The sequence below is a fragment of the Ruditapes philippinarum genome, unplaced genomic scaffold (genome assembly GCF_026571515.1).
Source record: "Ruditapes philippinarum isolate M1 unplaced genomic scaffold, ASM2657151v2 ctg4166_1_1_1_1, whole genome shotgun sequence".
NCBI classification, from domain to species: Eukaryota; Metazoa; Mollusca; class Bivalvia; order Venerida; family Veneridae; genus Ruditapes; species Ruditapes philippinarum.
The window spans coordinates 1,987-74,075 of NW_026855711.1; the positions used below are offsets into that span (position 1 = coordinate 1,987).

At 33.2% G+C, this 72,089-nt stretch overlaps 6 protein-coding genes and 1 pseudogene across 8 annotated transcripts; all 7 read left to right on the forward strand.

Moving 5' to 3' along the window:
• Positions 1–750: 750 nt before the first annotated feature.
• On the forward strand, positions 751–2,986 carry LOC132744163 (inner centromere protein A-like). The gene is made up of 4 exons (XM_060732779.1): positions 751–946; positions 1,270–1,410; positions 1,761–1,861; positions 2,820–2,986. Exons 1-4 carry the CDS (start codon positions 795–797, stop codon positions 2,984–2,986), a joined length of 561 nt encoding a protein of 186 aa, XP_060588762.1. The 5' UTR covers positions 751–794.
• A 156-nt stretch (positions 2,987–3,142) lies between these two features.
• On the forward strand, positions 3,143–25,554 carry LOC132744164 (inner centromere protein-like). 2 transcript variants are annotated; one of them, XM_060732781.1, is made up of 15 exons: positions 3,143–3,483; positions 3,798–3,869; positions 4,289–4,392; positions 5,956–6,167; positions 7,546–7,702; positions 8,374–8,496; positions 9,780–9,966; positions 10,799–10,908; positions 11,412–11,579; positions 12,015–12,090; positions 19,349–19,554; positions 19,878–19,986; positions 20,415–20,605; positions 20,975–21,105; positions 21,589–25,554. In XM_060732781.1, exons 1-15 carry the CDS (start codon positions 3,169–3,171, stop codon positions 21,777–21,779), a joined length of 2,352 nt encoding a protein of 783 aa, XP_060588764.1. In that variant the 5' UTR covers positions 3,143–3,168; the 3' UTR covers positions 21,780–25,554. The 2 variants fall into 2 exon arrangements, with proteins under 2 accessions (XP_060588764.1, XP_060588765.1); XM_060732782.1 differs by having other exon boundaries at positions 7,561–7,702.
• A 2,766-nt stretch (positions 25,555–28,320) lies between these two features.
• On the forward strand, positions 28,321–31,157 carry LOC132744162 (uncharacterized). Its single transcript, XM_060732778.1, has 2 exons — positions 28,321–28,493; positions 29,819–31,157. The coding sequence occupies exon 2, from the start codon at positions 29,827–29,829 to the stop codon at positions 30,829–30,831; it is 1,005 nt and encodes a 334-aa protein (XP_060588761.1). The 5' UTR covers positions 28,321–28,493; positions 29,819–29,826; the 3' UTR covers positions 30,832–31,157.
• Positions 31,158–36,882: 5,725 nt separating this feature from the next.
• On the forward strand, positions 36,883–37,890 carry LOC132744170 (uncharacterized). The gene has a single exon (XM_060732789.1). The coding sequence runs from the start codon at positions 36,883–36,885 to the stop codon at positions 37,888–37,890; it is 1,008 nt and encodes a 335-aa protein (XP_060588772.1).
• A 6,041-nt stretch (positions 37,891–43,931) lies between these two features.
• On the forward strand, positions 43,932–47,336 carry LOC132744167 (arylsulfatase B-like; annotated as a pseudogene).
• Positions 47,337–56,929: 9,593 nt separating this feature from the next.
• On the forward strand, positions 56,930–60,768 carry LOC132744166 (arylsulfatase B-like). 2 transcript variants are annotated; one of them, XM_060732784.1, is made up of 3 exons: positions 56,989–57,018; positions 58,509–58,592; positions 59,026–60,768. In XM_060732784.1, exon 3 carries the CDS (start codon positions 59,040–59,042, stop codon positions 60,489–60,491), a length of 1,452 nt encoding a protein of 483 aa, XP_060588767.1. In that variant the 5' UTR covers positions 56,989–57,018; positions 58,509–58,592; positions 59,026–59,039; the 3' UTR covers positions 60,492–60,768. The 2 variants fall into 2 exon arrangements, with proteins under 2 accessions (XP_060588768.1, XP_060588767.1); XM_060732785.1 differs by lacking the exon at positions 58,509–58,592 and having other exon boundaries at positions 56,930–57,018.
• A 5,511-nt stretch (positions 60,769–66,279) lies between these two features.
• LOC132744165 (arylsulfatase I-like) lies at positions 66,280–70,084 on the forward strand. Its single transcript, XM_060732783.1, has 2 exons — positions 66,280–66,345; positions 67,932–70,084. The coding sequence occupies exon 2, from the start codon at positions 67,942–67,944 to the stop codon at positions 69,439–69,441; it is 1,500 nt and encodes a 499-aa protein (XP_060588766.1). The 5' UTR covers positions 66,280–66,345; positions 67,932–67,941; the 3' UTR covers positions 69,442–70,084.
• Positions 70,085–72,089: the final 2,005 nt, after the last annotated feature.

Below are 72,089 nucleotides of genomic sequence, written 5' to 3' on the forward strand. Positions count from 1 at the left end.
TTTTCAATGATATCTTTACATGCACACATCAAAATTAAAACGAAAGCATGACCTGGGAATTACCTTGTACAAAATTAAATATAGTCTATTATTAGAACGGGGAATTACCTTACTGCGGCACATGCTCATATTTTTTCTTCTTTCTATATCAATAAATGTACATGACCGTAGTTTATTCACATTATTAATAAAGATTCATGGTGTATTTTCAGTGATTTTTCTACTTATATAACAGACTCCGAAAAAAGGCTTCTTCCCATTGAATTGAAATTTTCTTTAAAATCATGCAGTTTTCCCAAAAATCTGAACTTAAACCAGCTTTTTTACTTCCCACATCAGCAGTTTAAGCGATAATTTTTCCCAAAATCAAAAGGCTAAGGCCTCTTCCCAATAAAGAGAGAGAAAACACTGATTTTTGTTTTAAAGATGTTTTTAAATGAAAAGATGTTTTTTTCTATTTTGTACATGCGATTTTGTCAATGACGATTATTATTTTCACTTGCCCAGTCGGACAAGTGCTTTTCAAAATAACTTGCCCGGACCAAACTTTTAGTTGTCCAGGGCAGTAGGACAACGGTGAACCGTTAATGTCGAGTCCTGTTTTCTAGCTTTGGAGTTCCAAGGCTTATTTTGAAAATCCTAGAGAGAACCCTGTTACACTGAATGAATTGGGAAACCATTTTGGAAAACTTGTTACTGACAAGAATTTGGGCTGGAGGCACTTGGAGACACATTCTTGGTTTTTGTTAAATTTCTTTACATATCTTTTATACCTTCTCTTTTCAGACATAAACATGGATAAACTACTACAACTTGAAAGTCCCTTGTTTTACAACGAGGTAGCCACTATAAACAAAAAAGTTTTTGAAAAAATACGTGCTCTTGAGGAATCCTTTTTAACTTGGATGGACGAAGTTTTGGAGGATGCTAGAAAAGTTTTTAATCAGTAAGAAAATTGTTACTTATGACATAAGAATTAGTGTTTTACTTGTAGTTGAAAGGTCATATATAATCACAAAAGATCTATGATATGTTGTATTGCTTCAATCTAAGAACTAGAGTCAAAGATTATCAAGAAAACCTGCTGCACTATCAAAAATTTAGTCATCTGGAACAAGTTTTCATTGCCTCATTGAGTTTGTGTTTCTCTTGTGTCAAATAAGATTAAAGAAAGTTTATTAATTAAAAAATTTGTATATACTAACCTTGACATATAAATTAAAAAATTTGTATAGAGTAATAATACTAACCTTGACTTATTTTTATCAGGTCAGATAATGTAGGTCTCTTGCCAAAGACTCCATCAGCGAAACGAAAGGGTAGACAAAAAAAGAAGTCTAACCAGACTTCACGTAGAAAGCTACAGGTTGAAGAAGATGAAGATGATTATGTAGCTCCACAAGAAAAAGAGTGAGTATGCTGGTTAAAGTATTAATTTAATATGATATTATTACAGAAAAATCTGATATTTGGCCTGGTGCATTTGTATGATAACTTAGAGAGATGTGTTTGATTGTTTTAGTTGTACTTTAGGTATATAAATTTAGTTATTTGAAGTCCACATCATTAATTAGTCTGTCTACTGTTGCAGAAACAAGACATTTTATTAAGGTTCTTTTTAATACAAGTTAGTGATGATGTTTAAAGGTAAGGTTTTAGAATTTTTTTTTTTAGATGTAATATTTAATTATAGGTATATATGACCAGTACACTACTTACTATGTTAAAGATGTACACAAACAATTCTGAATTATTTTCAGAAAACCTCAAGCATCAAAACTAACACGAAGCGTGTTCAAGCTGCTTGTCATCAGACACAGCGAAGGATTTTTGATATATAGAACATTCAAACTAAAGTTAGGTATGAGATAGGGTCTAGTTGCTTTAAAAATATATTCTACTGGAGATTTTATAGTATTTGAAGTTTAACAATTTCAATGATGTGTAATTTTTTTTATTGCCAAGTTTTTCCTATTCATCCCCAATACTCCTCTTTCGTGGAAGGTTCAGAAAGTTGCTGTACTCAGTTCAGTAGCTCTTTGTTTTAAGATCACTATATAGTCGTTAGTGAATATTTTAGTTCCTTTTGTTAAAGTTAATTTTCTTTATTATTGTTTTTACTGTTTATAGTTAACTTTCCTATTCATTGTTAGAGAACTCTGATATTAGGTGGGGATTATTGGATAATTTTTTCCATTCAGTGCGCACATTTTTTAAAAGCAGTTTACCAAAGGTTGTTGTTCTATCCATTCACTGATTTTTGTTTTATTAATGAACTAAAGCATTAAGTCATGTTTGCAGTATGTACAATTAAACTCAATCACTTGGGAAAACTCATTTTTGTGTAGAATCTTGGAATTCACAAATTCAATTTTGATGTAAATGTGCTACAATCAAAAGTCTGTCAATAATCTCTCATTTATTTTATAGTTGTATTAATGCGAATAGTTAAAGTTCTATTAAAATTACATTAAACATTTGGTATCATTGTTTGTAAATAGTCAAATATATTTAAGAAAATGCTAGATTGTAAGAATGTCAATAAATGTATTTTTTTTTCTTCAATTTTGAACAGCAATTGTTGAGAAATCCCCTACTGGTCAGGAAAACCAGAGCAAACATCCCAGGGATGCTACCTACGTCCCGTGCCACGAAATATCGAACACAGACAAGGAAAAACAAAGTCAGAACACAGTGCTTAAGTTATGAAACCAACGTGTATCATTAACTTCAACTGAGTAGAGCTACCTATTAAACACCCTGTATCTAGAACACAGAGATATAAAATACCCCAGCAGTGAAGATTTACTACGTTTCAGAATACTGCGAGACGGTGACTGAGACTTGGATTCAGTCAGCAAGCAAGACAATCAAACCTCCAACAAAAACAAGCGCTTCACCTAAATCAGTTACAAAAACGCCATCAGTCAAAGATTCTCTCGATGGAGCATCTCCGTCAACTAAAGAAAACAGCTTAATGACCTAATACATGAAATTTTAGTAGAGCCTGGGTTTAACCAGCTGAACGAAAACTTAAGGCCACCAGAGGCTTATTAGGTGAAGGATTAAGAATAAAAGTAACGAAATAAACAAGCTCCATACAATATTTAATTCAATGAAGTAAGAGAAATGTGCAATGCCAATGAAGAAAATTATTTAATAAGTCCTATGACCACAACAAATAAAAGGACATACTCCGCTTCACCTAGGAACAGTTTATCAGTAGAAACACCACCGTCTCAAAGAACACCCCAAAATGCAACCATATCTAAAAAAACTCCAGACACTGTTGTGAATACAAAGAAATTAAGTTCAGGGTCATCTATAGTGGATGACATTGAAGATGAACCAGATAGCCCAAGTGCAAGTGTAAACGGGTCTTTGAAAAAGAAACAGAATATGCGGTTGAGCAAGAGACTTTCTGTCAGTAAATCTCTAAAGACACTGCCTTCTATGACGAAGATACAGGCTTTACATGCAGAGGTAAAATTCATTATAATGTAACCTTTTGTCTATGTTTTTCATGTATCATAATATTTTTTATTTGCCCCTTGAAAGTGCTAACTTTTCAGGCTCACTGACCAGGACTTAACTTTAATTTGTGGATTTTCATTGAATTATTTACCTTTGTAAAATATCTGCATGGCTCTTTAATCTTTTAGTAAAGCACTGATTTATGAATTTGTTATGCATACAGAAGTTGACTTGTGAATTTTTTTTGGTTTTTAAAAGTAATTTACATGATATAAAGAAGAGATAATTGCTTATTGTGATTAATTGTTATGTTGTTTTTACAGCAACGGGAATCCAAACCAACTAGAGCAAGAACTCGACTGAGATTGAAAAAGAAAGAACAGAAACCAGAAGATGTAAGAAAGATGAGGAATTGTACTGTCATTCTTTGATCAGTGCTTTACTCGCTATTCGTTACTATATTTGCTTGTGGTTAAGATAATGGGCATTGATTGCCAGTACTGAGACATTCTGACCAGGCACAACTTAAGTATTTTGATTTAAATATCTTGAGTTACACTTGACTGTTCCAATGTAAAATTCATGAAACACAAATTTAGATTTAGGTATAGTATGACGTTTGTACTGCATTCATTTGGGAGTGAAGTAGTTATTTTCCTTGAAAGTTGGCATTAGACCTTTCCAGTGTTGGGGCAACAAAAACAATCAAAATACTCAACATTGTTATTTTAGTACAATAATTTAAATTAAACTTCTATTGAATTTCATCTGTGAAACACAGGGACTCATAATAAAATGTTTTCTCTTTTTATAGACGGAAAGTGGTCAGGAGACAGCCTCATCTGTTACATCAGATGATCAAATGGAGACTGATAGCCAGGAAGAGGAAAAAACATCCAGCTCTCCACAGAAAACAAGGTATTTTTCATTTATATTTGAAATATTGATACTTGGTTAAAGATAGTACTTTATTATCAGGGTCATCAGTATTTAGGTTGCATGTTGATATGACTGTGTCTGTCATTGGGTCATTTTTCACCTATCTTGCGGATAGTATTAGGCCTATCCGGCCAGTTCCTAATTGCAAACAATACAAAGTTTATATATTTTACCTAATCATAGAAATGTTACTTTCAAACTAGTGGAAAATCACACAAGAAAAACAACTTATCAATTCCTGTTATTCATTGCTAAGGTAACCTAGTCAATGTTTGCCCCAAATAAGTTACTAAAGCATCTCAGATAGTTATTAATTGCTAAGATACTTTTTCCAAATATATGTGGAAAATGTTGTTAAGTCAATGTTGTAAATCCTAGTTTTTGTTGGTTAAGAGAAAGACCAGCTGCTTCTCTCAGGGCTTCCGTTTATAGAAGTTTGGGAGTCATTTACTCCATGACTTTGGTTTGTGAGTTCAAAAATTTTAAACTTTTCCTTCTTTACTTATACAATGTGACTTCCAATATCAAGAGATTTTGCAGTTTCTGACTTCAAAATTTTGAAACTTTATAGATGCCCTGTTCTCTGTGTGTTAAGCAATATTAATACACTTGTTACTATATAAAGTAACAAAATTGCCTATGATTTCAACTGATTATGAGTGTCACGTGACCTATTATGAGTTTGCGGCCCGGGGCCGAGAACTAGTTATCAGCCCGCAGAACATGTGCACGTGCACAAACTGAAACAATGACGTCATATTTTACGTCATCAAACAGTTAACTGTAAAAGTGAAAGTAGGTTGTCAGCACGAATCGATTTATTTTTATTATGAGAGCTTAAGCGTATTTAGTACAAACACATTTTTGTTACTTTTGAAATTTGAAGAAATTCTTTCCGAAAAAAATGAAAATAAAACTTGCTTCTTGATTCTACTGCTCTGGACACACAAACAGTAAACATCTCTGTACAGAACAGTAGAAGAGTAGACAAGAATTTCAAGGAAAGAACTTCAAAGTCTATTAAATTTTGTTTTGATTTTTTTTAATGCTACTATTAGATCTACCAAGTGTATTAAAGACATTAATACACGTCAGCGTGGGGCCGGAAGGTGATAATCGGCCCTGAATGAATAATGACCCTCGGGCTAAAGCCCTCGGGTCCATTATTCATTTTGCGGGCCGATTATCACCTTCCGGCCCTCTCCTGCCGTGTATTAACCTCATAGTGTGTAACAGAGAAGATTTGTAGATCAACCATGTATTTGCTAAATATACAGTTTTGCAGGGCCGACAATATCAATTTCTGAGTTGCCAAGGTTGTACTTTTGTAGGTCAGGGCAAGTAAAATTCCGCATTTTACATGTGAAATTTCTGCTGCTAAAAGAAAAAAATCTAGTTTTTTTGCTAATAAACAATTCAAAGTTTTGTAAGTTACTTGGCTACGTACAAGTACAATTTTCTGAGATTTTGCCAGCCCTGCTTTTGTCTTATAAGTGGAATGATTCCATTAGGTAGCGTAATCAAATTTGTATGTATATGCAGGAAGACCAGAAGTCTAACTAGGAAAGAGGAGAATGATAAACAGATGTCTCGTAACTCTAGTCAGTCAAGGAAACATGAGTCTTCAGAATCTGACGACAACACAGAGCCTGAAGAGCCAATGCAAACACCACCTAAGGTTGTTAGGTCTACAAGAACAAAAACCCGACAGGCCCAAAATCAACAGGTTGATATAGTGTCTAGTAAAGATTCAGGTAATTGAATATATTAAATTTGAAGAACTTAAAGGACCCAAATTTTTGTTTGTTATATTTTTGTTCATGTGTAGCTATACATTAACAGAGCAACAGATAAGGTGCGTATTTGCGTATTTACGCAATTAATTTGATAAAATACGCAATTGATTTTTTAAGAATGCGTATCAAAACCCATTGAAAAAAATAAAATAATTGTCTTAAAAACCCGTGCGTATTGTCATTTTCACCACCGCAAAATTAATCTGTCGTTCGCTCGTAGTTTTGGACAAATTATATCGATATGCATGCTATCCGAATATTTCCGAATCAATGCTAACTAATCAACGGTCTCCGGTCTTCGATGGTCCCGGTCTCCAAAGACCGACTAAGCCATATCAATTAAGCTAAGACCGTCAATTTGTCTACTCAGGTCGACGGTCTTAAGAGACCGTTGATTTTGCGGAGACCGTCATTAAGTAGGTCCCAGCTGTATCAATAGACGCTTTGAAGGCAATATGGCGTCGTACAAAAGGGAAAATGATTTGAAACAAAACAGTCGTCAGTCAGAAAACGAACATGTTAAAAATATTTTGAAATATAACATGAGCATTTTATATAAAAAAATAAAACAATTGTGAAAAGTTCTAGTAAATTGTTTATTATATTTTCTTTATAAAACAGTTTTAATTTTATTGATATTGAAACCATAAAATTCATATCTTCATAATTGAATACCCAATTGATCTTGAAATCATAGGGTATCGAGTTTGGGAATACCCAATTAAATGGAGCCAATACCCAATTCCAAAGGAAATGATGGAGTAATACCCAATTCACTTTTAAAGCTTATCTGTTGCTCTGCATTAAATTTCATGAGCATTTGAATTTTAAAAAAAAAGAGTATTTATGTATCAATTGACACTTTGCTAATGTCATGGGTACAAGTATTCATGCGTTTGCCTGAAGTTCAGTTTTTTTCTTCTCTTAAAAGCACTATTTTCTGTATAAAACCAGTTGAATTAATGCTAAATTTAGGATTTTCAGGTTTTCTGATAATTTTAACTTGCACCCATGTAATGTTGTTTAAAAATTGGGAACATTTATAAATAAAACAGTCACCATCTTGTTTACTACCAGTGTTTTCATTTATATTGGAACAAACAGCTGTGCTAATTAAACCAACCAAATTGGCCAGAGGTCAAGGAGGATATTTTAAAAATCAGGCTAAAAATACAACAGAATAAAAAAGCATTTTAACCAATGATATTAATCGCCAATCTGTTAATAATGAAAACCCTGATGTTCTATATTTTACTCATCATATTGTTTTACCAATGACCTTTGATTAATTTTCCTCGACTAAATGATTCATTACTGGTTTGAAATGTTCTAACAGATTCACCAATTCCAGGTTTAGGAGGCAGTTCAAGTTCTGTGGATGGTGATGGGACACCACGTGTAACCAGATCTAAGATCCGTAAGCCTAAAGAGCAGATGGAGGTGACGGGGTCAGATAGTGCTATGGCTAGTCCAGCAGTTACTAGGGTCACACGGTAATTATTCTGTACTTTTAAACTTTGGATTTAATGATTTATTTTGGAAATTATCAGTGAATATAAATAAACTTGCATATGTATGTAATAATGAATTTGTTACTAGTATTTTATTATCCATTGGAATAATATGAAACAGTCCAGCTTTATCACATACAATTTTGAAAACCTGTTAAAGGAAAATATATCAATCAAAACATTACCAGTCAGCTAACTGGTACACTTTCAAAAATGATTTAAATTCTCACCATTAAACAAGTTTTGGTACGAAATATGAATAGTTTGTTTTGTAACAGTGATTTTCAACATGTTTTGTCATCAGGTCCAAATATTTCATTCAAATCTTGATATGAGCCGCGTCACGACAAATCCAACATAATGGGTTTGCGACCAGCATGGATCCAGACCAGCCTGTGCATCTGCGCAGTCTGATCAGGATCATGCTGTTCGCTTACAGACCATTTAACAAGTAGAGAAACTAATAGCGAACAACATGGATCCTGATCAGACTGCGCGGATGCGCAGGCTGGTCTGGATCCATGCTGGTCGCAAACCCATTATGTTGGTTTTGTCATGATGCGGCTCATATCTTAAACTTTGTAAAACTGTTAACATGAATTCAATTTGTTGTAAAAATTGTGGAATATACCGCTAACATTTTATCGCCACAGAACAAAGACTCGTAAACGTCAGCATGAAGAAGAGTCCGAAGCAGAACAGAGTCGACCTAAACGTTCATGCACATCTAATTCTTCAGTTGATACCGGGCATAATAAAATGTCAGCTGATGAGCAGTAAGTCAAGTCTTGTTGCTTCTTTCTGTTTTTGTATCTTGCAAGTTTTTTGTACCTACACTTTAGTGGCGGGCATTTAGATTTACCCTTGTCTGTCCATCCGTCCGTCCGTTCTCTTTTGTGTTGCACGTAACTCAAAAAGTATTTGACCTAGAGGCATGAAACTTTACAGGAATGTTGATCAGCATGTGTAGTTGTGCACCTGGGTATTTTCGTTTGGATTTTTTTAGTATTTTTAGAGTTATTGCCCTTGACTTAGTAAAATTTTGCAATTTTCAACTTGTGTCGCATGTAACTCAAAAAGTATTTGACCTAGAGTCATGAAACTTTACAGGAATGTTGATCAGCATGTGTAGTTGTACACCTGGGTATTTTTGTCTGGATTTATTTAGTATTTTTAGAGTTTTTGCCCTTGACTTAGAAATTTTTGCAATTTTCAACTTGTGTCGCATGTAACTCAAAAAGGATTTGACATAGAGTCATTAAGCCTTATGGGAAGGTTGCTCAGCATATTTAGCTTTGCACCTGGGGTTTCGCTTGTGGATTTAATCCAGTTTTTGTAGAGTTATTGCCCTTGACTTTAGTAAAAAACGTTTCATTATGTTTTGTTATTTGTTTCCTCGAGTGCTTGAGGTTAAATCACCCAACTTTTACAGGAATAATTGTATCAACATCAAAATTAAAGGAATAATGATTCATCACTGTGAAGCTTAGAATGGACCTGGGAGCTTTTGCTGTGGATTTTTTCAGTTTTGTTAGAGTTATTGCCCTTGTTACAGTAGTAAAATTTACAATTTTCCAACTTTTCATGCATACTCAAAAAAAGATTGCACTTGTAGGCCTGAAAGTTTACAAAAATGTTGCGTCAATGCATTTGTACTGTTTGCTTGTGGATTTAAAGCAGTATTTGTTAAAAATCTTGCCCTTTACTTAGTAAAAGATTTTTAGTTTTCAAAAAATATTTGACCTAGAGTCATAAGATTGACAGAACAGTGGGGCGGTGGGGGCACCCATGTCCTATGGACACATTTCTAGTTTTTTTTGTGTGTTTTGTTTTGTATCTCACAATTTTTGTTTGTTTTTCAGCACCTAGTGGTGTTATTCTTTAATGGTATATGTTATCCTTTTTTCAAACTACATTTTTTTCTTAAAATGTAAAATTCATAACAGCAATGTATTAAAAATAAGAGCTAACGGGGTGAATTTTCATTTTGTGATATATTGCACTTATAGTTGTATTTATCGTATATGTTGGTGTAAAATATGTTTCTATATTTAACCAGGTCAAGTGAAGATGAAGTTACCTCTCCTGTATGCCCGTCAAACAAGGTTGTTCGCCCAGTACCATCTTTCCTGAACTCTTTGAACAAGAACTCACACAATCCGATTCGGCCAGCCAACTTAAACACTGGTGGTTTAGTGAAATCATTCCTAGTAAGAAATAGTCCAGCGCCTAAACCCACACTTTCAGTAAGTACAATAGTCATGGTAACTCTTTAGGGGAAATTTATATCAGGTTACTTACTAAGTTCAATTTCACGAAGAGAGAAATTATATATGGTCCATATAATGGAGTGATAGTCTGGTGGTAACAATATCTTGCAAAAAAACGGAGAGATCATGAGTTTGGGCCCTACTTTACATGAGCATATTTTATCATATGGCACCAGCTCTGGTAAGTTACAGGAGACAAACTCCCAAGTTCAATTTTTGAGCTTGCATCTCCGTGAAGCTCATATAGATGAGTAATTGTGAAGAGTAAAATTAACCAGGAAATGGTTAACACAACCATTTTGTCATCAAAATATTAGTACTGTTAGTACATGTATATCATACAAATGAAGAAAGAATAAAGAAAGACTGATTGAAACGACTTCATGTGATAACATTCTTACATAATTAAAAAATAGCAATTCACAAACAAAAAATTGTTTTTCATCAAATTTTAGCAATTTTTTCTGTTAGTTGGCTCTGATAAAAGGAAAGGATCTTGACTGCTAAGGAGAGTTCTTCTCAAATGATTTCAATATTTAAAACTTCCATGAGAGATCTTATTCCTCCTGATGGATTGCCTAAATGAAAATGGTTCATCAACGATTCATTATTAGTTTGGGGATATCAAAATTGAAAAGTGTGTAAGCCAAAATGATAGTACAGAGTCTTGTTAGACTTTAGGAAAGTGCAAGCTGGCCTGACTCTACACTGATAGCAAAGACATATGACTGTTAAGGGGTAATACAATTAGGTATCATTTATTTACTGTATGTATTATGTTATAGACGGGTGATTTATAATTTTGCAGGAGATTCAGGCAAAGAGAAAACAAGAACTTGCAGAGAAAGAAAGAAAAGAAAGGGAACGATTAAAGAAACGAGAAGAGGAGCAAAGCAGGAAAATGGAAGAAATGAGAAAGTGAGAGACTGTTATAAACCTTAACCTTAATTTATGAATTGATATTTGTACGAATGAAGATTGTTTTCCCTTTATAATAATATTTGAAAGTATTGAAATCAGTTTAGAGCATATGTAAGATTTTTTTTTTTAAGTGGGTATATAGTTTTTGTTTTCGTCTGGCTCTAGATATGGATATACCTGTCTGCAAGACAATATGCTTTGCCAAAACTTTTATAAACTAACATCTTTCTGAATACTGTAATGTTTAAAACTAATTTCTAGATTAAAAAGTTCTTCATAACTTAATTTATCAATAGATTTAGGATAATGGCATTATTTTGTGTTTAATGAACAATGCTTTTTCTGAGCTTAACTGATGAAATACTGAAACTGTTTTGGATAAGGCTCACTTTTCCACTTGTCATACCAGTGTTAAATAGTCATTTTTAGAAACAAGAAGCTTACACTCTGATTTGATTGAATAAACATAGATTTATTAAGATTTTTCAACAATTTTACAGAAAGCGTGAGGAGAAAATGAAGAAAGTACAAGAAATGCGAGAGCAGCGACAGCGTCAAGAGAAAGAAAACCGTATGCAGATTGAGCGACGTCTGATGGAAAAACGTCAGCAGACGCAAAAACTACGTGAAGAGAAGATCAAGGAAGATAAAGAAAAACAAAAAATGAGGTAAATGTTGTATGAAGTTTACTTGTGTTTTAAATCATTAAGTAATAAGCTTCTATTACTAAGTGGTTATGGTATGTGACTATTCCTGGCCTTTAACTGTTTTGGGTTTGAGTACTTCCAGGATCTTCCAGAATCTGTCATTTGAGTAGGCCATCCAGCAAGCTGATGCAAGGCAGTTTATTCTGCAGTGTCAGCATGTGCTTGTGCTGAGAATCATACATAAAACTTCTCCTGAAGTCCTCCTGCATAAATAAAGCTGAAAAGTCACCTTAATGACCCCTGTTAAGTGTTAACAGTGTTATTTCGACCATAACCCTGAAAAAAGTGGGGGAGATGAGTGAGATTTTTGTGAAACATAAACATTTCAAGGTTGTTTTTTGCTGGGGTCTTTTTGGTGTTTTTTTTTTTAATTTTTGTCTTAATTTCTTTTTACAGATTACAAAAGATGGAGGAGGCTGAAGAGAGACGAAAACAAGATGAAGAAGAAAGACAGAAGAAGCTTCATGAGCAGGTATATAGAAATGTAATTGACAAAGTTTTGTACAACCCTTCATATGAGTAGCAATTTTTACAAATCTATGTGACTAGTATAGTCAAGCTTGCCTGTATACATGTGCAGTCTAACTGGACTATAAGTAATTGACTATTGGTAGTCTCTCTGTTTTAGTGCTTTGAATTATAATTTCCGCGATTTAACAATACTATAATACTGCAAGGTCTATATTTAAAGCTAGGCAAGTGCAACCAAAACTTAAACATTCACAGGATTTAGGATATATTTCTAATATTTTTGTCAGAGACTGCTACTATCTGCTTTTGAATGTAGATGGTATTTTTAGAAACTTACCTTCGATATCTTTTTTTTGACGGCAATTTAAGGAATATTTTAATATGATATGAAGTAAAATTTTAAGATTGTCAAATAGATTTCAATATTTCCAAGTGAATTCAATTAATTTGCTTTAAGTGAAATACTAATGGGACTTCTTTTTCATTCAGTTTGAAGTTGTATAATTTTTGGTAATTGTTTAAAGGAAAACTGGCATGTAATTGTGAAATCAACAGATCTTGGTTTGAAACTGTGAATGATTTCGATTGTCTTGAGTGGTGTTCAATATTAACTTGATAGCAATCACTGTTTTGAAGCGGCCTCTAATCAGTTATAGGACAACTATTTATATTTTATTACATGCATTTCGGTGGTTTATAGACAAATGTCAGTGAAATATAAACGCTGTTTCTCATTAATGGGAAGCAAATACAGGGAATAAAAATGCAAAACATGAATCAACATTCATTTTTATTATAACTCTTTAATTTAACAGGTCAAACATTGAACTAAACTATGCCAAAAAATCTTTTACAAATCATGTTTAGTTTTTCTGCAAAATATCTCAATAAAGATGACATACTTTTCCCTAATAATGAGGATAAATATCTTCGTTACTTCACACCAGCATTAATAAACTTAGCTAAATATAATCATATGGTTGATAATTGAATACGTTTTTATCACTAAACTTACTCAAAAGTACCTAGTAGATGTTATCAATAAAAAAAATGTCTGAAAGTGAGAAAAAATGTATTTTTTGCAGCAATCTCCCCTCTCCTTAAAAAACTGAACTGTCACAAAAATATAAAAAAACAAAAATATATGTTTTTCTTATTTACAAAATTATGCAAACATATAACTAAATTCGTTACTAATATGATTTTTATGTGCATATGGTTATATCAAAATCAGTTTTTCTATGTAATAATTTTATTAATGAATATTAAATATTGGATAGCTTATTTTCGTTAGTGGGTTAAATGTAACGAAAGTATCATTGAGACTTATTAAAATTTACGTGATATAAAATACATTAAAATCATCATGAAAATATTTCATATGCTGAAAAACAGTAAATAGGAATGCAAAAATCTAAGATTTATATATATATATATATGTACAATTTACAAATATTTGTAGAAAAACATTTCATGTATCTTTCACTATGTGTAATTAAGTGTGCAATACATGTAAAACTCTTACGAATATCAAATAATTGCCAGACCACCTATCATATACGTTTATAATTGCACCACTTATTTTTAAATAGTGTATTTCTTATTTAAAATCTATAGAAGTCATCAATGGAGATCAATAAAACATAACGTATAAAATATATGATACAGTAACTACTCAGTAACGAATGTATCAACTAATTATCTGTATATACATGGCATGTTAGAACCACATTGCATTTTAAGAATCCATGTTATGCACAATTTATTAAAATGTATATGCAAATCTAGAACATTTATTCAAAATACAATGCATATTTAGTTTTTCAAATGTCAAATTTTGAGATGTGGTAACGAATGTATCACTTTTAAAACACAAAAGCATGATCGATTTTTATGTGTCTCAAACACTGTCATTTACTTTTATCTTGTTGTAGTAATGTCACTTTTTATTTCTAACACTGCATGTCAAACAATGTTACTACCCTTTCGAGGTCAACTTCCCTCAACTTGAACATACGACAAGACTTTCCAGTTTTTAATGGTTCTTCTACTTTACATAATATATCGTCCTTATTAACCCACAACTCGTCACGTGACTTAGGCCATTTATGTAAACATTTTGCCTTTTCCATAAAATTAACTCTACAATCCTCATCAATTCGATCAATTTCCTCGACTTTTCCGATATACCAATCTCCTTCATATCTTGCTGCTACAAAATCTCCCACTGAAATGTCTTTGAAAACAGTATTTTCAACACTAACCATATCTTCTTGATCTGTAACGTTTACCTTACGTACATCTGTTCCTGCATGAATTCCGAAGTTTTCTACATTCCAATCAGAGCAAAAATTTTCTACAATGCAATTTTCACAGTAGCATGAAGTTGTCCTGGTCATGAAGTGTTCTTTGCATACAGATATAGCATGCAACTTCATCGTGTTTTTCACTGGTTTTATGCTTAGGTTTGAAAATTCATCAGCTTTTACTTTACATGCATCTTTACCAACGAATACAAATTTAACATCTCTCATGTTTGATTGTAATGCCCAAGCATAAAAGTCATGAGCATCTTGAATCGTTGCATTTCCTTGACGAATGGCTTCATCAGCTAACCGCTTCGTAGTACCTCCCAGTCCATCACAAGCACTTTTGCCGTGCCCGGCCTCAAAATAATTCCACTGCGCAGTGCAGCCGTATAAAGCCTCATGTTTAGAAAGTATATTGAATATGAATCTGTTTCTATATTGACTTGAAGGACTATCAGTCCAGTAGTGTAACTTTTGAAGCTCGGGATCAATTTTCTTCAATTCTGGTATAATTGCATCAATAAATGCATATACTGTACTTGCTGAGTGTGCCATTTCATCTGAAACTATAACCATACTTTTATGCTTCAATTCACCATCACTTTTAAAATAAGCCACTACTGGATGGAGAGTAACAGAGCTCTGATTCCAATATGCTGTTTGCACTTCATCTAAAGATCTACATGAAAAATTCTCTGCGAAATCCATTTGCACTATCATATGATGCTCTTTCAGTGTTTCTTTGTTTACTTTAAGTTGTTGAAATTGAGCTCTAAGTCGCTGAACGTGGCTTGAAAACTCACCTACTTCTTGAGTTACTTTCTCTTTAAATACTGTTATATTTGTTTCCTGCTCAATCACTTTCATTTTCTTTTGCTTGTTTTCTAATTCAACCCTTTTCCATATTTTGAATAAGACAGTATCTGATTCAATACATTTAAATAGATCATCAAGGTTATTTTCATGCACTAGTATGTTTTCTGGATTTTCACTAATCTTTACTCCATTTTTTCTCAGAGCCTGAACCTTGAAAGCCATATTTTGATGCCGTAAACACTGACATGCATTTCGCGATATATATTTTGCTAATAGAATATGCTTTGGTCTCAACCTGCAAAATGTTGCAAATGACACTTGAATATCTGGATATTCTGCTTTAAATTTCTGGAACAGATTTCTCAAATAGTCAGTAAGAACCAATGTTTGATGCTTTGTACCTGCCAATGATTTTTTAACATCACTCTTTCCTGGCTGTGTCCTGCTGTTATCCTCACGTGAAAGAAATTCAATTACCCTGTCTTCCATTTTCCGTGATATACAAGAACGTCTTTCTTTTGTATATGTTATGTCCTTCGATTGGCAGCGGCTCAATGATGACCTACTCAAACCAGTTTCTTGACTTATAACATTGATACATCGGTATTTCCTTGCAACTTTCCCGGCAATTAACTTGTGTAATATTTTTCTTTTCTTTGTTGAGGTATTGTTTTTGGCCAACTTAAATTCATTCAAAAGTACATTTGCAAATAACAGTTTCCGTTTCACTATCCTTTGTTTGCTTGGCGATAGCTGCAATTTTGATAATTCACATTCAGTTTTGTGCCCAGGGGAATCTGTACTTTTTTGTGTAGCCTTCATTTTCTTTGTCAGTCTTTCTATTTGTTTTCTTTTGCATGCTAACCTTTTCTGTAATTTTAACTGTTCTTCTCTTAAACCTTTGATAGTACGGTGTGCTCTTGCTAGGGCACGAGCTCTAGCTTTTTTGGGTCCATTTGATTTTGATGTCATTGGCAAACAGGGTAGTCTAACAATAAGGCGTTCTTTACTGGAATCTTCAGGACTGACAATAGTGCTAGAATAGCCACTGGTGCATTCGTTTTCTGTATCTTCATGTGCATGCTGTAAATTTAACCGATCCCGCATACGCTGTCGACATAATCTATTTCTTATCTTATTTTTCTGGTTACGTTCTTTCCTCTTTTTTTCACTTAGCTGGGATGATGATACATAACTTGCCCTCATTCTGTCTCGTTCCCTTCTATTATATTCTTCTCCTAGCTTTTCTTTTAATCTTTTCCTATAATCTCTTTGAATTTCAGCACGTGACTTGCCCATTCTGAAGATAGAAAAATGAATTAAGTCTATGTAACGAAGATCTGATACTTTCGTTACCTCTCATTCAAGTGTGTAAATGCAAATATTTTCTTCAAGATACCTAATCCAAATTCATGTAGATCATTTATTGAATAAAGCGTTCAATTTGTTGTAAAACTGAGATTAAAATAAATATGATACAAAAAAATTAGGCATTTTAGCTATTTCAAGCCGACATGAATGTCACTATTGATAAAGTATGGAGTTATTTTTTTTTTACTTTTTAAGTGTAAATATGTTAAAACTTAAAAAATAATATATATAATTCCTTAACAAAGATTAGCATTGTAAACATTCCATATTTTTTTGTGTGCAGATAAAAAACATGAAGTATTGCAGAATTAAAATAACTGATACATTCGTTACCATATAGTAACGAAAGTATCAACCATTTATTCTATTTATTTAAAGAATATACACAAGTTTAAAAAGATACAAAGAATACTTTTATAAAAAATGAAATAAAATCAACATTTTTCAGTGATAAAAATAAATATTTACTTACCTTTATAGCGATGAATTAACTTGAAATATTACCAGGCAAAAGCATCAAACACGCTCGATGATACTCTTTTCTTAGAAATGGCGCTCGTAAGAAAACAAAACGTCATAATGTTAATGACGTAATTTCCTATTCAAACAATCAATACATCGAAATAAAAATTATGCTATGCGTAATAAGTGTGATGATAATCACGAAGGTATCAGTAACGAATGTATCAAAATCAGTCTCTACTCTAGAAAATAAGCAATTGATTTAATGTAATTAGCTGTTAAATTGTTATAAATTTTTCCTTGCTTCAGCAACTGATAATACTTTAAAAACATTTTTGCTATCATTATGTATTTACTGTATTGATGCTGGTAACGAATGTATTATCTAATTTATAACTTATTCATGTCATATTGTTTCGATGCAGGAACTTCATGTTTTTACATTATTTATCAGCATCCTTTTAATTTTTGTATTGAATAAACACTGTATAACTAATTGAAACTGAAGAAAACAATTCATGAAGCATTGGGTAGTTTTAATGAGCATTTGATTCAAGTGGTAACGAATGTATCAAAGAAGGTGTGACATCAAAACAGTATGCAAAATAAACGATATTTTGATACGCAATTTGCATGAAACGTTATAAAGTTATATAATGAATAATATAATACTAATAATAAAACACAGTGACATAAAATTACGTTTACATATCTGTGTACCTCATTTAAAAGCCTTAAAATCAAATTGTGACAGGTAACGAAAGTATCATTTCTATAATTTGATTTGAATTGTAGAAAATATAAGCGCTCAAAGATTACAATAACTGTTATATAACTGATGATCATCAAGTTGAAAAATATCTGAGCAAATGTTTTTTTGTTTTGAATTTGGCATAAAATAATAAATTAAGTGTGACATGCATTGAATCTCATTATTGAGAAACAGCGTAAAACTGATATTTCCCTGTATGAAACAGTGAAATTATCAATTTGATATTTTTTACTGTTTTGGATTTCAGCTCCTTACATTGTTTCTGTAACAAAATCGCCCCTTTGACGGTAGCAATCAAAGGCTAGACCTTGTTGCAAATATCATTTTAATTAAAAAAAGTTCCTCATTTACTTGAAGCCGAGTTAATAAAACACAACAGAAGGACAAAGTCTTCTACTATAATTTTATTTTCACAAACATTCATATTTCCATTTACACAAAATATCCTAAAAACTCATACTAATCTTTTACCAAATTCTCTGATTAACTCCTGACCAACTCTAACTAACCCTAACTAACTCTCAACTCCTTCCAACTAATCCCAACTAATCTCCCCCTCTTTCTCTGTTCAGCCCTTATATATGAGAGCCCTGCCGGAAAAACAATAGAGACGGCAGACGGCAGCCTCCTTGATACCGAAAGAGATTAGATACAAAAGTAGATAAAATGATTCACAGGCCATCTACTGTGAAGTGAGAGGCCATTTACTGTAAAGCACTAAATCTTCCTAAGCAAATAAATTTCATATTACTTTGCATAAAAATCATATCAATTTCTTTAAAGATCCTGTAACACATTATTTTTATGGTTTTATATACAAATTATGATGCTCAAATTAAGATTTATCGATATTGTAAGTTTCAAAAAACATTATTTATAAAGATATTACCGAATTTAATATTTCATGTAAATAAAGGGAGGTAATTAGAATTTAGTTTTCTATAAATTCTAAGTCAATTTTTCCAATAAGAAATGAATGCATATAATTTAATGATTACCTTAAATATGTACAAATATTTGCAATACATATTTTACATATTCTTCCATGTTTGAAAATTGACAAATTTGCATAATTACATACATATATAATTCAATGAAGAGTGGTATGCAATCTCAATTACAAAACATACAGGATCTTTAACAGAATAGAAAGAAATTGTAACATTTCAGTGAAATACCTGTGTACATTGTACTGGAAACCAACTTAATGATGTGACATTGTATATGTTACGTTTTATTATTATTTGGCGGGATTTTCATTTAGTATTAGGTTAAAATGTCTGTTTAAACGTTTCTTTTCATACAATAAAAAGAAAGTTTTGTTTTGTGTAAGATCAAAATATATTTCACCATGTGAACACCAAAAGTTCATATTTCACTTGTGGCTGCGCCACTCGTGAAATATACCTTTTGGTGCTCACTCAGTGAAATAATTCCGATCTTACACTGAACCAAACATATATCCTCTATTTAATTGATGAAGTTTCAAGCAGAAAAAATTAAAACATTACCATATAATTTTCTTTTAGATAGAGCAGGAGAAATTTCATGAAGAGATGTTGCAGAGAAAGAAGGAGTTTGAGGAACAGGAGAGACAGCAGAAGATAGAAGAGGAAAAGAAGCGAGCCGCTGAACGACAACTGGAGGCCGAGAAAGAACGAGAGAAGGAAAAACTTCGTCTCTTGAAGATTGAAGAGGAGAAAAAGAAAGAGTGGCAAAAGAAAAAAGAAGAAAGGTTTTTACCTGTTTTTATTTCATTCTCTATCTGAGAATCATGTCCATGAAGAAGGAAATAATATAGAAATGATTGATACTTTCTCATATGATACCATTATTCTAACATGATTTAGAACTAAATACTTGAATGATGAAATAAGATGATGTGTAATGTTAGGATAAGTATTGAGATTTGTGTTTTTAATGTAACTGGTTTGTAATTTGATTTTAAAGTATCTTAAAACAGTCTTTGTAACAGATCATAATGTTAAAGAGCTGACTAAGAAAGCCATTGATATTCCCCACTTTCGTCTTTGTATCAAATGGTAAAATTTATTCTAGGGAAAGACTGGCTGCACAAGAACGGGCAGAAAAAGAGAAACTTGACTTGGAGAAGAAGAAAGAACGGGAAATACAGCTGAAAAAAGAAATGGAGAAAATACGAGAACAGGTAATGTTCACAAGTGATATGCAGTTGTCATGCTATGTTTGAAGGCTTTTTTAACATGTCTGTATATCTGATTTTTCAATACCAGGACTGTGTATAATTGTAAGGCAAATTGTAAGACATTACATACTGCAATATGGAAGAGCAGTTCACATGTCCGTTTGCAAAAATCTGTACTTTCTGAAGTGATAATATTGATATTGGTTATAATCAGTCTAATTAAGCTTCATTACTCACAAGCCACTAAGTTAAACACTGCAAAAAATATGCTTTATGAGTTTTTAGGTCCCTTTACAAAAAGAAAAAAAATACTCCATTAAAATAATAGTAAAAAATCTAAAAATATGTTTATTATTAACCAGATAAAACTTTGCTGAGAAAAAACCCAGTTGCTTAGATTAAAACATTGCCTTGCCAATTTTGTTTTGCAGGAGAGGATTCGATTGGCAGAACAGGAGAGAATCAAGGCCCAACAGCGTAAACAAGACGAGGAGATCAAGAAGATGGTTCATAAACACAATGCACAAGTACAGCAGGGTAAACTGCCAAAACCTAATATGAACAAAACGCACTCTCTCGAGGAAGCCACTGTCCAGCAAAACTCCAGCGTTAACAATGACTCGTAAGTTTACCTAGATTTCAATTAGTTAGTTTATACAAATCTATTTTAGTTTGATTGTGTTGGAAGCTATAAGCTTATAAAAACACTATGAAATCCATTCCTGGAACCAACCAATGCTAAGCAATGAACATAAAGTTTCTTGCTCAAGGAAACAACAGCTTGCCCCCGACAGGGTTTGAACCCAGGCAATCAGCAATCCTTAAATTACTAGTCAGACGTGTTAACCTTTAGATTTGAAACAGAGAAAATTAAGGTTACTCGTAATTGTTTTAACCCTTCAGTAAAAGATTTAAAACCAACTCTTAAATCTTGGAAGTTTCAAGGTAAAGCTGGTACTAGTATTAATTAACATGTACATGTATATTTCAGGTATGAAATGACACCAAAGAGGGTACCAATGGCATCCACGACAGAGAATTACGGTATCGATGATCTCAACTCTGGTGATGAAACTGATGATGATGAATGTCCAAGAAAGAAAATACCAGACTGGGCTCAGGGTAGGTTTTTCCATGAGGAATAAGAAAAATAATTTAAGTTTGAAATTTTAATCAAAATTGTTCAGACATTGATTTAGCTGTGTATAAACCATTTTGTGTTAATGTTATTGTTTAGGTAATGTTATTTCGCTGGGGAGATTTCACAAAAAAATGATAGTATTATATTAATATTTTGTTCTGTGGACAAATGGGGATTGCAGAAGATATTTTGTGTTTATATTTTGATCTTTAGACAAATTGGAATAGCATAAAAAATGTCATTAATGCTTTAATGCATACCTGTAAAATGGAAGTTAAACTTTACTTTGTCAACAGTACAGTCCTGCTGTAGTACAGATTTTATTATTCTTGCATATCAAACTGGTGTTCCCGTTAGTTTTACCCATGCCGCGAATTTCATCTGGTTGAGGGGTTATGTGTCGATTGTTTAGTTATGCCATTGTTCAAAGCTTGTTTTCATAAACAATGATTGTTCTATTTTAGGCTCTCAGTTGAAGACATTGTTGATAAAGCAACATTATCATCCGCCAAATCTGGACGATCTTTTTGATGTGATAGAAGCACCAGATCTTAACGTTCTTTTTGAGAAAAAGAAGGCACGTTTTAATAAGAGAACAAGCTCCGCCCACTGGGATTCTCCAATTCTTAAACCTGGTTTGTTGGGACGAGTGTGAGAGAATGTTAGAGACAAAAAGTAAAAGAGTAAAATGACGAAACTTCTGTGGAAGTAAGAAAAACAATCTTGTCACATTGTGGGGGACATAAATTGAAAGTGATTATAATATTTAAACCAAGAATTGTGTTATTATGATAGACGACAGAATTCTGTTTGGTTCAAGGAAAAATGGAAGTAATAACGAATATTGGTAAGTTACGGCACCTTGTTATATGGCTATATATAGTGCACATGAAATGGAAGAAAAAAGCATTGATGAACAAGAAGTGCCAGTGTAGAATGAAATGATATTATATACAGACTTCCTAGAGTGAAATATGACGGTAGAGGAAAGTGCTATTGAGTGAAGGAAAAAAAATTGAGAGTGAAGAATTGATGCGTGCAGAAGCAAAAGTATCCTGTGAGTTGTATCTATGTGTTAATACTGTAAGTGAAAACTGCTGAGTGCGATAACTTCAAATTTATGTGTTATGAACATTTTTTCTGTGAAAATTTCATTGCTTTTAACTTTGAAAATATATTTTTGCAACATAATTGTGTTAAAAAGTAATTTACCATTGTATACAAATTTTGTTTTTATACTGGAATTTTTTTTAAACTCTTAAATTGTAAATAAAACTATTAAAACATTAAATGATTATCCCCCTTGCCTTTTTATACAACAATATTTTTTCAGTTATTTAATGACAAGTCTTACATGCAATAATGTACACCAGTTCTTTGAGAATATTCAATCTATATTAAGAAAAGAAAGAAAGAAATTTTTATCTAAGAAAAATATAAGATTTTTGTTTTATTCAAATGAGCCGCGTCACGACAAAACCAACATAGTGCGTTTGCGACCAGCATGGATCCTGATCAGACTGCGCGATTGCGCAGGCTGGTCTGGATCCATGCTGGTCACAAACCCATTATGTTGGTTCTGTCGTGATGCGGCTCAAATGATTCATGTGAAGCTATCAGACCTAACTAAGTGAACCCAGCTAGCTCGTGGAACGTTGATTGTTCTACTATGGTGCCAGCTCCTACCTGAAATAATGCACAGAATGGCGTGTATCATCCTCCATGAGTAAAGCTGGAAAGTCGATGTTCAGTCAAACCATTACTGTGCCAATGTAACTTAAAACACCCTGACAACAGAAAAGATTGTCACTTTTGTCTCAACTTTGTGCATTTATATTAAAATTAATAACATATTTATTTTGATATCTGACCAATGTATGCTTTATTCAACTTTATAAATTATTTGTGTTTATTTTCAGAATTGTGTTGTAACATATGTAAGGGGCTATTAACCATTGAAATTGTATATCTTTTTTTTGTGAATATTAATTTGCAGTTTAGTAGGTCTGGTACATGTTTTTTGCGGAAAATATGTCTAATTATTTTAATGAGAAGCAATGTTTTTCCTTTATGCCACAAGACTAATCGGTAGATAGATTATCAAAATGGAGCACAAATTGAATTAGAATTAAAATTATATTTGATGATTATATGATATTTATGTATGGTAATTAAATTTTGATATATATTAAATAAAGCTCAGTAAAATGATAACCAAATTATTTTCTTACATTAAAATTTATTAAGAATAGATCAGTAAGTTGCAAAATAACTATCTTATCCATGTAAATGCGTCTTATAATACTTTGATACTTTTAAAGTTATTTTTGGATATTTTTTGCCCACTATGTACATATTTGGTTCATAGCCTCAATAATTTATGTTTGCAAGTGTGCTTGATTTCATCTTTGTTTAGATACTCTACTGAAAAAGTGACGTAGATTCAAACTGTCTCAACTGTCACTGTCCGTGAAACCTTGAAATTTTTCAGAAAAATTGATTCCAAATTTGTGATGTTATTTTATTGATTTTTAGCTCGACTTTTCTATGAAAAGGGGAGCTATCCTACTCGCCCCGGCGTCGGCGTCGGCGTCACACCTTGGTTAAGTTTTTCGTACCACCCCACTTTATTTCAGAAGTATTACAAGTATGGCTTTGAAACTTACCATACTTGTTCACCATCATAACCTCCATCTACAGACAAGAGTACATAACTCTGTCAAGGTTTTTGACAGAATTATGGCCCTTTTTTGACTTAGAAAGTGTATTGAGCTTGGTTAAGTTTTTTGTACCACCTCACTTTATTTCAAAACCATTGGAGGTATTGCTTTGAAACTGACCATACTTGTTTACCATCACGACCTTCATCAACAGACAAGAGGACATAACTCTGTCAAGGTTTTTGACAGAATTATGCCCCTTTTTGACTTAGAAAATACATTGAATATGGGTAAAATCCACTTATTGCCTTAACCCTTTGAGATATTGCTTTGAAACTTTTAATGCTATTTCACATCATTACCCCCATCTGTACGCAAGAGAAGGTAACTCTGTCAAGGATTTGTTTTAAAAATTAAGGCCTTTTATCGACTTAGAATCTTGGTTAAGTTTTTAGTACCAGTCCACTTTTTGACTGAACTGTTTGAGATATTAATTTGAAAGTTGGAATACTTGTTTACAATCATGATTCCCAAACATGTCCAGGAGAAGGTAATTCTGTCAAAGATTTTATTTGAATTATGGCCCTTAACTGTCAATGTTTTGTATTATAGGCAAGCAGTGTTCAAGGGTATCACACAATTCAGTAAAATAATTCTTCACTAAATATCTTAATGCTCATGGCCATTGTTCACTTTAAAAATACAGAGATTCTTGTATTGCCTTTTACTGCAAAAACTTTTTTTATTGGCAAGCAATAAAAAAGTCGAGCGCGCTGTCTTACGGACAGCTCTTGTTAATCACTGTCATAGGATGATATTTGATTTGTATTCTTCCCCACCATTCTTTTTCTCTTTCTTCACTCTTTTCTCACTTTTCATGTTTTAACTTCATATACCTATTTTCTCTAGTCGTACACTGTACAATTTTTTTGCGATTTTGCATTTTAAATCTAACTGTTACCACTATATAGAAACTTATCTCTGTCTAGATCTTTTTAAAATCTCTGTAAGTGATTTAGAATTAAATTGAAATTAGTAGCCTAATGATGTTGTAGCCCCTTATCTGTCTTTTTCTGTCTTACTTAGTCTTGGCCCTACATGTATTTTAGAAATTTACGTCTTTGTAAACAACTGTAAAATAACTGATCTCAATTCACAGCTGATTTTGAAATTGACCAATCAAAAAGTTTCGTTATCGGTAGCTTTTTATTACCCTTCTTTTGATTGGTTGCTTAGATTTTGAAATTTACCAATCATATAGTTTTATTATTTGACTGGTTCTTTCTATTTCTAACCTTTTCCTTATTTACATGTTTGATGATAAAAATCTTCAACTTCTATTTGAACAGCTTCACTGTATAGAGTTTAAATTTATTTATAGTTTTAGTTGGTCACTTATGTAATCATTATACTACAAATGAGCCGTGTCACAACAAAACCAACATAGTGCGTTTTGCGACCAGCATGGATCCAGACCAGCCTGCGCAGTCTGATCAGGATCCATGCTGTTCGCTATCAGTTTCTCTACTTGTAATAGAGTTGGTTAGCGAACAGCATGGATCCTGATCAGACTGCGCGGATGCGCAGGCTGGTCTGGATCCATGCTGGTCGCAAACGCACTATGTTGGTTTTGTCGTGACAGGGCTCAAATGTTCATATCAGTTAGACAGAATATAGTGTTTTGTTTTTGTTTTTCTCTAAATTGAATGAATGTAAACATAAAATTAAGCAGCAAAACTTATTTTGCTAAAATAAAATAATATAAATTAACAGTGATTTGTTGTTTTATAATATAATTCATAGTTCATCTAACACTTAACATGGTAACTTGTGCAGGCCATGATCAGCTGGCACTTATGCCACCTTTCATCATGAATTATTGAACTACTTTTTCGCTATTCATTTGGTAGTTATTTTTAAATTTCCTTGAATAATGAGTGGTATAGTTAGAGATATGGACAAGTCCATTTAAGACATATAGTTGTGTTACGGTTAGGTGTAAGGGGGTTAGAAGAGTTCTTGAATGAGCATAACAATAGTTTTTCTACAGATTAGTACAGGTTGATTCTTCCACTGCTGATTTTATGTAGAGAAGTTGACGGTTTCTTGTGGAAAACAGAAAAAACTGATGGGTCAGTAGGTAGTGATGATGTATTTAAGACATGTAAGTTCTACATCTGAGCCATTCCTGGATTTTAGACAGAGAACCCTCTTATTACCTCCCTAGAACATTTGAAATCTTAAAAGAGCTCCACTGAGGTCCAAAAGTGTTGAAAAAAACTTAAAACGTATGAAACTCTTGCATACGTGAAGTAATAATGCAAATAACACTCGGAATTACATCTGAAACAGATTCTTAATCCGACTTTTGCGTACCTGACCGTGTGGTTAAGGTTGTTGCTCACCGCTGTGGGTTTGGGTTCAAATTCCGACTCTGATGTGCAGAAGCTATCCAGCTAGCTGACGGAACGTCGGTTGTTCTATCCAGGTGCCCGTTCGTGCCTGAAATAATGCACGGAAGAGCACCTGAGGTCTTCCTCCACCAGTAAAGCTGGAACGTCGTCATTTGATCTATACAGTGTTGGTGCGACTTAAAACCCAAAACAAACTAAATTCGTGTTGAGTTAATCAACAGCATTTAAATGTTCTTCATGCTTGGGGTCTTTTTTGCACAACTATAATGGTTATTCTGGAATAAAAAATGTGAGCGACTGAACTGAAAATTTGCACACAAGTTCAAAAGTACACACATCTAAAAATATTTTAGATAGTCCCTTCATGACAAAACACCTTGGTGAATGCTTTTAAATCTTTCCGTTTTCCTTGATTCATTATAACATTTTTATCTGGATTAAAATGGTAAGTTGCTTATGTGTAATACTGCGAATGACAAATTGGGCAATTCTTAAAAGCACCGAATTTGTAAAAGATTCTCTGTCAATTTCAGCACACTCCACACTAGTGTGATTACTGGTATATTAATACTCACAGAAAGCGGTAATTTAGAGTGACGTAATTATACCCCCGAAACGAAGTATGGGGGTATATAGGAGTCACCCGGTGGGTGGGTGGTTGGTTGGTCGGTCGGTCCAGTGGTCCGTTGCATTTTCCTTGTCCGGAGCATAACTTAAAGACTACTTGTTGGAATTCAGTATAACTTCATACAGTGGTCAAGCACATTGAGAGGATGTGCAGTGCACAAGAACCATAACTCAATCTTGACTAATCACAGAGTTATTGTCCTTTGTTACTTTTCCTTGTCCGGAGCATAACTTGAAAACTGCTGGTTTGAATTCAAAACAACTTCATACAATTGTCAAGTACAATTAGGGTAAGTGCAGTGCACAAGAACCATAACTCTATCTAAAGTAATTACAGAGTTATTGTCCTTTGTTACTTTTCCATTGCTTTCTTTTGTCCGGACCATAACTTGAAGACTAATGGTTGGAATTCAATATAGCTTCTTACAATGGTCAAGCACATTGAGAGGAAGTGCAGTGCACAAGAACCATAACTCCATCTTGACTAATAACAGAGTTACTGCCCTTTGTTACTTTTCCTTGTCCGGAGCATAACTTGAAAACTACTGGTTGGAATTCAAAACAACTTCATACAATGGTCGCATTTTGCCTATTCTACGATAGTTTTATTGGTAGACGGATCTATTGTATAAAATGGAAAGAATTTCAAAAAGTGTACAATTATTGTAAAACGAGCAAAAGACACCGCCCTGATAGATGATTAATTCCCTCAAAATGCCCTACACTTCAAGTGCGAAGTGCTACAGTGCGAAGTAATTCGGATAAATCCCCACGCCATTTTCCACAATCGGCGGGGTTACATTTGACTATTTTCTGGAAATTATGCTAAATAGAAAGAATTTATTGACTTGATGGCTTGAAATTGATATAGAGTTTTAAGTCATAAATTGCAAACGTGTTTAAAAAGTGCATTCACTTGACGAATTTTATAGTCTACGGCGGCTTGCCTGTAGAAGTTTTTACTAAAGGCACATTATGGTGCCCCAGAACGAATAAATTTTTATTTTTTAGAATGGTGAATCATGAACTTTTTTAACGTTTAAATGATGATTTTAGAGCAAGTTAAATTCTTGTTACCGATACATGTAAAATAATGTTTCGTAAAAGAAGTAAAATGTAAACAAAGTAATATTATGTATTCTATACAAAATACTAAATCACTATAACTGTTCAAACTGCCAAAAAGCAGCAGATAAAAAAAAATGGTTCAGGTAATTGGCCAATGAGTAACTTTTTGGAAACTATAAAAGTATACCAAAAATAAAAAAGTTTTTTTTTTTTTCAGAAATAAAAATAAAAGCCATTACACGGCATAATGGGCCTTTAAAATCACTCTTTTAATCTTACGGTTGTCACTAACCTCTCAAGCCAAAAGCTGACAAAAAATCTGACATTAAATATCAGACATAAAACCAATCAAAACTGGATTGATTAAATACATTGTTTATAAATGCTATATAGTTGAGACCTTATCGATTAGGTAGCGGAAAGTGTGCCAAAAACATTCTTACAAGTTGAGATATCGCAGTAAGCTATATTTGTTCATATACAATGTTTTGTTGTTGATTTAAGACAGCGTGATAAATGCTACCTTGATTTGAATAATGCAGAGTTAGTTTGGTCGTTAAAAGGAAATCATAAGGCTTGTAAAAATCAGCGAAGCTAGAGGTATGTTAAGTTTTATTTATCTTTTTTTTTCAAAATATTTTCTTACAGTTGTCAAACAATCGTTTAAAAGGTGCGTATAGCTACTTTGAATCTTTTTATTACGTACTAGTATATTTTAATTAGGCCTACATGTAAACGAAGATTGTTGTACTCCAGTGAACTTTCAACCCCCCCCCCCCCTCCCCCAATTTTACATTTACATATACACTTTATTGTTGATATTATTATGTCAAAGTACATGTTCAATTGAATTATGACATTTTGTCATTTTATTACTTTTTAATAATGATATCTTGATATTACATTTTTATTTATAATGCTAGTTCTTTGGTGATATCAGCATTTATAATGATATATATCCATTTTTACTGTCATATTATCAAGTTAGGTAGATAGATATTCTGATGAGTTTAATTCTAAGTACATGTTTACAAAGACAAGTTGTATTTTAATGATGTTAAATAGGGTACTTCTTAAAATCCCTCGAAACGCCAATGCTCGTTCACGCATTTATCAGTCTTAGACAATAAGACGTTTTACAAGTTAGTAATTAACTGAAAATATCTCTATTTGAGGACATCTGGATACTGATTATTCACGTGTTGTGCTTCACCTAGCAACTATCAATCGGGTGTGGTCTGAAAATACCATATACATTTGAGCCGCGTCACGACAAAATCAACATAGTGGGCTTGCGACCAGCATGGATCCAGACCAGCCTGCGCATCCGCGCAGTCTGATCAGGATCTATGCTGTTCGCTATCAGTTTCTCTACTTGTAATAGGGTTTGTAAGCGAACAGCATGGATCCTGATCAGACTGCGCGGATGCGCAGACTGGTCTGGATCCATGTTGGTCGCAAACCCACTATGTTGGTTTTGTCATGGCGCGGCTCATTTGTAGTTACGTAAACAATCAATATACATGTATTTTCAGCACAAAAATAACCCAAATATATCAGAGCTTATTGAATGAATACGTAATTTGCGTTCATTCATGAATAATTCAAACTTCTGTTGACTGTAACCTTCAATTGTATATCATTATCTTAAAGCACTTGTCTGTTTTTATAAGTGTAATACATATGTCTATTATTTTTTGTGTACTGTTTGTATCAGTTCTTCATTTTCGTTCTTTATGTCTGTTGGTTGTGCCAGATGCCCCTTCTTAATGTCTGTTGTTTGTACCCAATGTCCGTTCTTTACGTTTGTTTATTATCATTCCGGGAAAAGTACACGGCCTTCGTATATATCATAGTTGTTAAAATACGGATAAGTCGAACTTACGCATGTTTCACATTCTAATATTAGTAAAATCATTTTTCAGAATTAACTATGGCACCAGGTGCTCTATGGGACGAAGAAGAGTTACAGAAAAGATCGAGCCCAGTACCTCCGTACCCTGGGTTTGATTTAGATGGAACCTATAGTCCTGATTGTCCAGTTCCGAGGGTTAAATGGGGCGCTGAAGACTATCTGAACAGAAATAGAGGCTCGATTGATAACTGGGCGTTTTATGGCGAGAGCATTGCGTCACCAAGGCCTGAACCACGTTGTCCGACCAGAGAGTCCGTTGATAACTGGACGCATGGACGTCATGGAACAATAAAGCCGATAATAGATGGTTTTGCGTCTCCTAGACCGGAAACTGCCCCACCAAGAATTAAAACGGAAGCGGAAGGCATTGCATGTGTCAGTAGAGGTTTTAGAATGTGTAACCTAATTACAAAGTACGGGGAGTTCGGTGCTACTCCCCGAGTTGCCAGGGTGAAACCGGAAGCTGAAGATACAGCAACTACCCATAAAGGTGGCCGGATGAAAAAACTTGTTCACAGTTACGGGAAGTTACCACTCTCTGCACGTGGAGTACCACGTGTCAAAATTGAAGGAGAAGATAACGCCGACTTAGATAAAGGCAAGCGTATGAATAAACTTATTCATAGTTACGCTAAACAACCTCAGTCTGCACGTGCTGTCCCGAGGGTAAAAACCGAGGGTGAGGACAACGCTGATTTAGATAAAGGTAAACGCATGAATAATTTGATTCACAAATACGGTCGGACGCCCCTGTCCGCAAGGGCTGTCCCGAGGGTTAAAACTGAGGGAGAGGACAACGCAGACCTTGATAAGGGGAAACGAATGGACAGACTGGTGCATAGTTGTGAAACCTTACCGAAATCCCCTCGATCCCCTCCGAGGGTAAAACATGTAGAAGGAAGAAATAATAGTGTTAGAGGACGAGGCTCCATGGGGAAACTATTTCGTGAAATGGGAAATAGGACTTGTGTATTTCAACCAGGTGTTAAAAAGAAATCGTACCTTAAAACTGCAATGATGTGATTGTTTTAAGACAGCATTTACAACTTTTAACGTGTTTTTTCTTTCAGTATTATTCTCCAAACAATGGTGCTTATGTTGTTTTCATTATTATTATTATTATATTGTTTTTTTGTCGATTTTCTTTTATTTTGCCCAAAATATTCAATTTATACAGCTGTAATTCTGACTGCAGCCTACATTTGAAAATGCTTAATAAATTCTGTTTTATCATATACGGCGAGGAACCAAGGTTTCCATCATTTATTTTTAATACTTCAGGGAATAAAATCCACTGTTACAACAAAATATGTTAAGTGTTGTATGGCAGCTTTAACAACAACCCCGTACATATCTCAGTACATGTATTATGTTATCATATTTTTCTCACAGTATATAAACGATTTGAACCCCAACCGGATCTTGTGAGAAGATTTTAGTGTCAGCCATATTCTGCCACTTCACTTGTTTACGATATTGGTATTTATATTGATACTGATGGACGTTAGGTTAGTAAATCTATATTTATATTATAAGAGAGAAACTTTATTAAACGTCTAAGTTATGCAAAACATAAACGTTAGCACGAAGGCTATAAAATAATCGAAACTCACGAACAGCTTTCAGGTGATCAAAACTGAACACGAACAAAAATCCGTCTTATTCCAAGGTTGATTTAGTTAAACATTGAATTGTGATATTGAACTACTAAAGTAATCAATAACAAACGAAAATTTAGTCATATGCATAACATATTGCTGTATCTTGAACATAAATTTAAGAGTTTTACCAAGGAGGTCATTTCCGTAAACTGAACGTTACTTGCTGGTGATTGTGAACCCTACTTGTGAGTTTACGAATTTTATCTGTACCCTGACTTGTGAGTATTTATAAAGATTTATTGGAGAAAACCTTTACGTTCATTGTGATTTTGTATCAATTATTGCCAGAAAATATAAATGATTGTAATAGAATTTTAGTATATAAGGTGGGATCTAAGGTATTTACCGAGAATTGGTTTAATTAACTGATAATATTGTTATTCATTTGTGTAATAAAATATATAGTGCTATGTATATTCATGGAAGAATACAACTGTTCAGTAATGACGAAGAATTTCAATGCCATTATTGACCACATAATTATTCGCCATCCAGACTGCAACTTGAAAATAAGAATAAATAATGATCAGAATAAAATTTCCTACTTAAAAAAATTCAGCGTCACAGCCAATAACGTAAACAAAAAAAAGAAGTTTATAACATCAATAGCTAAACACTGACAAATAAAATTTCAAAAATTCACGAATTTTCACCGTTTAAAAACATGCCAAAATTGTCGATGCCTATTAAAGATATACAAGAATAAAAGTCGTACATGTCAGAAATAGTAAGTCAATGAATTTCAAGCAGAATGAAATCAACGGTAAGTGTAAAGCTTTCAACATGTTGAAATAAGTAATCTGCAAAAATCTTGTAATGATATTTCGAGGTTTATTGATACGTGACGTTTTATAATACTGCACGTTTGTAACGTCGCTTTTCATTGGATAATCGTGACGTGTATATAGTTTTATATACCCGGCTGTTGTCGACTCATGAAGAAATCTTACTTTTTTCTCTAAAAAATGGTGTTTGCTGTATTATAAATTCGTTATAAAGATTGTTGATAGGTTATATGGCCGTATATAAACGGCTGTTTGCAATATAACCCTCACCTAGCGGCTCGGGTTATATTTACAAACAGTCGTCAATATAGGGCCATATAACCTGTCAACAATCTCTATAACTAATAATATAACGGTCACGTCAAATCTAGCACCAATGCCGTTGAACTAAATATAAAAAAGTTATAGTACATATGTAATATTTTAGCTTTATATCTTTCCAAAGAAAAATGAATGGTAAGTGAAAATGAGGTTTGTTAATTAAGTATTCATATCAAGAAATAACTGACTTTCTGATTCGTATAACCAGCCACTTCATGCTGGTATTTTCGTAGACAGTGAAAACATGACGAAGCTCCATTCATATGCAGTTTTAGTTACTTACAAAGAACTAAAACATGTACTTTTCTCTTGTGACACAATAACTTCATATTCTGTACAATAAAATTTGGAACATACGACAAAAACACAATAAAAATCACCAAAAGTGACTCGCAAGTAATGGTTCAGTGAAAACACAAGTAGGGTACAGATCATTAAAATTGTTTTAGCAAGACGGGTACAGTTATCGGAAATGTCGCCTCTATTATTTACTATGTTTTATCAATATTCAAAGATATTTTCACAAGTGTCTGTCCGGTAACATGAGGTTAAGATAATAAAGTAAAGATTCAGATATGAGTTATAGTGAAGTACAACAATTTTAGGCATAAATTTGCTTGTGTAATCGGCGTGTGTTGACATAAGCAAAACATGAGGCGAAGAGCACAGCGTTTTATGCGCATATATTTTACGAAGAAGGTTATGGATGTATGTATAAGCAAAGATAAATTATTTCTTAATATGATTCAAATCTTAACTTACAGTTACATATTAAATTCAAGCCGATATTTAAAAGTTTAATGTGTCATCCCGCCTGATTGTACGTTTAGATGCTGAGATCTTCTCACAAGATCCGGTTGGGGTTCAAATCGTTTATATACTGTGTTTCTGGTCTTTCGAGAAAATTGATTCCAATATACGTACTCAAAACATGGGTTTTAAACGTTTGACTTCCTGTAAAATTTGCAGGAAATGACTAAATATAAGTAAAATTTTCATTGGTCATTTTAAGATTACAAACATTAATATCAGAATCCCATTGGCCATTCTAAAATAAGTAAAATAATATAAAGGATTTCTGAAATTGAATACGTGTCTAACTTTTAATTAGTCTAAAGGAGTTTCGGAAACGAACTTTCTTCTGCGGTTTCTCAGGTTTTTAAGTTCTTTCACTTTGACGTTAAGTTGATGGGATATCTAAGTTTGAATTTAACATTTCTTCATATACTCTTTATTTCCGCTTTTCAGCGATTACAACATATACAACATGAAATATATATACAAACATATGATACATGATTATGACAAATGTACATTTATATATTATTAAAGAGACATAATAATTAAGTTCAAGTTAAATGGTTTCATATACATGTATAAGCTTCTATATGATTATATTTCTATATGATTATATTATCATTATATCAAAGGTTATCTTTGAGCAATAAGTATTTAAGCGTAACAATAAAAAACACATTTATATAATTGTTTTATACATATTTCATATTTAAATTTCATTTGAGTTATCTTACTGATAATGCAATGTAATTATATATGGTTAAAATGCCTCAGTATTCAACCTAGTATCACACATCTTACCGAAACGAAATATAAGCTATGTAAATTAGGTAATACCGCTTAAATATTTTCTGTCATTTGAAGTACTTGTATTTATTTAGATAAAACGTTTAGTTATTAAAAACTAAACAATCGTATATAAACTTACAAGCACTTTGTATGAAGTCTTTTTGGAGAAACTCATCTATGTCATATATATCCAAGGCACGAGGATTTAAGATAGTTCTTAAAAACGTCTCGCTGTTACATCCTTTCAGGAAGTTACTGAATTCACAACTATATTGTTTTTCAACACTATTAAGGAAAGTTGTTCGAGTCTTTTTAAGTGAAATACATTTTGATATTACATGGAGATTTATGTCACTTGTTTGAGAACCACATTTCTTGCATATTTTCACATCACTTTGCTTTGCCTCAACAAGAACTTTAGCAGTACATAATGCATGTTTTATTGAGTTTAGAGAGTCGGAATTTCTCCATAATATTGATGGGCTTACATCGGTATGTAAAGTTTTAAAGCGTACAAAATCATCATCGCTATTCATTCTTTCTGACCAATGCTGTGTATGATATTTGCGTATAGCGTTAAAAACTGTTCGTTTCCATTGTAACTTGTCAGGAAAGATTGCTGTTTGTAAGTAGGATTCAACAATATGGAAAAGGTTATATTTTCTTAGAATTCTACAGACGTCAGGTATATATCCGCTTTGTCCAATAAACTGTCTGATTGCATATAGGTGTAATCTGAAATTAAATATTTTTCTTGTCAATAAATTTGAAGGCATTGTGCACAGTTTCTGCAGGAAATTAAGCTTTCGTTTGTCAATTTCTGCTATAGCAGGTAACCATCCCAGCATGCTTAGAGCCATATCAGTTCGAGTTCTTCTTGGAAAGTGTTGAATGTATTTGGCAGATAACCGGAATAACCTTTCCATCTGAAGGATATCAGTGTCTGTCAAATCATTCCATAATTCCGCTCCGTAAAAGGCAGTTGGAAATGTAACTTTTTTCACTAAAGAGGCCAAAAGTAAGGGATTCACGTCGCCAGGAGTCTCGTCGATAGATAGAATAGAAAATAGAGATGAGCGGCCTTTTCGGATACGCGCTTCTACAGCACTTGAACATTTTTGCGAATTGTGTAATTCAATGCCGGCGTGAGTAACCGAGTCCACCGGACGTAGGGAAGCACTTCCGAAATTAATATTTATATCTTTAAACGCATGTCTGCCAGAATTACCAAAGTGCATTAATTTGCATTTACTGTCATTGAATTCATATCCCCATCTGAATGCATATTTGTTCGCTATATTCAACTGGTGTTCAAGAGATTTAATGTTTGGCGACAGAATAACGATATCGTCCGCTAGCGTTGGGTTACCACTTCTTATAGATTCAATAACCGTTCCATGACCACTTAGCTGTAATGACTGAAGAAGTTCGTCTATAAAAAGGAGATACAGCCATGTTGACAAAATTCCTCCTTGACGAATACTTTGTTGTATTTTAAAGCTTTCAAACAAGATTCCGTTGACTAAGATGTGTCCGGTTAAGCCAGTGTAACTATTTATGAGCATTCTTAAAAATATTCCATGAATTCCAAAGTTTTTCAAATTTATGAATAGCCCATTATGTCTAACATTATCAAAGGCACCAGCTGTGTCAAGAAAAATAGCAAAGGTATTCGAATTTAGTTCACACTGATGAGCAATCGTTTCTTGAAGATTAAATGAAACCGTTAAGGGACCTAAGTATTTTTGGTAAGCATTTTGCTGCTCGTTTGGAAAATTCTTTCTATTGGCTTGGGTCAATTTATCTAATCGTTCGTGCAGTATCTTTTCAAATGTTTTGTATACTACGGGTAATAGGCTAATTGGTCTATAGCTTTTTGGCGCATCTTTCGGTTTTCCATCTTTGTATATAGGGATAACTATACCAATTTTACAGTTACAAGGTATATATGATGTTTGAATCATAGCAGAAAACAGTTTTTGAAGATATTTATTTAAAACATCACCACCGAATAGTAAATGCTCGTTTACGACTTTGTCAATACCCGGTGCTTTGCGCTTTTTAAGCGACTTCAGGGCACATTCGATTTCAGATAATTTAACCGCTTCAGATAAAATTTCATCGTCTTTATAGTCATCTGATTCTAAGAACTTTTTCACTTCAATATCTAATTGATCTAAGAATTTAGAGTCAAATTTTTCATTATTTTTTGGCGAAAATACCTGTTCAAAATAATTCCTGAAAATTTCAGCAATTTCATATGGGTCACGCGTGAGAATGTCATTGTCTTTTAGATCTGTTACATCTGAAGCTGATTTGCCATTTTTTCTGCGAAATAAGCTCCAGAAAAGGCGCATGTCACATTCTGCCGTTGTATTGAGTTCTTCATAATATTTATCACGAAACATGTATTTCCTCTTTTTGTGTATTTATAAAATGTCGCTTGGCAGATTTATACAGAATATAATTATTATCAGTCTGATCACGTGATCTCCCATTTAAAATCCATTGTATTCTTGCATTTCTTTGTTCAATATGGGCAGAATTTAGTTTTGGCGACCAGTAGGGCTTTTCATGCTCATTATAAGTGCTTTTTGGTAAGGCGTTTTTTGAGGCAAATTGAATTGCTGACACTATATGAGAATACAGAATTTCGATGCCATGAGGACTAGGAACAAAATCACTTAAATCAAATTCTAATAATTTTGTTTCTAGATAATATGAGTACATTTGAAGATGCTCTATGGGACAAAGAAGAGTTACAGAAAAGATCGAGCCCAGTACCTCCGTACCCTGGGTTTGATTTAGATGGAACCTATAGTCCTGATTGTCCAGTTCCGAGGGTTAAATGGGGCGCTGAAGACTATCTGAACAGAAATAGAGGCTCGATTGATAACTGGGCGTTTTATGGCGAGAGCATTGCGTCACCAAGGCCTGAACCACGTTGTCCGACCAGAGAGTCCGTTGATAACTGGACGCATGGACGTCATGGAACAATAAAGCCGATAATAGATGGTTTTGCGTCTCCTAGACCGGAAACTGCCCCACCAAGAATTAAAACGGAAGCGGAAGGCATTGCACGTGTCAGTAGAGGTTTTAGAATGTGTAACCTAATTACAAAGTACGGGGAGTTCGGTGCTACTCCCCGAGTTGCCAGGGTGAAACCGGAAGCTGAAGATACAGCAACTACCCATAAAGATGGCCGGATGAAAAAACTTGTTCACAGTTACGGGAAGTTACCCCTCTCTGCACGTGGAGTACCAGTCAAAGTTGAAGGAGAAGACAACGCCGACTTAGACAAAGGCAAGCGTATGAATAAACTTATTCATAGTTACGCTAAACAACCTCAGTCTGCACGTGCTGTCCCGAGGGTAAAAACCGAGGGGGAGGACAACGCTGATTTAGATAAAGGTAAACGCATGAATAATTTGATTCACAAATACGGGCGAATGCCCCTGTCCGCAAGGTCTGTCCCGAGGGTTAAAACTGAGGGAGAGGACAACGCTGATTTAGATAAAGGTAAACGCATGAATAATTTGATTCACAAATACGGGCGAATGCCCCTGTCCGCAAGGTCTGTCCCGAGGGTTAAAACTGAGGGAGAGGACAACGCAGACCTTGATAAAGGGAAGCGAATGGACAGACTGGTGCATAGTTGTGAAACCTTACCGAAATCCCCTCGATCCCCTCCGAGGGTAAAACATGTAGACGGCATTTACAACTTTTAACGTGTTTTTTTTCAGTATTATTCTCCAAACAATGGTGCTTATGTTGTTTTCATTTATTATTATATTGTAGTTTTTTTTTTTCGATTTTCTTTTATTTTGCCCAAAATAATCAATTTATATAGCTGTAATTCTGACTGCAGCCTACATTTGAAAATGCTTAATAAATTCTGTTTTATCATATACGGCGAGGAGCCAAGGATTCCATCATTTATTTCTAATACTTCAGGGAAGAAAATCCACTGTTACAACAAAATATGTTAAGTGTTGTATGGCAGCTTTAACAACAACCCCGTACATATCTCAGGATTGTGTTATCATATTTTTTCTGGTCTTTCTGGATCATTGATCCAAATATACGTACTTAAAACGTGGGTTTTAAACGTTTGACCTTCTGCAAAAATTGCAGGGAAAAAATAAAATTTTCATTGGTCAAACATTAATCTGAGAATCTCATTGGCAATTCTAAAATAAGTAAAATAATATAAAGGATATGTGAAATTGTCATATTTTTTAATTAATCTACAGGAGTTTCGGAAACGAACTTTCTTCTGCGGTTTCGCAGATTTTTAAGTGTTTTTCAATTTGAAGTTAAGTTGATGGGATATCTAAGTTTAAATTTAACATTTCTTCTTGAATACTAAAATGGAAAATGACTTTTAAATAAAAACAGATTAACTTTGGCCGATTATCTTTTAAAAAAAAATACTTCTTGTTTGTCATTACTATCAATGAATCTCTTTTTTATCAGGAACATACATGTATGTGTATATGTTTATTAATGCAATGGAAATAAATGCTAAGAAAAACATATTTATTCATATATTTTACCGTTTTCAGAACAATAACGCATAAACGTGTTTGGCTTTAGCTCACCTGAGCACGCAGTTTACACAGTTTGTTCAAATCATGACACTGGGGTTAAAATGTGCTACGTTCCAGGGATCAATTGATTTAATGTAGTCTCATATAGGGAAGCATTTAAAGTCGATTTCTCCAAAACCACAATACCAACAGCTTAGATTTTGATCTAGCTTAGCTATTCGAAGTGAAGTATTATACAGAAGACCACTACCATGTATGGAAAGCCATGGCTGTCTGATATTGTTCTTTTTCAATATATGTAACCATTTGGATAATATATGCGTTCATTTCGACTATATATGAATTGAAAACACCTTCTTATTTAACCGGAATCCATTGTATTAATCCACAGTTACAATATATGAAACCATACCGTCAGTGTATGAAACCGAGTTAGCAATATATAAGTTGATTTTCTCAATATATGATTCCAATTCTTCAATATATGGTACCATAGTAGCCATGTATGGAACCAGATGTCCTTATATGAAACCGAATTATCAATATATTAATTCATTTTTCAATATATGAAACCAATGTATCAATTTATGGAACCAAAGTAGAAATATATAAGTTGGTTATTACATTATATGATAAAAATTCTTCAATATATGGTACCAAAGTAGCCATATATGGAACCAGATGTCCTGATATGAAACCGAATTATCAATATATTAATTCATTTTTCGATATATGAAACCAATTTATCAATGTATGGAACCAAAGTAGCAATATATGAGTTGGTTATTACATTATAAGATACCAATTCTTCAATATATGGTACCAAAATAACCATATATGGAACCAGATGTCCTGATATGAAACCGAATTATCAATATATTATAAATATATATATTAATTTTTACAATATATGAAACCATTTTATCAAAGTATGGAACCAAAGTAGCAGCTAGTATATAAGTTGATGTTACATTCTATGATAGCAATTTCCATTATATGGAACCAAAATAGCCTATTTTCATGTCAACAATTTAAAGGCCGAGGTCACTGGGTTCTGTTATTACAATGCACACACTTTTTCATGAAATAAATTATTATTTGACTGATTATTTTTTAAACTTTGTGAGTAGATTAACCTTGGTGTGTCCTTCTGGCCATGCCTATTTTTGATCAAAGGTAAAGGTCGAGATGAGCTTATTTTTAAATATGTTTTTGTTAATGGTCAGTACGACTCAATAGCTTAAATTATGACATACAACTCCAACATATATAACGATAAGTTTTGCCTGCCCAGCGCATTTTAAGTGAATGTGACGTTAAATTCAAATATTTCCTTGCAGTATGCCGTCAGTGAAGCACGCTGTTCTTTTAACAAGGAATATTGGCGCGAAACTGTAATACCGGTGCAAGGATAGAATACAGCCTTTAAAAAAAGTCCCGTCAATATAATGACATTTTGGTTCAATATATTGCTACTTTGGTCTCATATATTGAAGAACTGGTATCATATAATGTGAAAATCAACTTATATATTGCTACTTCGGTTACATACATTGATAAACTGGTTTCATATATTGTAAAATTGATTTAATATATTAATAATTCGGTTTCATATAAGGGCATCTGGTTTCATACATGACTTACTTGAATCCATATAGTGAAGATCTGGTATCATATAATGTGATAATCAACTTATATATTGAAACTTCGGCTCCATACATTGATAAAATGGTTTCATACATTGTAAAAATGAATTAATATATTGATAATTTGGTTTCATATAAGGACACCTGGTTCCATACATTGTTACTTTGGTTCCATATATTGAATTATTGGTATCATATATTGTAATAACCAACTCATATATTGATACTTTGGTTCCATACATTGATAAAATGGTTTCATATATTGTAAAAATGAATTAATATATTGATAATTTGGTTTCATATAAGGACACCTGGTTCCATACATTGTTACTTTGGTTCCATATATTCAATTATTGGTATCATATATTGTAATAACCAACCCATATATTGCTACTTTGGTTCAATACATTGATAAAATGGTTTCATATATTGTAAAAATGAATTAATATATTGATAATTTGGTTTCATATAAGGACACCTGGTTCCATACATTGTTACTTTGGTTCCATATATTGAATTATTGGTATCATATATTGTAATAATCAACCCATATATTGCTACTTTGGTTCCATACATTGATAAAATGGTTTCATATATTGTAAAAATGAATTAATATATTGATAATTTGGTTTCATATAAGGACACCTGGTTCCATACATTGTTACTTTGGTTCCATATATTGAATTATTGGTATCATATATTGTAATAATCAACCCATATATTGCTACTTTGGTTCCATACATTGATAAAATGGTTTCATATATTGTAAAAATGAATTAATATATTGATAATTTGGTTTCATATAAGGACACCTGGTTCCATACATTGTTACTTTGGTTCCATATATTGAATTATCGGTATCATATATTGTAATAATCAACCCATATATTGCTACTTTGGTTCCATACATTGATAAAATGGTTTCATATATTGTAAAAATGAATAAATATATTGATAATTTGGTTTCATATAAGGACATCTGGTTCCATACATTGTTACTTTGGTTCCATATATTGAATTATTGGTATCATATATTGTGATAATCAATCCATATATTGCTACTTTGGTTCCATACATTGATAAAATGGTTTCATATATTGTAAAAATGAATTAATATATTGATAATTTGGTTTCATATAAGGACACCTGGTTCCATACATTGTTACTTTGGTTCCATATATTGACTTATTGGTATCATATATTGTAATAACCAACGCATATATTGCTAATTTGGTTCCATACATTGATAAATTGGTTTCATATATTGTAAAAATGAATTAATAAATTGATAATTTGGTTTCATATAAGGACACCTGGTTCCATACATTGCTACTTTGGTTCCATATATTGAATAATTGGTATAACCAACTCATATATTGCTACTTTGGTTCCATACATTGATAAAATGGTTTCATATATTGTAAAAATGAATATTATATTGATAATTCGGTTTCATATAAGGACATCTGGTTCCATACATGGCTACTTTGGTAACATATATTGAAGAATTGGAATCATATATTGAGAAAATCAACTTATATATTGCTCACTCGGTTTCATACACTGACAGTATGGTTTCATATATTGTTTCTGTGGATTAATATAATGGATTCCGGTTAAATAAGAAGGTGTTTTCAATTCATATATAGTCGAAGTGAACTCATATATTATCCAAATGGTTACATAAATTGAAAAAGAACATTATCAGACAGCCATGGCTTTCCATAACCATGTTTGTTAAATTCATGACTCTGAGGTCAACGTTTGCCCTGCGCGAGGGTAATTTGTTTATACATAGACTCGTATAGGATATGGCCTGGTTAAGGTATGTGGTGTGTGTCATTATATTAGACCTCTACCAAACTACCAAATTTGTTCAAATCAGGACTGGTATCAAAATTGGCCAATTGATTTTACTTATTGCCTTATATAGGAAAACCTTTAAAACAGTTATGTGATGTCACGGATTTATATATGAAATTAAGATCCGTGGTGATGTACATCATGGTCTAGCGTACCTCTTCAAATTTTGTTAAATCATGACTTCTAGGACAAAACTGGTCAAATGATCTAACATAGATTAATACAGGAAAATCTATATAAAAAATTTGTATTCTTGTTTCATATTACAAAGCACAAGGTCTGGAGCTAAGATATCTTAACGTGTATTGTAATCATCTATGTAGCCCTAGTGTCACACCTGACCCCGCCCAATGGTTAAAATTGACTCCGCCTCCTGGACCTCTTAATAATTTTTAAAACACATTTAAATCTTCTTGCCTGAATTTGCATATCATTAATGTTAGATATTTGGCATTTAGTAGAAAGTTGTATGAGTCATACCCCTGGACACAAAATGTCCCCCACACTTTCCATTCACGAAATGGATTTTAGGTGAGCGATCTGAGGTCATCATGATAATCTTGTTTAGTGTACTGAAAGAAAGTTAATAATATTATGCTTTCTTACCGTATATATAATTTGCTAAAGGTTTATATAACAATTTCGCCTTAAATTTAAACTTGTGTTGTTTTTCTTTTAATAAATTCAAATGAAAACTGAAAAGTGCGTATTTTAATGTCTTTATTTAGTTTAAAACTTTACTTTTGACGAAACATTAGAATAGTATTAAATTGTTGCACTTGCTTATATTTTATTCAGTAATATGAAAAATAATTCAAATTATTTAAAAATATGTTTTAGCTCTAGCTGATGATCTGACAAATTATATGAAAAATTTCATAATCTAATTTTCCCTTTGTTAATTACCTGTTGTATGGAAATACTGTATGTAATAATGCAGACTTGCTCTTATGTCATTCTATTTCAGGCATTGCTTATAGAAATACAAAATGTTAAAACAAAGGGAATATTTTGAAATCTCGTGTTTTTGTTTGTTTTCGTTTTTTTTTTATCTTATTTAATCTTTTTCTTAATCTCGTGACAAGTTTAATATGTGTGCACACATCTGTATCTTAATGATTAGTTACGCTGTATTATACACATGTTATAACCTATGCTTCTCTTCAGATAAATTCTTTGACACACACATATATATATATATATATATATATATATATATATATATATATATATATATATATATATATATATATATATATACGGAATATCAAATTGTAGTAGCTTTCTGTGGCTTTGTATTTTGTTACGAGCAGCGGTGGAAAATTGATATGGCGCGGCACCAAAGCTGCGAGAATATAACCTTATTCGCATATTTGAATATTTTATTGCAATTTTCATGAAATTAGTTCAAATTATAGACCTACACATTAAAATGACCGTACATATGCCAACTTCACAAATATAGTCTCTCATAATCCCTTTTACTTCTTTTAGACTGTACTAATTATTTGCAATGTGACAGTTAACCAGCCCATCTGTACTTATGTTCTTTGATTTATCTGTTTAATATTAAGGGAAGAAAGATTCTTTTTTGTTACATGTATATCTTTATCCATCATATGAACGAGATCAAATCTTTCTTTATTTGATAGTTCCACATCAGGTACAAAGGGGAGGTAATCACGTGCGTACAGAATCAATTCTATAAATAAACGTCCCGGCTTTTAACTGTATACATTACAACTATATATAAAGTTATTACGGAAGTATAACTACATAACTAAATAGGCTCTGTGAACTTGGTAAGTACTCTTTTATGTTACTATTTTTTATAATGATTTATAAATGCATATGAAATAACCCTGTGATACTTTTGAATCTAACAGAAATTGATTCATTCGAAGAAGAAAAAATGCTGTATAATATTTGTCATTATACTGTCTATTCGTGTAAATAAAATTTAATTCACTCATTTGATACTGTGACCAAACTATTTCTAACTTGTGTATTATATATATACTATGTTAATGTAAAATAGTGAACGTCCTTTAAATCTAGTTTACTATAATGTAGCCTTTGTACCTTATCATCTGCAGAAGCTCGAATACTCATTTAAAGTTCGAGCCCAACAAGGCGAGTGATTTACTAAGCTCGAGAGCTTCTGCAGATGTTTACGGACAGAAAGGTGCATTAGTGCGACCTAGCATTAAACTTTACGATTCATCATGATTCGCGTTAATTCAATGAGTTTTCGTATATAGAAATAGGTTTCGTCATGCACGTGCGATGCCATTTACCAGTTATGTTTTAATAATGAAACGAGAGGTGTTCACATTGCAGTAAGCTATTTTTATGGATTGCGCAACTAAAAACGTGCAACGACTGCGGGTTACAAACGTGCAATATTTTAGACCTCTTTACGACGCGTGCCGTTGCTAGGAATAATCAACCGGAGGTTGTATTTTCTTTAGCATGCGCAATACACACAGGACAAAAAAATCGTCGGTCTTTAATAATTAAGTTCTTCTACAAAATCTTGAGAAGTATATCATTTTCTAGATGGACAGCGAAATAATTTGCATTTTATCCAGTTTATCGTAACACATTTTCAAAATCTAGGAAAATGCACGCCACTTTTTTTTAATTCATTCCAAATAGGAACACGTTATTTATCAAAATAAATTATTCTTATAATATATTATATTACATTGTTAATAATTTATATTACACGAAATTGTAATGAAGTTGTTGGATACTCATAAATTGTATTCTTTCCTTATTGCTTTTTTTGCCCTACGCCGTATGCGCATGAACGAAATGCTACTTCCGTTACTATTGAAAAAGATAATATATTACAATAACACAATTTACAGAAATGTGTTCATTCTTAATTTATGTAAATGTTAGCGGTCCTTAAAATAATAACAACTTCACTTAAGCGGTCCGACAAAAATAAAGTGATCACCTTAGCCGGTAATATTACGTTGGCGTATAACCGCAAGGAATATACTACAAAACGAGCAATACCAACCGTTTTCAGTACATATAATTAGAAATTTTGTGTTATTTTTAATAACACAAACTTATGTTGATGTAGCTATATTTTTCTTCGTTATCTATTACAGTGAAAGCTACAGCAATGTATATCAAGTTATCGTCGGTCGTGGTACTTATGATAATGATGATGCGTGAGTCGTCTGGACAAAAGCAATCCAGACATATTGTGTTTATTGTAGCTGACGATCTCGGCTGGAATGACGTTGGTTTCCACAATCCAGACATGAAAACTCCAAATATTGACAAGCTTGCCAGACAAGGGGTAATACTGAATAGTTCATATGTACAACCACTATGTACGCCCTCTCGTCACTCTTTTATGACTGGCGTTTATCCATTCAAGGCCGGATTACAGCACTTAGTTATAGCGCCAGGGCAACCAGTATGCTCCCCTCTTTCAATGCAATTCTTTCCTGAGAAGTTACAGAAACTTGGATACTCCACACACATGATTGGCAAGTGGCATCTGGGACTCTGCAATTGGGACTGCACACCTACAAGACGTGGGTTTGACTCGTTTTTAGGATACTACAATGGCAAGGAGGATTATTACAATAAAACAATAAATAATGGTATTGACTTCAACGACGGTATAAAGGCTATACCAGCAGACAATAGATATTCAACTTACATTTATGCAGAACGAGCCAAGCAGATTATAAGTAACCACAATGAGACCAAACCATTGTTCCTATACCTTCCATTTCAGTCAGTTCATAAACCACTTGAAGTACCTAAACGATTTGAGGACATGTACAAACATATCCTAAATGATGATAGAAGAAAGTACTCAGGCATGGTATCGGCTATGGATGAAGCTATTGGTAATGTGACACAGGCTTTAACTGACAACGGACTTATAGAGGACACTTTATTCATATTTACGTCTGACAACGGTGGCTGGACTGACCACGGTGGTAACAATTATCCTTTGAGAGGTGGTAAAGTGACAATATTTGAAGGGGGAACGAGAGCTGCAGCATTTGTCTCTGGGTCTGGAATTGAGAAAAATGGGTCCATATACGAAGGACTAATACACGCTGTTGACTGGCATCCGACCATTCTTTCAGCCGCTGGTAGTTCTGCTGATGACATAAATGACAATATTGACGGAATTGATCAATGGAAAGCGATTAGCACAGGCGCTGAATCACGCTGAATCAGCTAGGAATGAGTTCGTATATAACTTAGATGACTCAATCGATCCAGTAAATGGCCATGCTGCCATACGAGTAGGGGATTTCAAGCTTATATCCGGATATCCGGGTCCTTATCAGGGCTGGTACAAACCGGCACAAGAAAGTAAAGTCAAAGGATTAAATAGTACATGGTCTGGGGATGGTCTGTATAATTTGAAGGATGACCCAACAGAGCACAATGACCTCTCTAAAGAACTCCCAGATGTTGTTATAAAACTCAAGGCTAAACTAGATGAGTACAGAAAAGCATATGTAAAACCAAATTTTCCAAAGAACGACGACAAATCTGACCCAAAAAACTTCGGCGGTCATTGGATGCCCGGTTGGTGTTAGATGTTTGCTTCTGTGCTATATATATATAAAGAGAGGGAGAACTATTGAAACTCCGACATTTTTCGCAACTTTCCCTATATTATTAAACAATATTATTTCGAGCAACCAAGTCATGACAACTTAACTTTCAGCATATAAATATTCGGTACGGACAATAATTGAGTTATCAATAAATGGAATAAGATGTACCTTAAAATGACGTAATATTCATTCTATTACACATCATATACATATTATTCAGCGAAATTATGTACTGTATATATCAAACTTTTTAAACCATATTTGATTTTGTCATAAATAACAATTTTGTCAATGTATGAAAATGAAAATACTCATTAGGTAACAAGAACTCACTAGACTTTTTGTAGAAAGATTTTTTATCCTTTTAAAACTGTTCCAGGCATAGATACGTTTTGTATTGAATCCAAAACTAAACCCCATTTTTACTACATGCATATTAAAACTTTTTCTATTTTGAAGTATGTGAAAAATATATGGTACATGTGAAGAAAACAAGAATATGTTTCGTTTTGTGTTTAGAAAGGTAAACAATGATTACCGTTGTGTCATCAGGCAATATGTTTGGCTATAACGCTTCTTCTTCTTTAATGTAAAGTATGCACAGATATCAAACTGGCAAATCTGTTTTTCATATTCTTATGGTCGTACTTGGAGCAAAAAAAAAAAGAATAGCAGAAGGTGGCAAATGAATAAGTGAACACAGAATAAATGGTCCTTAACCAAATATTGAAATGCGACCTTTATAAGGGTTGCCCTCAAAAATCTCCGACGATTGAATTTAGTTTTTTTTGGTGTGCTTATTATCAAGAAACATACACATATTCAATTGATTACAATTATAACAGTACACAGTTAAAAACAATACCTACACTATCAACCATATTCAGTCCCCTCACTACTGGAAAAATTTTGAACTTGAAAAATTGCGTTTACTTGATTCTTATTGTTGTTGCGTAACAAATGATCATCTACCTTGTTGACCCTGGTTTTCAAAGTTTACAAAACTGCTGACTAGGAAAAAAGCAAGCAATATCTCAAAATGAGCCGCGTCACGACAAAACCAACGTAGTGGGTTTGCGATCATCATGGATCCAGACCAGCCTGCGCATCCGCGCAGTCTGATCAGGATCCATGCTGTTCGCTTACCAACCCTATAACAAGTAGAGAAACTGATAGCCCTGATCAGACTGCGCGGATGCGCAGGCTGGTCTGGATCCATGCTGGTCGCAAACCCATTATGTTGGTTTTGTCATGACGAGGCTCAAATGTTTATTAGCTACGTTTCTTATGGTTCAAAGTTGGTCGAAGCTGTTAGAAACTATTGACGTATGATTTTACTCTAAAACCTTCAAGGACAATTAGGAATTTGAAGCAAATAAAAATACAATGTAGTAGGTTCTAACAAGCAACATACTTCTCCCTTGAAGACTTTAAAGTACGAGACTTCTGTTTAATTTTTACCTACACTTTTAAAGTTCTGAATTCTTAATATATATATACTCTTTATTTCCGCTTTTCAGCGATTACAACATATACAACATGAAATATATATACAAACATATGATACATGATTATGACAAATGTACATTTATATATCATTAAAGAGACATAATAATTAAGTTCAAGTTAAATGGTTTCATATACATGTATAAGCTTCTATATGATTATATTTATATATGATTATATTATCATTATATCAAAGGTTATCTTAGAACAATAAGTATTTAAGCGTAACAATAAAAAACAAAAAAAAAACAAAAAAAAAAAAAAAAACACACATTTATATAATTGTTTTATACATATTTCATATTTAAATTTCATTTGAGTTATCTTACTGATAATGCAATGTAATTATATAAGGTTAAAATGCCTCAGTATTCAACCTAGTATCACACATCTTACCGAAACGAAATATAAGCTATGTAAATTAGGTAATACCGCTTAAATATTTTCTGTCATTTGAAGTACTTGTATTTATTTAAATAAAACGTTTAGTTATTAAAAACTAAACAATCGTATATAAACTTACAAGCACTTTGTATGAAGTCTTTTTGGAGAAATTCAACTATGTCATATATATCCAAGGCACGAGGATTTAAAATAGTTCTTAAAAACGTCTCGCTGTTACATCCTTTCAGGAAGTTACTAAGTTCACAACTATATTGTTTTTCAACACTATTAAGGAAAGTTGTTCGAGTCTTTTTAAGTGAAATACATTTTGATATTACATGGAGATTTATGTCACTTGTTTGAGAACCACATTTCTTGCATATTTTCACATCACTTTGCTTTGCCTCAACAAGAACTTTAGCAGTACATAATGCATGTTTTATTGAGTTTAGAGAGTCGGAATTTCTCCATAATATTGATGGGCTTACATCGGTATGTAAAGTTTTAAAGCGTACAAAATCATCATCGCTATTCATTCTTTCTGACCAATGCTGTGTATGATATTTGCGTATAGCGTTAAAAACTGTTCGTTTCCATTGTAACTTGTCAGGAAAGATTGCTGTTTGTAAGTAGGATTCAACAATATGGAAAAGGTTATATTTTCTTAGAATTCTACAGACATCAGGTATATATCCACTTTGTCCACTAAACTGTCTGTTTGCATATAGGTGTAATCTGAAATTAAATATTTTCTTGTCAATAAATTTGAAGGCATTGTGCACAGTTTCTGCAGGAAATTAAGCTTTCTTTTGTCAATTTCTGCTATAGCAGGTAACCATCCCAGCATGCTTAGAGCCATATCAGTTCGAGTTCTTCTAGGAAAGTGTTGAATGCATTTGGCAGCTAACCGGAATAATCTTTCCATCTTAAGGATATCAGTGTCTGTCAAATCATTCCATAATTCCGCTCCGTAAAAGGCAGTTGGAAATGTAACTTTTTTCACTAAAGAGGCCAAAACTAAGGGATTCACGTCACCAGGAGTCTCGTCGATAGATAGAATAGAAAATAGAGATGAGCGGCCTTTTCGGATACGCGCTTCTACAGCACTTGAACATTTTTGCGAATTGTGTAATTCAATGCCGGCGTGAGTAACCGAGTCCACCGGACGTAGGGAAGCACTTCCGAAATTAATATTTATATCTTTAAACGCATGTCTGCCAGAATTACCAAAGTGCATTAATTTGCATTTACTGTCATTGAATTCATATCCCCATCTGAATGCATATTTGTTCGCTATATTCAACTGGTGTTCAAGAGATTTAATGTTTGGCGACAGAATAACGATATCGTCCGCTAGCGTTGGGTTACCACTTCTTATAGATTCAATAACCGTTCCATGACCACTTAGCTGTAATGACTGAAGAAGTTCGTCTATAAAAAGGAGATACAGCCATGTTGACAAAATTCCTCCTTGACGAATACTTTGTTGTATTTTAAAGCTTTCAGACAAGATTCCGTTGACTAAGATGTGTCCGGTTAAGCCAGTGTAACTATTTATGAGCATTCTTAAAAATATTCCATGAATTCCAAAGTTTTTTAATTTTATGAATAGCCCATTATGTCTAACATTATCAAAGGCACCAGCTGTGTCAAGAAACATAGCAAAGGTATTCGAATTTAGTTCACACTGATGAGCAATCGTTTCTTGAAGATTAAATGAAACCGTTAAGGGACCTAAGTATTTTTGGTAAGCATTTTGCTGCTCGTTTGGAAAATTCTTTCTATTGGCTTGGGTCCATTTATCTAATCGTTCGTGCAGTATCTTTTCAAATGTTTTGTATACTACGGGTAATAGGCTAATTGGTCTATAGCTTTTTGGCGTATCTTTCGGTTTTCCATCTTTGTATATAGGGATAACTATACCAATTTTACAGTTACAAGGTATATATGATGTTTGAATCATAGCAGAAAACAGTTTTTGAAGATATTTATTTAAAACATCACCACCGAATAGTAAATGCTCGTTTACGACTTTGTCAATACCCGGTGCTTTGCGCTTTTTAAGCGACTTCAGGGCACTTTCGATTTCAGATAATTTCACCGCTTCAGATAAAATTTCATCGTCTTTATAGTCATCTGATTCTATGAACTTTTTCACTTCAATGTCTAATTGATCTAAGAATTTAGAGTCAAATTTTTCATTATTTTTTGGCGAAAATACCTGTTCAAAATAATTCCTGAAAATTTCAGCAATTTCATATGGGTCACGCGTGAGAATGTCATTGTCTTTTAGATCTGTTACGTCTGAAGCTGATTTGCCATTTTTTCTGCGAAATAAGCTCCAGAAAAGGCGCATGTCACATTCTGCCGTTGTATTGAGTTCTTCATAATATTTATCACGAAACATATGTATTTCCTCTTTTTGTGTATTTATAAAATGTCGCTTGGCAGATTTATACAGAATATAATTATTATCAGTCTGATCACGTGATCTCCCATTTAAAATCCATTGTATTCTTGCATTTCTTTGTTCAATATGGGCAGAATTTAGTTTTGGCGACCAGTAGGGCTTTGCGTGCTCATTAAAAGTGCTTTTTGGTAAGGCGTTTTTTGAGGAAAATTGAATTGCTGACACTATATGAGAATACAGAATTTCGATGCCATGAGGACTAGGAACAAAATCACTTAAATTAAATTCTAATGATTTTGTTTCTAGATAATATGAGTACATTTGCAGATCATTGTCTGTACATTTATTCCATGCTATATGATCAGTTTTCGAGATATACGCCATAATAGATCCGCTTATCACAGTGCATATCGGTTGATGATCCGAAACTGAACAACAATCGTCATCTATAATGTTACATTTAGTAATTAAGTCATTTCTCGATTTAGAAATCACAACCCCGTCTAGCATTTTACGTGTTGGCTTAAAGGTATAATCGATTCCATTCGTTCGTGTTACTCTCAAATTGTTTTGATTAAGGAACTGTATCAGAGCTGTTGTCCTTTTGTCAAAAGATTCTGTAAAATGTAAATTTACGTTCCAATCAGCACAAAAAAGAACGGTTCCCAAGGGTGAGTAGGTATCGTAAAGACTCTGTAAGTTGTCTAAACTGATAGCCCTGATCAGACTGCGCGGATGCGCAGGCTGGTCTGGATCCATGCTGGTCGCAAACCCATTATGTTGGTTTTGTCATGACGAGGCTCAAATGTTTATTAGCTACGTTTCTTATGGTTCAAAGTTGGCCGAGGCTGTTAGAACTATTGACGTATGATTTTACTCTAAAACCTTTAAGGACAATTTGGAATTTGAAGCAAATAAAAATACAATGTAGTAGGTTCTAACAAGCAACATACTTCTCCCTTGAAGACTTTAAAGTACGAGACTTCTGTTTAATTTTTACCTACACTTTTAAAGTTCTGAATTCTTAATATGATAAATGCAAATGTAATATGTAATATTATTTTTTAACACATTGTTTAAGAGGATAAAAATGAAAAATGCATCGGGTATGTAAAAGAAAATAATTATAATGCAATGAATCGAAATGACCTGATATGAACTATCTAACTGGAAAAATTATAACAGTAACTGATGGTTGAAAAAAAGTTTTGAGACATTCTTTTCCTATGTCTATCGATGATGTAAGTCAATTAAATATATTTGGTTATTTCAGTGCCGTATTTCCTCACATATTATCAATACCTTCTTTCCGATTTAAAATAGATTTTTACTTTTATCTCTGTCATAAAATAAACAATTGCTTTAAGCTATAAGTATATTGGGAAACACAGGCAAAATTTCCATTTCTTCGTTTTGAATTTTTAATTCATTAATCTGTAAATTCACTAGGCACTCACAGGAACAAATCTTTTCTCATTATAAAGTTTTAAATGATGGTCTTTTAACCTGACCCGCGTGGGTCAGGCTACAGAGTTAAGATTTTACAATATTTGTCAGAGTGAACTTTGGAAACGTTAAAGAACATGACAAATGAATGACTTAGACTTGTTTCAATCATACATTATCCACAATATTGGTAATTGTAACTTCCAGTATTTGTTCAAGTCACATAACTTGTTTTAAAACTACTCGGTGATTCTGTTGGATTCTAAATTTCGTTCAATATACATATAGATATATTTACGCTCCAAACCAAAATATATAGAATTAAATACAGAAATTCATGCTGGAATTTTTAAAAATGTCAATTTAGCATGAATTGAGTTCATGAGATCACTTTAATATTCTTGTCATTTATTTACCTGAGTATCCCTTTGACACGTTTACCTTACAGATATTGTATCATGTTTGCGCTATGCTTAACTGCAGAATGCTATTTCCTTACACGTTCTTATTGCTATACATTGTCCTTTGTTACTTGAAAAAATCTATTTTCTTGTACATTGAAAAACATTCAAGAAGATTCTCTTTTCATGCTTGAGGTAACAAATGAACAAAAAGTTTTCAAAAAGGAAAACATTGAAAAATTGGTCGTTCCGGTATTTTTAAAACACGCTCCGTAAGGGGAGTTAAAAAGGTGATTAACGATTCCCCGTGTGTTATCTCCCTTGCTATGTGATTACGAGTTAGACATACGCTAATTGTACTATGATTACTATCTATTTCTAGATATTATATTCAAGTAAAATAATTGCCCCACAACGCTGTAGATTCGAATCCCGACAAGGACTTTTTATTTGTCCATGTTAGAAAGCTATCCAGCTCGATGGTTCTACTCAGGTGCAATATCATGCCTGTAATAAGGCACGGAGTGTCAACTAAGATCTTTCGCCACAGTACGTAAAGCTGGAAAGTCTCCATGAGACTTGTACAGTGTTTGTACGACATAAACCCCCACCACCATCCCCAAATAGCGTTGACGATTTCTAGATGAACACCTTACTTATTCAAAAATCTTAAAAATGGTTTTAATTTTGAAAATGATGGACAATATTTTTCTGTCAGAAAGGAAAGACTATATCAACAGACAAATAAAAAAATATACAAATAATAATTTGGGATAAGAGATATTGAGGAAGACGAAAATAAACTGTTAATTTGTATATTAATAAATCCAATTTATTGTTCACGAAAATTGTTTATTATGCAGTTCTAAAAATGTCAGTTATCAAATGCTATCAAGATAATCTCATTTTCTACCTTATTTATTCAATCATGCATTATGGTATATAAAATAGAAAGCTACTAATAATATAGTGATCAAAATAGCACCAGAATTTAAAAAAATCTTATCACTTATGCTGTGGGTGATGATAAGGAACATATTTTTGAAGTTCGAGTCTGGAATTCCACCATTTTGCTTCTTTTATTTATATTGAGAGGTCCCGAAAACATGCTACTAAAATAAAATATGTTAAGTGCTGTATGGCTGCTTAAACAACTACCCAGTACATACGAGTATTGTATTGTCATATTTTTCTGGTCTTTCGAGATTATTGATTCCAATTCACGTATTTAAATAGTGGGTTTTTAATCATTTCTTGTAATTTGTCTCAATGAATCTCCTTTTTTTCTATCAGGGAGATCAGGAACAATATATATGTTTATTATTACAATGTACTAGTAAAAAGCGCTAAGAAAAAAAGACTTTGTTCAAACATAGTATTTACCATTTTTAGAACGGTACTTTTAAACGTGTTGGATTTTCACCTAAACACGCAGTCTACCAAAATTGCTCTTATCATGACACGGGTGTTCCAGGGATCATTTGATTTCATGTACATGCAGTTTCATAAAAGGAAACATTTAAAGGTCGATTTCTCCTAAACCACAATACTTAAAGCTTAGATATTTAAGTGAAGCATTGTATAGAAGGCCACTACATTGTTTGTTACAATTTGCCGTAGAGGGGGGATGGGCATTTGTTTTTATGGCCATCAAGTGGTCCAATAAAAAGAGGTTCTTGAATTTGGGAAGCTTGTTAAACATAATAAATAAAGACAAACAAATGAGTAAGTTTTAATTGGGCTTTTATTGAAGCCGGTATATATACAGTGCACCTTTAGATTTTGTTATGACTAGAAATAGTACACAATAAAATGTTATTATGTTTTATTTGGGCTTAAAAATACGCCATAGGATAAAGATCTGTCCTACCCAATGTAGGGGAGAGGAGGGGGTCATTTGTTCATACATACACTCGTATAGGCTTATAGGCCTGGAGGCAAGGTATGTGGTGTGTGGAATTATAAATTATACAGTGGAACTTTACCAAATTTGTTAAAATCAGGTATTAAAAATGGCCTAGATTCCTGTAACACTTGATTTTATTTATTGTCCTATACATTGTATTAGGAAAACCTTAAAAATCATTTATAATGTGTAATATGGTCTAGCGGACATCCTAAATGTTTGTTAAAATCGTGACTTCGGGGTCAAAACTGGCCACACCCCTTTTTGGTCACCACTTGATCATACTTAAACAAATCCAGAAATATCTATATAATCCTATATCCTTGTTTCATATTACAAAGTACAAGGCCTGGAGCTAAGATATTTTGTGTGTAATGCTGTTCAATAGGTAATCTGTGTAACTTCAACTAACTTGCCCGAATCAAAATTCTGGAGTCAAGTCTGATCCCATCAAGTGATTCAAAATAAACTCTGCTTGCTCGACCTTTTACTTATTTTCAAACACATTAAAATCTTCTTGCGTGTATTTCAATATAATAAAGATTAGATGTTTGGCATTTAGTATTGCATTGTTGACAGTATGAAATTTTTATTACAAAATATTTTTATCACAAAATTATGCGCCCACCTTCCCTCCACGAAAGACAGCAGTCTCTTCTTATTATACTAAATGAAAGTGATTATATAATATGCCTTCTTATCGTATGTCCAATTTTTTAATGATTTATATAACCATGTCACTGATAGATGAATAGAATTTGTTTTTGTTTATTTATATTCAAATGAAAACTACTGGAAGTGCATATTTAATTGTCTTCATTTAGTATAAAATTTTACTTTTGACGAAACATTAGAATAGTATTAAAGTGTTGTACTGCTTTAAATCTTTTTAAATATATGAACAAAATTAAAATTAAGTAAAATAGGCTGTAGCTCTAGCTCTGACAGATTATATGAAAAATTACATAATCTAATTGTCCCCTTCATCTTACGTGCAGTTAGATCATAAAACTGTTAGTGAAATGTTAGTTCAGCTGAAATGATGTGCATTCTAATGCAGGCTTGCGCCAATTACATTCTATTTAAGACATTGCTTATATAAAAAATAGTCTTAAAACAAAGGCAATATTTTGAAATCTCATTTTGTTATCTGATTTCAACAACCTTGTGACAACAGTTTAATATGTGTGCACACATCTGTATCTAACAGACAAAGGTAGGCCCTATGATTCACATGTTAAATCGGCTACTACATATTCTTCTGATAATACTTAAGTACGATATCTCTCAAAATTAATCATCCAGTTTTATACTTTTTCTCAATTATACATAACTGTGACATATAAACATAAATTGTTGCTGACAAATCATGCTTTGAGCATATTTGTCATTGCCAATATCTTCTACTTTCCGTTTTTATAATTAGAATTTAAATACAGATTTAAACACTACAATTCTGATAAAAATGTCTTATTATCTAAACGAGGCCCCCTTTAAAAGATGTAATCCAGTTAAAAATGGTTTAATATATACCGATTCCTTAAACATAGTGTACGCAAAATGTAGACTCGTTTGTAAATGAGAACGCTGATTTTTGACACGGTTAAGAAAAGTAAGGTAATAACTCTGGTCAGGTGTTCCGATAATCGCCACGCCGGTGTCGTATGTGACACCGCAAGTGTGTAAACGAAAATAACATTTTTACGCATGCGTACTTGCATATTTCATGGTATTTGCGAAACTCTGCGAAATTATTGGCCTACAAAATAAAATGACCGTACTCATGAAATCCTCGCAATAATTTCCTACAATTCCTCACAGTATTAACTCTTTGTAGTGAGACAGTTTAGCTTGATTTATCTGTTAAATATTGATGGAAGAATGATTTTTTGTTATACCTTTATCAATCTTGTGGGGGTGATCAGATTTTTCTTGATTTGATAATATTTCATAATATGGTTCCATAAGTACTTTACACTTATTATTATCAGGTGCAAAGGGGAGGTAATCACGTGCGTACAGAATCAATACTATAAATAAACGTCCCGGCTTTTAACTGTTTGCATTGCTATACTATAAATAAAGTTATAAAGGAAGTATAACAACATATAACCAAACAGGCTCTATGAACTTGGTAAGTATTATTTTATGTTTGAGAAATATAACTACATTTAAAAGATAAATGCATATGTAATAACCTTGATATACTTTTGAATCTCACAAATTTTTTGATTTATTAAACAGTTACTGTCTATTGGTGTAAATATAAAAAGATAATAACATTGACGTTCGTAATCAAACTATTTTTAAATTGTGTATTATTATGTTTATGTAAAAAAGTATATGTTCTTTTAATCTAGTTTACTATAGTATACCTTTGTGTGCATTAGAGCGATTCTTGCATAAAAGTATACGATATATGGTTCATTGGCTTTTCGTATTCTGCCTTTCACATGTATAGGCGATGTCATTTAACAATTATGTTTTGATAACGAAACTTCATGTGTTATCTTTGCAGTAAGCTATCTATTATAATGGGGTTTTCAACTAAAATGTGCAATTATATGCACTATTATAGACCTTTTATGCTATAAAAATTGACTGGATGTAGTATTTTCTCGGATGTAGTATTTTCTCGCGCATGCGCAATACGCGTAGGACAATAGAAATGTATTGGTTGACGGTAATAGCTTTTAACAAAAAAAAGCCAGATATGCCTTTATAGCTTTGTGATCAACATTGCCATGTTAAGATGATTATTTTAAGAATTCCCTATTGCGACAACGTTAAACTTGAAAATCATTCAGATATTGTTGCTAAAATATGGAAATATATTTTTTAGTAAGAAAAGAATTCTACTCAATTGTTCGTGAAATAGTTCATATAAATAACTAAAGAGATTTAGATAGCATATGAAATCGAAGTAAATTTTAATTCTGAAAAAAGATCAGAACATGTGATAATGCATGTTCATGAACATGTTATTAGTTTTCAGTGTACCTGATATTATCCTTTATCCAATTAGACTGTGATGCCAAACAGAAAATTTAAAAGTCAAACAAATAAGTTCAAAGCGGCCATCAGTTTTTCTAAAGGTTTAATGTGTTATGTTTAGATGAATCGTTTTGTTTTATTGTTAAATCAAAAGAATTAAGATATCAAATGAGCCGCATCACGACAAACCCAACATAATGGGTTTGCGACCAGCATGGATCCAGACCAGCCTGCGCATTCGCGCAGTCTGATCAGGATCCATGCTGTTCGCTTACAAACCCTATAACAAGTAGAGAAACTGATAGCGAACATCATGGATCCTGATCAGACTGCGCGGATGCGCAGGCTGGTCTGGATCCATGCTGGTCGCAAACCCAAATGAATTTTGCCGACGATGGAATACATAAACAATAAGGTACCTCCACCATACCTCTAATCTTCCGGTCCGCCCTTTCTATATAAACTAGTAATGCGGATGTTTGTTCACCGGTACGAATGTCATGTGACACGTACTATATAGCTTTCGGAACCTTGCTTTGAAGAAGGATTAACAGTGACATGACGCACTTTTCAAAATAAAATTACTAAAATACTTAGTTTGAAACAACACATATTTTGTTTTTCCAACAGAAAACGAAACAAAAGCTGAAGTGCTCTTTAAGTATTTTTTGAACAAAGAACTCTGATATGGGCGATTGGATCATTGAATTGATTGTGAGTCCCGTATGTTTTCTTATATCTGTTATAATTATCAAATCGCGTTTCACATACCGCTTTAAGTCATTCCAAAATTACTGTTTTCCAAGTGACATAACTTGAGAATAGAAAGTTTTTTCCATAGATTTTGCATACACAGCCTATAATTTACGAGTCAATCGTGTTCCCCCTTCAAACTTGTTATCGTATGGTAAAAATGGCTTAGTGATAACGGTCCTTTAAATAATAAAAACTCAATATGAAGTCAGAAGTCCGACAAAATATAGCGGGAACTATTATGATGGCGTATACATTCGTGGAATATATAACAAAATGCGCAATAGTCAAAATACAAAAATTTTCAATGCAATTTACTTAAAGTTTTGTGTTATTATTAATAATATAAAGTTATTTGATATGATAGCTATATTTTGTCCGTCATTTATTACAGAGAAAGCTGCAGCGATGTATACTAGTATCAAGTTTTCGTCGATCGCGGTACTTATGATAATGATGCTGCGTGAGTCGTCAGGACAGCAGAAACCCAGACATATTGTGTTTATTGTAGCTGACGATCTCGGCTGGAATGACGTTGGTTTCCACAATCCAGATATAATATCTCCAAATATTGACAAGCTTGCTAGACAAGGGGTAATACTGAATAGTTCATACGTACAACCAGTATGTACACCCTCTCGTCACTCTTTTATGTCTGGCGTTTATCCATTTAAAGCCGGATTACAGCACGGGACTATATCGCCAGGGCAACCAGTATGCTCCCCTCTCTCAATGCAATTTTTTCCTGAGAAGCTACAGAAACTTGGGTACTCCACACACATGATTGGCAAGTGGCATCTGGGATTCTGCAATTTGGAATGCACACCTACAAGACGTGGGTTTGACTCGTTTTTAGGATTCTACAGTGGTATGGAGGATTATTACAATAAGACCAGAAATAATGGTATTGACTTCAACGACGGTATAAAAGCTATACCAGCAGACAATAGATATTCAACTTACATTTATGCAGAGCGAGCAAAGCAGATTATAATTAACCACAATGAGACCAAACCATTGTTCCTATACCTTCCATTCCAGTCAGTACATGCACCGATTGAAGTACCTAAACGATTTGAAGACATGTACCAACATATCGTCAATGATAACAGAAGAAAGTTCTCAGGCATGGTGTCGGCTATGGATGAAGCTATTGGTAATGTGACACAAGCTTTAACTGACAATGGACTGATAGAGGACACGTTATTCATATTTACGTCTGACAACAGTGGCTGGCCTATCCGCGGTGGTAACAATTACCCTTTGAGAGGTGGTAAAATAACTATATTTGAAGGGGGAACAAGAGCCGCATCATTTGTCTCTGGGTCTGGAATCGAGAAAAATGGATCTACATATGAAGGACTAATACACGCCGTTGACTGGCATCCGACAATTCTTTCAGCCGCTGGTAGCTATGTTGATAACATAGATGACAGTATTGATGGATTAGATCAATGGAATGCGATTAGCACAGGCGCTAAATCGGCTAGAAATGAGTTCGTTTATAACTTAGATGACTCAATCGATCCAACAACTGGTCATGCTGCCATACGAGTAGGTGATTTCAAGCTTATATCCGGATATCCGGGACCTTATCAGGGCTGGTACAAACCGGAACAAGAATTAAAAGGCGCGTCTGCTGGATTTAATAGTACATGGTCTGGGGATGGTCTGTACAATTTGAAGGATGACCCAACAGAGCACCATGACCTCTCTAAAGAACACCCAGATGTTGTTATTAACCTCAAAGCTAAACTAGATGAGTACAGAAAAGCATATGTCAAACCAAATGATCCAAAGAATGATGATAAAGCTGATCCAAAATACCATGGTGGTCATTGGATGCCCGGATGGTGTTAGATGTTTACTTCTGTGCTATATTTAGATCTTTGTAAACATTTTTCTTAACTTTCTGTTTATTATAAATCAATATTATTACGAGCAACACAAGTCATGACAACCCAACTTTCCGCATATAAATATTCGTTACGGACAATAATTGAGTTGGTCGAAGTAGTAATAATGAAATGAAATGTACCTGAACATGACAATATATTGTACATCGTATACATTAAACAATTACATAAAACAATGAATGTACATATTATATACTGGTTAGATAAAACCTTTAAAACCATTTTTCGTTTTTAACTTTGTGATAAAAATATATTTTTTTCCAATGTATGAAGACGCAAATACTCGTAAGTTGAAAAGAACTCACTAGATGTATTGTAGAAAGGTTCTGTATTCATATAAAAACTGTCTCAGTCATATATACGTTTTGTAGTGAATCTGAAAAATAAACTGCATTTCTGCTACATGCATGTTAATACTTTTATATTTTGAAGTATCTAAAATATACGGTACACGTAAAGGAAACGCAAAGATGTTTCGTGTTGTGTTTAGAAAGGTCTATAGTGGATATGGCTGTTTTATCTGGAAACATGTGTGGCTTGTTTGTCCGTGCCTTGCGCACTGTCCTATTTTTGTATAGGGTCCTCCAGGGCTCCGTGCCACTGGCTTTTGTTGCTAGGTCGTTTGGGGGTTGCGTTCATTGAACGTCGCCTTTCCTTGTTGATCTTGTTTATCATATTTCAAAAAACCTCTGATTTTCTTTAATGTAAAGTATACACAACTATCATGAACTGGCAAAGGATGTTATTTTTTATATTCATATTTATGGTCGTACTTGGAGGAATAATTAGCAAAAGGTGTCATACGAACAAGTAAACACAGTATAAATGTTCCCTTACAAAATATTTTACAGCGATCTTTATTAGGGTTGCCTTCAGACATCTCTTGAATTAAAGTTTTTTTGGTGTACTTATTATCAAGAAACATACAAATGTTCAGTTGATTTATACAGCTTAAACCATATCTACACTTACACTATCAAGGCCTGAATGGTCATTTCAATGTTAACTCGTACTTTGGGAAGATTCTTAGTGTTATGAAACAAACAAACCCGCGCTTGTCAGGTGGTACTGTCAAAGAACAAAATGACTGTATTAGATTTTCACAGACTTTAGTAGCAGTATTTCATTTATTCTAATTTAGAATCGTATATTTTGACTACATCAAAATAATGATACAATAAATCTAGGCTTTTTGGCTTCGGTGGAGTTCCCTTCAGCCCATATATTGGTTACATGAATATGTTTGCCATACAGATACAGTATTATTTTTGCGCTATATTTAACTGTCAAATGGTACCTTCTGATTCATTATCCATTATTAGTGGATTTCAAACGTTATTTTTGTATGCTGTTCCTAAGATAATACATTCAAGTAAAGTATCTGATTCCTCATATTCTTACATAGAATTATATACCACAATATTTATAATGTTTTATCAATCTTTATTCATGGCCGTTGACTTCAAACCACTTGTCCCTCACCGCTGAAAAGAGTATATAAATAAATAAATAAATAAATAAAGTAAATTATTAAATAGTACTGACGAAGATGAAAATAAACTGTTCAACGGATTTTAAACGTTAATTTAATGCTCGTTAACGTTGGAGTGTTGGTCGGAAACTAGTAGATAAACAAGTCTTTCTTTTATTGTCTTTCTCAATCTCTTTTTCATTCTTTTCTATTAATACATTTGTATATGTTTATTTTCATGTTTGAATCTATATTGTTTATTTGTAGGGATAAATACAATAACATCTTATTAAATTGAACAGCTTTATTATGTATGGGTAAAATAGATACACAATAATCATATAGTTTAATGTAAATGTATCAATCTGTGTATTTTGTATTGTTTGGTGACATGTTTTTCAGAAAAGATCAAACCATCTTGTATTAGACAGTAGATCTAGCCTAATATATAGATACCCATCTTACTGATTTTGAAAAGGGTCTGCCTTTGTAACAAGAGTGTGGTAATGTCATTACTCACTTACGTTGTTTCTGGCTTTTTATCCCATGACACTTGGACAGATTATTTAACCCCTTACCTCATATATACGCGAAACAACGCACTTTCGAATTCTTTTTGGCCTGAAATATTGAAAACATGTCCTATTTGGGCCCAAACACATGTTTTCATTTGAGAAATGTTGCTAAAAAAGTGAGCACATTTTCGGCGCCGCCCCCCATCCAAAAGATACATCAGGGGGTTGCCAGAAGGGGGATGTGCCCCCTTCTGTTTGGGGGGTTTGAAGGGGGGCGGAGTCCCCCGTCATCGCCAAGAAAAGTTTGGACTTGTGAGAGGCTGAAAATAACCCCAGGTCGATCATAAGGTAACGTGTAACCAACGCTGAAAAGCCTTTGACTCTATCTCAATCCCTTGAGAAGTTGCAGCACTTTGAAATAAATTTTGATGGAAAAAATCGAGGCAAAATAGTGATTTTTGGCAATTTTGAGATGTCCCCTCGTTGCCATGGTAACAGGAAATTTAAGACTGAGCATGTCGTTACAAAGGCAATGGTCCAGTCAACATTTGTGCCAAGTTTGATTAGTATTGAAGCATTTTTCATAGTTTCATAGCAGTTTGAACTTGTAACAGGAGGCTTTTCACTGAAAACGGCCATTTTTCACAATATGCTCATGAGGGAAAGGGTTAAGACAAAGTTTCATTTATACCAGATTTCACGAGAGGACAGACAACAAAACTATTATTTTATTCTTTTTAGTATCATGTCCATCCGGATGTCTTGTTTTATTTTACCTCAAACGTGTTACCCTTACCTTACCTTTATCTTCTTCACCCCTGTAAATAAGAAATTGCAAATGATTATATACACCCAGACATCATAATAAGTCAATATATAATAAAAATACAATAATTATTTGGTATCTTGTATCATACATCATTCACAATCAGTATTTCAAAGTAAACTCAAAAGCGGCGATTTTGTGTAATATACAAGATTTCATACATAATTAAGGTTGTTTCCATGTCATATCATATATCATTACTTCTCCTCTGAATGTATTTTACTAATTTTCTTTTATAAACTTGGAAGTTTATCAGTCATTTGCTGGTATTTAAATACATATGTTATATAGCCCTAGACATTAATATATGAATAACACATTCTTCATTACGAAAATACATATTTTAGATTTATTCAACTGGAATTCTTGCCGAATTCTTAACAAGTCAAATTAGTTATCTAAGGGTATGAAGCAGTGTGAGTTCAAATAATGTCAAACCGTTTCCTTAAGCAAGAAAATTTACGCTTTTGCTAGGTACTGGCTGGTACCAGGAACGTATCCGAGTGTGTGTCTAACTGATTTTAGCTTCCTATATAATCGAACTGAAATAAATTCTGCATGAACTAACTCTTATCCTGCTGAGACTAAATTGTTTAGTCATTGACACCAATATAGAGCTAGGCAAGTATGTACATATGCGCAGAATGACCAGGCTCTCTAATATTGGGTTGCCAACTTTGAAATACAACATACACTCAAACTAGATATTGAACAGTCCGAAAAGGAGGAAGCTCAGATCAACTTCATTTAACAATTCAATATTATGTTAACAGTAAAGTTAAAATCGTCACACAACTTGTTGTTCATGACAATACAAAATCTGATTAAACTGTGCTGTATAGAAATTCTTTACCATGAAATTACAGTATGACATTCATCAACTACTATGTAGCTCACTGTGAAAGTTTTCAGAACTTCTCGCAGCTGACAAATTCTAACCAACAGCTCTGAGGAACCAAACTTATAGTCAAATTTACTATGATGTATTTCTATGTCTGCCTATGAAGTTTCACCTAAAATGATACATTTTAAGATTTAAATTATAACTGAAATGAAATACTTAAATTCAGTAAAAAAATACTAATTTTTGTAATATTTTACATTGAATATACTTTTAAGTGAGTGACCAGATAGTAAAAGTTTCACAGACCAAATCCATGGACATCTTACACAGAAATACTTGGTTGTATGAGTGTCATATAATATAAGTCTATACACTAATCATACTAAGTATATTTCACCATTTCATCCTATGACTTTAGGGTCTATGATGAAATATTCTTAGAACATGACCCACCCAGAACATTTCCCAACCCATAAGAAAAAACGTTAGTTCTTCCTGTGATTTTTTAATATTTATTAGTTTAAGACATTTGAAAGGGTTTTCATTTATGCTTTAGGTAGTAAAGCATTACTAATAAGATGACTTAAAGCCTTGTTTTGTATTTGTAAACCAAATAAAAGTTATTAGGGTTTATTAAACAGGGCCTTTTCCATCTTTTTTGGGAAAAGCCTTTGGCTTAAATTAGGAAAAAAATATGCGATAGTTTGATAACTTTAAGAAATTTAAAAATGCTGAAAAACTACCTCATACGTGGAGTTTGAGTTTTTTCTTATATAAATGATCAAATAACCTGTCACAACTTTGAAGTGGTGCTTCTTGAACAGTGGTACATCAAATATATTTACATGAATATAACACAAGAAAAACATTATTTAGCACGATGATATTTGTGTAGCATCTAAGCAACTTTTAATCTTCCTAGGCAGCTCCATATATTCCTCACTTGAAATAATTCAAAGACCTTCATATGACTCGAACTCGTGGTAGTCAGAAAAAAACGGAATGCATAAAACGAGCACGATAGAAACTTTAAAGCACCTTTCCCAACATGTATATTCAGCAATGCACATACACTGTGTACAAAATGCATGTTAGATGACTTGTTCGCTCTAATTGGGGATCTTTTGTCCATTGTTAAATCAATATTATGTTTCGAAATTGTTAACAAAATTTTGTAAAATCAACATATCAATGCATGCATACACAAATAAATATATAATAAACATAAGGTTAACCCATAACTATATTTCCCTACTAAATTCATTTTATAGTTATCGTAATTATAAGAGACATGTAATAAACGCATTTCATTTACATGTCTTAACATAATTTTCATACCTAAGTACAGTGTACTGATGTCAAGAATCAACCTAAGTCGTTGAACTTAGTCCTGCATCAGCAATAATAATCGCGTGCACACCACCACTGTTTTCCTTTCAGTTTCGCTAGATAACTTGCGCTTAGTTGAAACAATTTGATAGTGCAACGATTTACCAAAACCTTTCGGAAGGACAGCAAAACGGTCTCCGCCTTCCTATGAAGCCTTTAAAATATCTTTTTGCTCATGTTTCAGCTCTTTAAGGTTATTTTTTTCAAGTGTTTTTAAAGTTAACTTGTCGAACAATAATGACGCTGTCATTTTGTATGATTAAACGAACTTGATTTGAAATGGAGTTTCTTATTTGACAATGAAATGTGTGTTTGCTCATTAATATTCATGGCGTAAAGGTCAATTTGAGGCAACCCAACACGCAATGTAGTCAAATCTTCGTAGCAAAGAGTAACGGAGCGAAAACAATTTTTTAGTTCGAAATGTGACGAGTTAACCAGTCCATCTGTACTTCTTTATATTGATTAATTTAAATTTTTTATTAATTTGATACGTAAAGAGAATAATGATATTTTGTTATATCTTTATCAATCACGTGAGCGTGATCAGGTTTTCTTTATTTTATAATTTACATTATCTGTTTCCATTGGTATTTTATACCTATTATTATCAGGTACAATGATGAGGTTATCACATACGTACAGAAACAATTCTATAAATAAACATCCCGGTTTTTAACTGTTTACATTGAAACTATAAATAAAGTTATAATTGAAGTATAATGTGACATAAAAACAGGCTCTGTGAATTTGGTAAGTATTGTTTATGTTTGAAGAAATATAACTACATTTATATATTAAAAATTAAATGCATATGAAATAACGCTGAAACTAACAGAAATTGGTTCATTTGACCAAACTATTTTTACTTTGTGTATTATTATGTTAATGTAAAATAGTAAATGCCCTTTAAATCTATGTTACATAATGCACCTTTTTGAGCATTATCATCTGCAGAAGCTCGTATACTCATTTAAAGCCCGAGCCCAATATGGCGAGTCGTTTACTAAGTCCGAGAGCTTTTGCAGACGAAAAGAGGCATTAGTGTGACTCCTGCAAAAAAATTATACGATTCTTGATTGATATGTCGTATGTAGAAAAAAGTTTTGATGCGCAATAATCTAACAGTTATGTTTATGGAAACGTGCAACATCGGCGGTTATAAACATGCATTATAGTATTATAGACCTTTTAAAACGCGGTCCGTTGCTATGAAACATCGACTGGATGTAGTATTTTCTCACGTACGCTCTAACTGCGTAGGGCAAAAGATCATCGCCCTTCGTAGAAATGCAATAAAGAGTCCATAGACAATGCCGAGTTAGTAAAAAAACACCTAAAAACAGCAACAACAAAAAAACAACAACAACAACAAAATACCAAAATAGAAAACAAAAACCAAAAACCACAACCAAAATGCAACAACAACAACAAACATACGTCAACAAAAAAACCAAAGCTTAACAAATGACAACCGACACGTGTCCATCTGTTTGACACTACCACCTTGCTAATCCTCTTAGTCAAATAAAGTGTAAAGAACCAATTGTGCAATATTCCGTAAAACATGGGAAATAAAATTTTATCTTAAACACTTTTGTTCTATGAGAAAGTCGTCTAATTACACTTTGAACAGACGACTTTAGTATGCGCTTTTAGATCATTGTATTGTTATTCATTCTTATTTTCTTATATCAGCCATCAATATCAAATCATGTTTAATGTACAAACCGCTTTAAGGCATGCCAACATTAGTGTTTTCCGGATGACATATCTTAAAGTCACATTTCACAAGGCATTTAAGTATGAGAATAAAAATAGAATTTTGCCCAAAGATGTACATGATTTAGGTTTTCAGTCAAAATCTTTCAAATTTGGAAGACCATGGATGTGTAAATGCAGAAATAATCAAGTCAAGTAGTTTAAATTCACCGTTGCATCGGTTATTTGTCTATGAATAAATTATTATTACAACTAATTAATCATTTAGATTACATAAAATTGTTAAAGTGTTGTTGAATATTGATGAAATGTATTATTTCGTTATTGCTTTCTTGCCATACTCATAATGCGCTTGTTCGAAATGCTACGTCCGTTTCTATAAAAATATCGTATTGTAAAAAGGTCTTTGAATAATATATTACAATATCATACCGTACATAGATATGTGACGTCAGCGGTTAGAAAAACATATAATGACTATCTGAGCAGGAACTACTACGTTAACATGTAACCTCAAGGAATATACTAAAACAATATACTAAAAAGGCGCAATACCAACCATTTTAAAGTTTTGTGTTATTTTGATGTAACTATATTTTTTTCGTTATTAATTACAGAGCTACAACGATGTATATCAGGTTTTCGTCGGTCGTGGTACTTATGGTAATGATGATGCGTGAGTCGTCTGGACAAAAGCAACCCAGACACATTGTGTTTATTGTAGCGGACGATCTCGGCTGGAATGACGTTGGTTTCCACAATCCAGACATGAAAACTCCAAATATTGACAAGCTTGCCAGACAAGGGGTTATACTGAATATTTCATATGTACAGTCAGTATGTACGCCCTCTCGCCACTCTTTTATGACTGGCGTTTATCCATTTAAAGCCGGATTACAGCATGTAATAACGGCAGAGCAACCAGTATGCTCCCCTCTCTCAATGCAATTCTTTCCTGAGAAGTTACAGAAACTTGGATACTCCACACACATGATTGGCAAGTGGCATCTGGGATTCTGCAATTTGGAATGCACGCCTACAAGACGTGGGTTTGACTCGTTTTTAGGATACTACAATGGAAAGGAGGATTATTACAACAAAACAACACTAAATGGTATTGACTTCAATGACGGTATAAAGGCTATACCAGCAGACAATCGATATTCAGCTTATGTTTATGCAGAGCGAGCAAAGCATATTATAAGTAACCACAATGAGACCAAACCATTGTTCCTATACCTTCCATTCCAGTCAGTACATGAACCAATAGAAGTACCTAAACGGTTTGAGGACATGTACAAACATATTGTCAATGATGATAGAAGAAAGTTCTCAGGTATGGTGTCGGCTATGGATGAAGCTATTGGTAATGTGACTCAAGCTTTAACTGACAATGGACTAATAGAGGACACGTTATTCATATTTACATCTGACAACGGTGGCTGGACTGACCATGGTGGTAACAATTATCCTTTGAGAGGTGGTAAAATAACTATATTTGAAGGGGGGACGAGAGCTGCAGCATTTGTCTCAGGGTCTGGAATCAAGAAGAAAGGGTCTACATACGAAGGAATAATACACGCCGTTGACTGGCATCCGACCATTCTTTCAGCCGCTGGTAGCTCTGATGATAACATAGATGAAAGTATTGATGGACTAGATCAATGGCAAGCAATTAGCCATGGCACTGAATCGGCTAGGAATGAGTTTGTATATAACTTAGATGAGTCATTGCTTTCAATAAATGGCCATGCGGCCATAAGAGTGGGCGATTTTAAGCTGATATCCGGATATCCTGGTCCTTATCAGGGCTGGTACAAACCGGCACAAGAAAGTAAAGGCAAAGGCAGCAGAGACGTATCAGTACAACAAAATGATTATGTCACTATAGGTTACAAAGATCTAGATCGGTTGAATAGTACATGGTCTGGAGATGGTCTGTATAATTTGAAAGACGACCCAACAGAACACAATGACCTCTCTAAAGAACTCCCAGATGTTGTCATAAAACTCAAGGCTAAACTAGATGAGTACAGAAAAGCATATGTAAAACCAAACTCTCCAAAGAACGACGACAAATCTAACCCCAAATACCATGGTGGTCATTGGATGCCCGGATGGTGTTAGATTTTTTCATAACTTTTTGTGTTAATAAATCAATATTTCTTCGAGCAACACAAGTCATGACAACTCAACTTTCAGCCTATATAATTATGTGTATATTCGGTACAGACAATAAGTTTTCGGGAATGATAATAAATGGAGTAAAATGTACTTTTACATGACGCTATACAATGTTTTTTCCTCTTATACACCGTATACATATTTATTAATGAGACTATGTTCTTTTTAAACCGTATTTCGTGTTTAATTTTTTCATAAAAACAGATTTTTTTTCAATGTATGCAGACACAAATACTCATAAGTTAAGAAGAACTCACTAGATGTATTTTAGAAAGCTTTTTATCCTTATAAAAATGTTTCAGTCATAGATACGTTTTGCATCAAAAACTAAACCGCATTTTTTTACAACATATATGTTAAAACAATTTTATTGTGAAGTATGAAAAAATGTATGGTACATGTTAAGTAAACTTTTATATGTTTGGTTTTGTGTTTAGAAAGGTAAATAATGATTACCGTTGTTTCATCAGGCGATATCTTTGGCTATGACGCTTTAAAAGTCTTTATGGAAAGTATGCACAATTAGAATGAACTGAGAAATAATGTTGGATTTTTATTCTTTTGGTCGTACTTAGAGAAAAATTTAGCTAACATTGTCACTTGAATAAGTCATATTAAATATTCCCCAACAAAATATTGAACTGTGGCCTATATTAGAGTTGCCTTCAGAAATCTCTGCTTGAATTTATGCTTTGTGGTATACTAATTATCAAGAAACATTATTTTAGAAGTCCAGCTTTTTTCCAGCCGAGAAAATGTTGTGCTTATTTGTGATCACAATTCACTTACCAATACAATATAAGGCTAGCGTATTGTTAATCCCATTTAAGACACCAATAATGACCTCAATTTATTAATAGTCGGCTAATGGATTATACGACCCCATCGGACTTTCCAATCCGCGAATTTTTTTTTCGGAAATCAAGAAAACGCGGAAATTAATATTCGCGAATATATCCGACCTCGGCAAAACGCGAAAATTTGTATTCGCGAATATAAATTGGGTTACAGTAAGCTGTGACGAATGTGCAAGGACTTAATATGGACCATTATGATAGAAACTTCGTCACTCCTTATGTACCAGTGTCCCCGTCTATGCCCACCCTTTTAACCTTCTGGTGGTGGTCCTAGGCAGCTGTATTATGCCGGGGGCTGCACTTTCGCCCATGTGCCTTGTTGATTTTGGTTTTCTTAGTTTACAAAGCTGATGACCATAAATTTTCTAAAATGTTTATTATAGTTACTTTTCTTATGATACAAAGTTTGCCGAAACTATTCAAGCTATTGGCGTATATAAACTCTAAAACGTTTAACTACAAATTGGAGTTTGGAGCAAATGAATATAGTACGTACTAATTAGATACATTCGTCTCTTTATAAGAGATAGAATCATGCGAATAATGTTGTGTATCTTAAAGTTCTGAGTTCTTAATATGATCAATACAAATAATAAGTATAATACAAATCAATCATACTTTTTTGTCACTTGGCAAATTCATATAATTAATATAGTACAGTATTTTTTGTCACTTTTATGAACAAAGTAATGATAATGTAATAAATCAAAATAACTTGCGCGAGTAAATATTAATCACACTATCTCATGGGAAGCTTTCACTATAACTATAACTGAGAGTTGGAAAACATAAGTTTGCAAACCTTCGTTTGTCCATTGATTCTATAAAGTGTATTTTAGTTGTGTTCCGTTATATCTAATCAAATACGCTTATTCACTTTTTGAAATAGTTTTACTTTTATCACTGTAATAAAATAAACAATTGCTTTAATCTTGTATATAGGTTAATTTTCCATATTTCCGCAATGCTTAATTGCCAAAGGCTATTTCCTTATACACGTTGTTTATACCTTGTCCAATCAATTTTTAAGTAAACTTTTAACATTCGAGCTAGTTCTGGTTTCATACATGAGGAAACAAATAAAAATAGTTTACAAAAAGGAAACAAATTGAAAATTGACCGTATCTTTCATTTTAATTTAGCTCTGATTAGGATAGGGGAGTTAGAAAGGGAGTTAAAGGGTATTGTTTTCCCATACATCAATTCCCAGTGTGTTAGCTCCCTTGCTATATGATGACGATGTAGACATACAATAACGATAAAATTGCTGGATAAAATATTGGATTCGTTGATGTGAGGAAGCTATTCAGTTAGCCTTTGGAACGTCGGTGCTTCTACTTAGGTGCACGCTCGTTCCAAAAGCTAACCTAATAACTTTCTTGCATCGACGAATCCAATATACCAAGATATTTCTTTGTAACAAGACTGTGACTCACTTATGTTGATTTTGCTTTTTTATTTCATGACACTCATTTCATTTATACCTACTTTCACTTGAGAAAAGACGGCAAAACCACCATTACTTTTAGTCTTATGTCAATCCGGGTGTTTTGTTTTGTTTTATCTTAAAACGATTTCATTTTTCTTTTCTTATGTTCTGTTATTTAACAAAACTGACACTTGAATGTTTCTCCAAAACAAGGCCGGATTAGAATATCGCTCTATGTAAGACACTTTTATATTAATCAATCCCACTTATTCTTCACGAAAATTATTTAAAATGCAGTTCTGCAA

Bases quoted from the DNA above. Each gene is read 5' to 3' on its own strand.
- LOC132744163 (XM_060732779.1), top strand. From the start codon at position 795: ATGGATAAACTACTACAACTTGAAAGTCCCTTGTTTTACAACGAGGTA. The intron at 947-1,269 runs GTAAGAAAATTG...TATTTTTATCAG, and splicing joins GCTAGAAAAGTTTTTAATCA to GTCAGATAATGTAGGTCTCT. The intron at 1,862-2,819 runs GTATGAGATAGG...ACTACGTTTCAG, and splicing joins AACATTCAAACTAAAGTTAG to AATACTGCGAGACGGTGACT.
- LOC132744164 (XM_060732781.1), top strand. From the start codon at position 3,169: ATGACCACAACAAATAAAAGGACATACTCCGCTTCACCTAGGAACAGT. The intron at 11,580-12,014 runs GTAAATGTTGTA...TTCTTTTTACAG, and splicing joins AAAGAAAAACAAAAAATGAG to ATTACAAAAGATGGAGGAGG. The intron at 21,106-21,588 runs GTAGGTTTTTCC...GTTCTATTTTAG, and splicing joins AATACCAGACTGGGCTCAGG to GCTCTCAGTTGAAGACATTG.
- LOC132744162 (XM_060732778.1), top strand. From the start codon at position 29,827: ATGGCACCAGGTGCTCTATGGGACGAAGAAGAGTTACAGAAAAGATCG.
- LOC132744170 (XM_060732789.1), top strand. From the start codon at position 36,883: ATGAGTACATTTGAAGATGCTCTATGGGACAAAGAAGAGTTACAGAAA.
- LOC132744166 (XM_060732785.1), top strand. From the start codon at position 59,040: ATGTATACTAGTATCAAGTTTTCGTCGATCGCGGTACTTATGATAATG.
- LOC132744165 (XM_060732783.1), top strand. From the start codon at position 67,942: ATGTATATCAGGTTTTCGTCGGTCGTGGTACTTATGGTAATGATGATG.